Source organism: Zea mays, chromosome 9, assembly GCF_902167145.1.
Source record: "Zea mays cultivar B73 chromosome 9, Zm-B73-REFERENCE-NAM-5.0, whole genome shotgun sequence".
NCBI lineage: Eukaryota > Viridiplantae > Streptophyta > Magnoliopsida > Poales > Poaceae > Zea > Zea mays.
The window spans coordinates 19,312,371-19,382,968 of NC_050104.1; the positions used below are offsets into that span (position 1 = coordinate 19,312,371).

The window sequence follows — 70,598 nt, forward strand, 5'->3', positions numbered from 1 at the left end:
TGTTTTGCATTTACAGATCATATTCATTGATTTCTGCTTTTTGTAGGAGTGTCTATTTGACATATGTAATGTTCTTTTTTTCTCATATAACCAGTGATTGCAGAATTATTATTTGTATTCTATTTATCTTTTGGTTTTATGTCAATTGTTTAGGTGTTTGTTGATCATCCCTCATATCACAGACCTGGAAATTTATATGGAGATAAGTTTGGTGCTTTTGGTGATAATCAGGTAAGAAGCTTGTTATGTTAAAGCTCCTATTTGATCAGTTTAAGTTCTGTCAAAAAATTGATTGAATGCTATATATTTTGCAGTTCAGATACACACTCCTTTGCTATGCTGCATGTGAGGCTCCTTTGGTCCTTGAATTGGGAGGATATATTTATGGACAGAATTGCATGTTTGTTGTCAATGATTGGCATGCCAGTCTAGTGCCAGTGTATGTTGTGGATTTACTCATCTGAATCCTACATGCCTACTTTTATTTTGCAAGTGCATACCACATTATTTTAATATTCTTTGATTTGTTTTCATGTATGTTCATTCTTTGATACTTTTTCATGTATGCTCAACTTCATCTGCGTATATATTTATGGAATCTAAGAAAACATTACAGTTGGTAATTCCAAGGAGCTTATCAGTTCTTTAACACTTAGTCAACTTATTCTTGTGATTCTAGTTTTTAGTCCATCAGCACATACTCTGAACCATCCTTTTATTTTAAAACAGGAACACATGTTGCATTAAAGCATGCACGTGAGTGATGTGAAATGGCAATCTGTTAGTTTCTAGAAACTGATTTATTCAATAAAACCTTGTCCTTTATGTTGTCCTGATAAAGACTGGCACATCACCAAACATACCCAATGAACAGAAGAGCTCAGTAGTCAGTAGTAGTCTTGCATCACATTGTTGCCATGCAACAAGCTAGAATACCTTTGAACTTCCTTACAATGCTTCATGTTGTGCACGTCTCCGTCGCCACTGCCGGTGCCCGCGGGTGCCAAGCCCGACGGCGTTAGCCGGCATTGGCTCTGGCGCACGACTGTGTGACACACGCGGCAAGGTTTTGCCCGGTTCAGTGTGCCCAGCCGGAGAGGGTGGTGGCCGACGTAGCTTTGTGGCTGCGGCGGCAGATGCCTCTCTGGAGGGTTTTGTGTGGGATGCCAGGGCAGTGGCGATGATGAAGGTTGCATTCTTTGACCTAGGGTCCTGTCGTCCTGGCCTAACGATGTGTTGGGGACATCTTGGGCGAAAGCCTTCGCGACGATGACGTCTGTGGCCGTCGCTTCCCCTGTTGAGGGCGCTGTATTCCCCAGCACTGTCTTCCATAGATTAAAGTCTGATTCATCTCGGACAAGTGATGGTGGCATCCCAGACGTCACTCCCTTCCTGAATGTGTCGCTATTGAAGTTCGTCTCGGCCTCGATGTTGCCTTCGGTTGTTGCTTTCGCTTCTCGGTGTCTGGTATGCGGGTGGAGGTGGGGTTTTATAACGTGAAGTCGAAGCTGCTACATCCCCTGACGTAGCTCGACAATGATGACTTGAGGCAAAACCCCCCTTCTTCAGGAGCTAGATTGTTTCATATGTTGGGCAAATACCGGAGGTGGGACGGAGGATTAAGCTCGTTGGTGAAGAATCGGAGCTGCCTCGCGTGAGGTGTTGAGGCTTGGCAACGACGGCGCACCGCGGTCTTCCTCCTGTGTCGGATTTTGGGTGTAGGCGTCGTCGAGTTCCTTTGGTCATGTGCGGCCCGTCTTTTGGAGTTGGAGCTGCTCGTACCGTCTTTTGGAGTCGGTCTTGTGTCGGATTTTGGGTGTAGGTTGTCGTTGCCTGGGTGGTTTGTGCACTCTGTGTAGATTTTGGGCCCGGTTTTCCTTAAAACTGGGTCAATTCTATTCTTCTTAATTGAAAGGCAAAGCTCCTGCCATTACGTTTAAAAAATGTTGTGCATGTCTTGAATCCTGAAAACTATCCTTATTCGTACTCAGTGTTTCTGGACTAGCTTTGCCAAACACATATCTTTGTTTCTGTATCTCAAACAGCACTTTGTAGTTCAGATATGTTATTTGAGTTCTCCTTTAACTTGAATTTATCACTCCAAGAGTGTTCCTTGGTAAGTTGGTATTACTACAGATGGTATTTCCCATGTTCTGGGTGTTGACATGGTTTTACTTCTAACCTTTTATCTGTCATAGATGTAAGGATACTTATTTCGCACAACAATTACTGCTGTGGACTCATTCCATTTTGCAATGCAATCTTGTGTTATTTCTCTCATAATGTATGTTCTTCGAAGAAATCAACATTGTGATCACTGTAGATTTCATTCTCTTCCCTGTTTTACTGTTTTAACAAATGTTAAGTAGTTCTACTATGCTGCTTTAGTAAAGGTATAGTCCTGCATCATTGGCCTGTTCTTAGACTTGTCCCTTGCTGCCATGGTCTTTGTGGCTGTGCATGTTGTGCTTGTACTTAACTTTTGACAGTTAGTACATAAGTATGATGGTCAAGCAGGCATGATGTAGGTGTCTTACGGATTCGGAACATTAGTACAATTAATGGACTAATGAGCTTCATCTTATCGTTTGTCATGAATACGATTTACCAGTTCAGATAATATTTCTCTCTCTTGACATGTTTCACATGTTTTGCTTCTTGCTGTCAGTTAGCTGTTTCACTTCGAATTGAAGTGCAATTTTAGACATGTACTCCCTCCGTTCTTTTTTATTTGTCACGTTTTAGTTCAAAAATGAACTAGCGGGCGACAAATATTCGAGAACGGAGGTAGTACTCTTTATTTTCTGACGTTTTCCTTTTTGTTGTTTACTTCCTTTGGCTTCCCAATGCTAAATTACTTTTCATTATGTAATCAGTTTCATCCTAACCTTGATTTTGTTTGTTTCAGCCTTCTTGCTGCAAAATATAGACCATATGGTGTTTATAAAGACTCCCGCAGCATTCTTGTAATACATAATTTAGCACATCAGGTTTGAGCTTATGATTTTGTGTGGTCTATACCTATAGCTTGGCAGCACAGTGTATCTGTGTATTCAAACATATGTTATCTCATTGTGGTAGGGTGTAGAGCCTGCAAGCACATATCCTGACCTTGGGTTGCCACCTGAATGGTATGGAGCTCTGGAGTGGGTATTCCCTGAATGGGCGAGGAGGCATGCCCTTGACAAGGGTGAGGCAGTTAATTTTTTGAAAGGTGCAGTTGTGACAGCAGATCGAATCGTGACTGTCAGTAAGGTGATATTACATGCCATGTTTCTTTTTTAAAAGCTATTCTCCCTTGAATATAGGTGTTGCTTGTCTTTACTCTTCATTTTTTGTTTAATTTCTAGGGTTATTCATGGGAGGTCACAACTGCTGAAGGTGGACAGGGCCTCAATGAGCTCTTAAGCTCCAGAAAGAGTGTATTAAACGGTATCCATATTCATTTTAGTCTGTCCTATTCTTCAACTACTTCAAGGAAACAACTGAGTCGGGTGATAAAAGTCAATTCAAAATATGCCTCTACTGCAGGAATTGTAAATGGAATTGACATTAATGATTGGAACCCTGCCACAGACAAATGTATCCCCTGTCATTATTCTGTTGATGACCTCTCTGGAAAGGTGGGCTGACAGTTCTCTAAAGCATATGTATACCCATTAGTATGGTTTCCTCCAATGTTTAATATGTGTTTCTCATTTTTTTCACTTATCATTCTTATATTGTTGGTTTAGGCCAAATGTAAAGGTGCATTGCAGAAGGAGCTGGGTTTACCTATAAGGCCTGATGTTCCTCTGGTTAGATATTGGTGCTTTAGACATGATTCTTTTTATTTAGAAGAAATAGTATGGATCAATTTATTAACTTGATTTACAGATTGGCTTTATTGGAAGATTGGATTATCAGAAAGGCATTGATCTCATTCAACTTATCATACCAGATCTCATGCGGGAAGATGTTCAATTTGTAAGTTTTGATTCTTTTTCATTATTATAAGCTGGAAAGTGTGTTAAAACCATCATGTGGGGGAAACTGTTCAGGAGAACAGTTGAACTGGTGAGGTGCACCAGCAGCTGTGAAGACAGGTTTCTTATCTTTAGGAATCAACCAGGATTCTGAGCTGTGTTAGCTACTGAGCAACATTTCAAGGTTCAGAAGAGGGTGTGTACTTTCAGTCCAGGTTGACTTAGTTACCACTTAGCAGCCTTCTTTGGCAACACCTCTAACTCAAAGTAGGGTCAGAAGGCTAGTACTGGTAGATCAATATATCAACATAGTTTTCTCATCTATGCACTTTTATCATCTCATCTGCCATGCACCTCCTAGATGTAACTCTGCTTGTGACACATATTGCCTCTATCAGGGCTTGACAAAGCATGCAGATATATTCAGGATAGTATAGTACAAGTACAGCACATTACAGATACGAGATGTGGTTCAGGGAATTCCTTAATGTGACTAAACAATATTTGTGATGTATTCAACAAGTAAATACTTCTTCCTCCATTCCAAATTATAATTCACTTTGGTTTTATCCTAAGTCAAACTTCTCTTAACATTGACCAAGTTATTAGAAAATTGCACTAAAATCTATGATATCAAATATTTTCATAGTGCATTTATTGGAACAGGTGTTAATATATTTTTCTAAAAACTTGGTCAAAGTTGTAGAAAGGTGAACTATAATTTGGAACGGACGGAAGCAATATATATGCAGATTTGACCCACAGATTTTAACCTGTTTTGTCCTACCTGAAAACCGTGACAAAAGTTTAAGGTGCCGAATATGCAATTTGAGACTATGGATGAAGACAAGAACACAGGAGAAATTTGTGGACCATTGATGGAATTTGCTCTTTTTTTTCGGATGCATATCAGTTTATTTACTAATTGTGCTAATATTTACTTGCTTAAGGAACTTGTATGAATAAGTGGCACTGTGGTTCCCTTTGGCCTCCAACATTCTCCTTTCCAGAATACTGAATAACATCTTCTTGTATTCTTGGATGCGCACACACCACTCAAAATGCAGAAATTGTTTTAAACATTAGCTCACCGGTAGATGTGGGCTGGAGAACTTGAGCCATTCCCTTATCCTTCTCATAAGTATTCGCTTTTACTTCCAATTGAAGGTTGATGGCATGGGTCAGGGTGGATTTAGCAGTTGAGTTATTCTCTTTAAGCCTACAACTAATTGTTGAAGTTTATAAGTGGATTGTCTATCTTATCCTAATAGCTTAAGCTTTTGGGTTGAATTGGTTAGTGCGTCTATTCATAACATGTATGAGAGTCAGAGATCTCGAGTTCGAATCCTGGCATAGCTTTATTTGTGCATCCGCCCCTTTATTTTCGTGTTTGCCTTCCTCTCTAGCTACACGTGAATGGGGATGTTGAAGTGTATAAATGGATTGCCTAATTTTCTCTAACAGCATAAGCTTTTTGGTTGAACTGGTTTGTGCGTCTATTCATAACACTAACGTGTTTTGACCTTTCTTCTTATTTTAACATAGGTCATGCTTGGATCTGGTGACCCAGAGCTTGAAGATTGGATGAGATCTACAGAGTCGATCTTCAAGGATAAATTTCGTGGATGGGTTGGATTTAGTGTTCCAGTTTCCCACCGAATAACTGCCGGGTATGCGAACAACCAGTTGTTAAGAACTCATTTGGCATCTTATAAGTATATTTTATACTTGGAGTATTGATCTCTCCTTTTCTGTGCAGCTGCGATATATTGTTAATGCCATCCAGATTCGAACCTTGTGGTCTCAATCAGCTATATGCTATGCAGTATGGCACAGTTCCTGTTGTCCATGCAACTGGGGGCCTTAGAGTAAGGCAACCATCCTATAATATGCCTTGTTATATCAGTACCAAGGTAGAATGTTTTTCACCTATTTTGTTTTTTGAATAGGATACCGTGGAGAACTTCAACCCTTTCGGTGAGAATGGAGAGCAGGGTACAGGGTAAGCACAGCTTCATTTAAGCACTTGCAGTTCCTTCCCCCCCCCCCCCCCCCCCCCCTCTCCCCCTCTGGATTCTGGAATCAATTGAATGCTTACAATGATCGCACCAGTTTGCACCATTCATCAGTGAACTCTTGATTGAGTTTTATTGCACACTTATTTTGCAGGTGGGCATTCGCACCCCTAACCACAGAAAACATGTTGTGGGTAAGTTTCCATCAAACTTGAATTTCTGTTAGAAACTTAGGATCTTGGTCATAGTATGTGATTACAATGACCCTTATAATTTATGGATGAAACATTGTGAACTCACTTTGTGCTAACAAACTGTCTAGCCAATTCTAATAAAAAGCGTGCAATTGGTTCTGGTTTTATGGGAAAATGAGTTTTATTGTGATATTGTGTTGGTATATGGGAATTTATTTAAAAATAATCTAAAAAAAATCCTCTTGCCTGTGACCTTCATCACAAACTGAACTTTTGGCAGTAGCAGATTGTAGGAGTTGGGCTCTTGGGGGAGTTATGTCATTTGGTGCTTGTGGGAGCAGTAGAAGCTGCTATAAGCTCCATTGAACAAGGCCTAGGTGATGTTGTAAACAATACTAAATAAGCAACCAAATTTGAGTCAAGGAGGACTCAAACCCAGATAAGAAACAGGCAACCAAATTTGAATCAAGGAGGACTCAAAACCTGGGTGATGGGTGTATGTATACCTGGCTACCCGCACCTGCCATCAATTGATCTATGGCATGTTGAAATTAGTGGGAAATGGAAGCCTGAAGCATATATGGAAAATTCACCCCTGGTTCTAGACTGACTTGTGTCAGGTGCAGGATATGAATTTACATGTTCGGCATGTGCTTATGATGTGAAAATATAGCTCTGCTCTTGTTTTCTTTTTGTTTATTTTCTTAGCACAAGTGATTACTCCCTCCTTTTATAAATATGACGTTTGGGAGAACCTATTGAGTTCAAACTAATTAGCCTGTCCTAAATGTCATATATTTTTAAAATGGAGTACTGATTAGTTCTGCTTTTTACCTTGGCCAATATCTTATTGAGCCAAGCCTGGAAATTACTCCATCCACTCTGGAGTATTTCCGACAACATAAAACTGAACAGCAATTAATATACCTCCATCCATGATTGATAGGAGTATCTTGACAAGGGAAAGTCAAATTTTACAAATTTTGACCAAAAGGACAGACCAGTGCTAGCAGTTCTCACGTGGTTGAGGGTTAAGGAATAACCGAGGGAATCATTACCCTGTATTTTGTAGGGAGTATCAGTTACAGAAGCTAGAAGTTTTTTACTTCCTCCGTTTCGTTTTAGTTGTCGTTGGATAGTGCAAAATTGAACTATCCAGCGACAACTAAAAAGAAACGGAGGGAGTATGAAACAATGGAAGAGTAGTATAGGGAGTTTATGCACAGGTGGTTTCAGGATCAGTTCGTTCACTGTTTACCAGATTGCAGTGATATTTTTTACACAGTAACAGTAAAACTAAACCGCTATTCTACTGTATTATATGGGGCAGAACATTTCACAATTGAATGTTGACCCTTCTTTTGCAGACATTGCGAACTGCAATATCTACATACAGGGAACACAAGTCCTCCTGGGAAGGGCTAATGAAGCGAGGCATGTCAAAAGACTTCACGTGGGACCATGCCGCTGAACAATACGAACAAATCTTCCAGTGGGCCTTCATCGATCGACCCTATGTCATGTAAAAAAGGACCAAAGTGGTGGTTCCTTGAAGATCATCAGTTCATCATCCTATAGTAAGCTGAATGATGAAAGAAAACCCCTGTACATTACATGGAAGGCAGACCGGCTATTGGCTCCATTGCTCCAATGTCTGCTTTGGCTGCCTTGCCTCGATGGACCGGATGCAGTGAGGAATCCAGCCGAACGACAGTTTTGAAGGATAGGAAGGGGAGCTGGAAGCAGTCACGCAGGCAGCCTCGCCGTGATTCATATGGAACAAGCTGGAGTCAGTTTCTGCTGTGCCACTCACTGTTTACCTTAAGATTATTACCTGTGTTGTTGTCCTTTGCTCGTTAGGGCTGATAACATAATGACTCATTAGAAAATCATGCCTCGTTTTTATTAACTGAAGTGGACACTTCGCATTCTTGCCCGTTTACCAGAGATGGCCACTGCTGATGGTGCATTTTGACAGGAGTGCATCACCTGGACCTTTGGTCCAACCGAACAATTAATCATCAACAAACAATTAATCCGCAACAGCCGACTGGACCGGTGGAACCGGCCTACCAGATCGCAGAACGGATCCTGATTAATCGGTTTATTGAATTCGTGCGTATTGACTCTGTTAGGGCGACAGTTCCAGTCAGTTTGTTAGCATTCCTTTGGCAGTTTCAGTCATATTTCGTTACAATTTCGGTTATTCTCAATTATTTTGTTACAATTTCAATCATTTTTAGACTTGTTCAAATACCGAGTCAAGGTTGGATTACAGGTTGTTTTACACGCCATATACCCGGCCTGTTTGTCTAGTATCGGGTCACGACCCTCCGTGTTAGGTAGGGTTTTTTAGTTGGGTTTGGTTTTTTTGCTTTGAGTCAGATTTTAGATTAAAAATTATGGCTCGATCTAGCCCGTGAATTATTATGTGTCAAAAACTATGGCATGTATCTGTCCCTTGTATTGGTCGGTCGGAGTTTTTTTGACGGGTCGGGGCAGTTGGTTAGATCGAGTGGGTCTAGTAATTTTGTTACAGTTTCAGTTATTTTATTATAGTCTTAGCCATTACTTATTCAATGATTTTTTTATAGTTTAAGTCATCCTGTTATAGTTTCCGCTATAATTTTAGTCATTCTGCTACAATTTCAACCATTCCATTACAATCTTAGTCATTCATTTATTTAGTTATTATGTTACATTTTGTGTCGACCCATTATAGTTTTCATTTTTATTATCGTTACAGTTTTAGTCATTTTATCAGTCTCATCATCCACTCTTTAGCCATTATGTTCTTATTCAATGATTTTTTATAGTTTAAGTCATCCCGTTATAGTTTCCGCTATAATTTTAGTCATTCTGCTACAATTTCAACCATTCCATTACAATCTTAGTCATTCATTTATTTAGTTATTATGTTACATTTTGTGTCGACCCATTATAGTTTTCATTTTTATTATCGTTACAATTTTAGTCATTTTATCATTCTCATCATCCACTCTTTAGCCATTATGTTACAGTTTCAATCGTTCTGTTACAGTTTCAGTCATTTTGTTATAGTTTCAGTTATTCCGTTATTGTTACAGTTTCAGTGGACCATAGGGGCGCTAGGATTAGCACGTGGTGGGTGGTTGGAGCGTACAGACTGATCCGATGCGGCGGGTAGCATGCGGGGGAAGGGGGTTAATCGTGGTGTGGGAGATGGTGTGTCGGCCAGGCCAGTTGCACGCGGGGTGCGAGTGGCGTGCCGGACCGGTTGTTGGTTGATGCGGGTGATGGACCATGATAGACCTTCGATATATTCATCGCCCTAGGTAATGATCATCCACCTTATGTTAAGCCATTCATGATTTTTACTAAGCTATTTCAGGGTGGTGATCATCACCTCTGGTGACGATTAGTGTTGCTCTATATATATTTGGGTGATGAATAACAACGTTGTATATAATTATTTCGTGGGTTTTTTAAATCATTCCGGGGTGAGTGATCATTATATAGGATGACAAATAGCTATATATATCATGTTTATGTTGGCGTAACCGTGCAATCAAGCGATCTGGTATTTTTATCTACCCCTACTTTACTGTGTTCGTTTGCGAGTGGAATAAAAATAAAATGATGGAATTCTAAGTGGATTTTAGCGTATTGATGAAAGTACAATCAAGAATTTGTTATATTTGTGAGATATGGACAAATTATACGTATATATGGGTGCATGACAATAGAACGAGACTCCAGATTCAAATCATTATGGTTTGTTAATCCTGAATGCTTAGTTTACTTTCTTATTTTGAATTTGAAGAATAGTAAAAGTTGAACTACCAAGGAGGACAAACTAGTAAGCTTAATAGGAATTAAGTGTTCATCACCTTCCATTTGAGCAACAAAACCCTAGGCAAAACCAGAACTAGAAACGCCTAACTCCTATTCAAAAAGTCTATGTTTGAGTGTATAACTTCTGCATTTAAACTTTACGGTTTGAAAAGTGGGATGAGGTGCATATGCTCTCTCCTCAAATAGTCGACTATTCATTTACTCCCCACTTGCTCATGGACAGGCCTCTCTAGCTCCATTGAAGGACCCCCAACCTATCCTTTTGATTCTTGGTGACATCACTTGAGATAGGCTTGAGTGAATTAGAGAACTAGTAAGAGACTCAATCTAGACCAATTGGTTCTCCCTATTACATGTGGTTTGAATTCATTATTCTTAGAGCTTGGGCTCCTACATGACTAAAGGTTGTGTGAGAGCTTCCAACTGATTGTGGCTAAGCACCAGAAAGTTTATATCCCCTTGTGAAGCCAACAGACACTCTCAAGCTCGATCTTTATGATTCACTTGAGGAAATGTGGGGGTTACATTGGAAGAGACCCCAAGGATCTATGGCTCCTTTAACAACGAGGACATAGACAAGCATTGGTGGTTCTATTGGACTTTGGAGTGAATTGTGTGTCTTGCCTCTTGGTGGTTCCTTCTACACGATCTACTTATGTAGTGATTTGTAGGTGTAGGGTCTAGGTGCAAAAGGAAGGTTTGGTATTTAACTTGATCTAGTTTAGACTCTGTTCAAATTAGTCTTCCTTTACTCTTCAAGATGTTACTCCCTCCGTTCTTAAATATATGACGTTGTTGACTTTTTTGAAAACTTTGATCACTCGTCTTATTCAAAATATTTATTCAAAAATATAAAATTTCAAGTCAAACTCAAACAATCTTAAGTGATAAAACAAATCATAACAAAATAAATTATAATTCGTGATTTTTTTTAAATAAGACGAGAGGTCAAAGTTTTTTTAAAAAAAGTAAACGGTGTCATATGTTTAAGAATGGAGGTAGTACTTCCTTTCAACTAGACTACATTGAATCTATGGGAAGAGAGGTTTAAGAGACTAGTAACACTCTCTAGTCAAGACAAGGGCAACCATGTTGTGTGCCTCTGTGCTTTAATATAACGGACGTTTGTTTGAGATAAGTTGGGCATAAGTTGGTTCTTGCACGAATGGATTTTGTCGCGATGCATATCATAATCCTCTTGCCATTTTTTTTTGTCGAGACGTGTATCATGTTCCGCATGCCTAAATTTGAAATTCATAACCGATGCATCATCGTAAGAACGGTTCCATAGGTCTGGTTTTATTTGAAATAAAATTGATGTCATTGTATTCACGTCAAAATTACTTATCATGGCTTTGTATCACGAAAGTGAATTGGTAATAAAGCAGTTTTGTCGATCAAACCATGGTCCTTACACATACTCCTTGTGTTTTCAAAGAAGAGGGCAACTTATCAGACCAGTGAACATGAATATGGTAACATCAGCCTTTTATATAAAAAATGTGTTAATGTACTAACTATATCGGCTAAAATCCCGCCCTAGCTAGTAGCTAGCTACTCATGTGCATGACATCCATTGAAAAGCATAGCACTCTAGTGGGAAAAAAATTTGTTGCAGCCCGGCTGCAAACCAGGCTGTTTGCAGCCCCTCACAAAAAGGTGGATATGCCCCACCTGCAGGTCCACCAGATAACGTTTTAGTTGTATTATTTACCTGCGGGTGGGACCTATCCTCCTTTTTGTGAGGGGCTGCAAACAGCCTGGTTTGCAGCCGGGCTGCAACAAATTTTTTTCCCTCTAGTGACCATATAAAAAAGTGGATTGCTGCTTGGCGACTTGTGGACAACCAAAACAACCCGATACCTGACTTGGGCAGCTTGGAGGTCCTACTTGATATTGGGCCGAGTCGGCCATGCTTCAGTCCAAGCTCCGAAGCCTGCGCGTACGGCGAACCTCCACTGATGAAGTCCCGGCGGTGTATCGTTGGTCTATTTTTTTAGGCGCCTCGTCAGCAACAGGAGCAGCGGAGTATTCGAAAGCAAAAGGCTTCCACAACGAACAGGCACTAAGAATTTCTGAATCAGATCCGAGTCGCCTTATGCATTAACACTCACACACTGATTACATGTACTCATCAATTACTAAACATACGGGATGCACACAGAAGGAATGAGAAGAGATAAACGACGCCGAGGGTTTCTAACAACGTAAAAAGAAGAAGGAAAGAACAGCATTTGGCTCCGTCCGTACGTACAGGGGAAAGGACAAAAGGCTTCGGGCGGTGGCGGCCGCGCTGGTCGACGATCGTTCAGAGCGCGGGGAGGGAGAAGAGGTCGTCGTCGCCGATGTCGCTGAAGCGGCAGCCGTCGACTCCTGGCCACATCGGGAGGCTGCCGAGGTCGAGCGCGGGGTCGGCGGCGAGGTAGTCGAGGCCGAGCTGCGGCGTGGGCAAGTCGTCGTCGAACGGGACGCCGCCGAAAGAGAACGCGTCCTCGCCGAGCTGGGGCAGGAGCGCGTCATCGGCGGAGAACGGGGAGAGGCCGCCGCGGCCGTCGGGCGCGTCTTTCTTGGTCGCACAACCGGCGGCGGCGTCCGCGATTTTCGGCGGCAGAGTCGCACGCGCCGTCTCGTCGGGCATTGCCCGGAGGACGGAGACCGGCGAGCCCACCACCAGCTGGGACTCGTCGCAGGACTCCTCCTCGGCGGAGGAGTGCTCGCCCACGGCAGCAACGCCGTGCAACGACAGCGCCGGCGCCGGAAGCGGGACACGATCGTCAGGCGTCGCGGGGAAGTTGGTGATCGCCGATGGCCCACGGAGCCGACGTGTCTCGCTGTCGTACCTCCTGGCCGCCTCCTCGGCAGTATCAAACGTGCCTAGCCACAGCCGCTCGCCCTTGTGCGGGTCGCGGATCTCCGCCGCGTACCTCCCCCAAGGCCGTCTCCGCACGCCCCTGTACCTCGGCTCCGCCGGCGTGCCAGCCGCCGCCGCTTTCCTCTTGCCACCGCCAGCAGCCCTCCCCGCGGGCGCCATGGCATTGCAGCGCGGCTGGTGCTTCTCCACGGAGATCTCCACGAGGAACTTACGCGCCCCCGCCGCCGCTCCAGCACCACCACCGGCGGCAGCCTCGTCACCGGAGGAGTCCGTGCTGTCGCGGTCGTCGCAGAAGACGCGGACTAGTTTGCAGATCGCGGTCGTCTCCGCGGGCTCCTGCTTGATCTTCGGTCGTGATCTGCTCACCGCCGCGGCTTCCACCATTGCTCTTCAGTGACTTGGGAGAACGAAGCGAGGATACAGGGAGAGAGAGAAATAGAGGACTAGAGGAGGGGACGAGGCGGGTAGGCTTGATCATTGCGTGGAGAGAGAGAGGTCGTTCAGGCTTGAGAGATATAGAGGAAAGGAAAGAGATTTTTTCGGGAAACTTTAGGATTTCTGCGGTTATTTGGCAAACAGCCCAATCATTAACTGTTTCTTTAGCTAGGGTATCTCTTCATCAATTCATTACCATTTATACAAGATATTTTTGTTTTAGCAAAATCTGACTGTTTTTTTTCCTACCAACTCTAATCTGTAATCTGCCTCACGTTGGTTTGAAGGTTTTCAAATTCAGATTTGGGAAGACAAACTTGAGACGTTGCTCTTTACAGTTCAAACCGGTTTTTTCTTTTTCTAAAAAACAAACCTGATATCTAGTAGATCTACCGCCATAGTATATCTACCGTCTAAAAAATGTTGTGTTGCTTTTTTCCTTATTCTATAGAATGCGCATTCATTTTCAACAATTGTAAAGAAAAATTAAAAAAACAAATTAAGTAAATGACATCTGGGTCCAGGTGGATCTCATGTACTGCGAGGTGACATGGAACGTTTGGTAGTAAAATTAACTGGGCTTAATAACTGCTTTGCATCTCAACAATTTTGTTTGCTCATTTATTTTCTTCCAATTTTGCATATGATTTTGTAGTGAACTGCCCCATATGAATACATAGTCTATTATTTCAAAAAAAATGAATACATAGTCTGAATTTGGTTCCTTTTAAAGCTAATGATTTTTATTAATAAATGTTTCATTTTGGACCTATCAATAAGAACCACTAGGAATTGTGATGCTTGTGAAGAACATGATATTCTTCGTGGTACCAAAACATATGTGTTTAATAACTAGAATTCAATATTTCCTTGTACCATTATAAGTTTTTTAGGAGTGGAGTGTCTTTCAAAGGAAAATTTAATGACATTTTCTACACATTTAATAATTAAAATGTCATTCTATGTATCAAAAATAGTCAAATGTATGATAATTCTGTCGTTGCATGCTTTCTAACCCATCACATACTTATGTACATATGTATAAGCCACTTTTTCTTTAACATACTTTGAATAGGATTTGGTCTATTTGTAAGAGCTTGTTTGTTTGATATTTTGAATTCAGGGTACCACATTTTTTATGGTTGCCTATGTTATTGATATGTAGATCTCACGTGTGGTTGGCTTAAGTTGGACCTACTCACATACATGTATGAAAGCACATGTGCGCAACCTAGCAACGTAACTAGCAGAAGATTAAAAAACACCAGATGTAAACTCCTTACGTCAAGCTAATCACAACTCATCTTTCCTACCGTTTATAGTACTTAATTGTGTTTTCACTTGCATGCACGCGTTTTTAATGAGTTGTCACATAACGTTAAAATTTTCAATCATGAAAACTTGTGCATATCTTGAACGTTTGAATTTGCATTCCTCTCCATGTGAGAATTGAAGATCTAAACTAGGGTGTGATAACAACAACAAAAGAACCACTTGTCGGATCCATTGCATATGTGTTATGCTACAATGCATTATTTATCATTCTTTAATTGTGGTAGCTTCATGTGCATATCATGAGCTACAACACAAACTTGTAATTCTCCTACAAATTGATTATTCTCACTACAAGATATGCGATCATTTACATAAACTTTTAAAAAAATAATTGCAGTCAAGGCCCATGTGAGATTTTGGTGAAAATAACATAATAGTTAAAGAACTAATGAGAATTTATTGTGTATTTATAAGAAGTGCATAAGTCAAGCTTAATGTATGAAACCAAGTGGCTCTTTAATTTGGGTTTGTAACATACTATGTCAGCTTTTTGGTGCTCATTAGTTTGATAGGTTATAAGTGTCTAAGTGTACTCAAAAGGATCCACATCAAACATAGACCCCATTTGAAGAGTACATTTATGTCACACCCAGATTTAAGGGATAAAGCCGGTTGCGTCTCATATGTGCGCCAAAGAAGAAGAACACATATAATGACCAAGTGTATAGAGATAAATGTCATAATTATTATTACATAGCGGAAGTGTCTTACAAAAATAAATGATAACAATAAAGCGGACTAATAATTATTCCTTGGCGCCATCAACCTAACTGGGAGATGCCACCTAGACTTTCTCGTACTCCTCGTAGTAGTCCTCCTCCTGGGCTACATGTTCTTCTCCTGGGGGGTTATAAATCGCAAGGGTAAGCTCACAAAAGATCATAGTTCAACAAGTTGTGGAGAATAATTTGCATGAACTCACCAAAGTAGGAGCTCATGTGAAGTGTAAGGTTGATCAACAAATAATGTTTAAAGTTGAGCAGTGCTTTTAATAAGTTGGTCAAATTTTATTAGCGGTTACTAAGTATAAGTAGATGTCGGTGTTTTGGGTCCGACCGCACACCTGGGGTTACCCCTCAAAGTGTTTTTAGGAGTAGGACGGTGTTACCGACTGTAGCTCGATGGTTCTGAGAGCACCTAGAGGGGGGGTGAATAGGTGATCCTGTAAAACTTCAAAACTTAAGCCACAAAAACTTGTTAAGAGTTAGCACAAGTATGGCCAAGTGGCTAGAGATGAGTCAAAACACAATAACCACAAGAAGGCGATCACAGAGTTGACACGGTGGTTATCCCGTGGTTCGGCCAAGTACAAAACTTGCCTACTCCACGTTGTGGCGTCCCAACGGACGAGAGTTGCACTCAACTCCTCTCAAGTGATCCAATGATCAACTTGAATACCACGGTGTTTTTCTTTCCTTTGATCTTTTCCCGTTTGCGAGGAATCTCCACAACTTGGAGTCTCTCGCCCTTACAATTGAGTTCACAAAGAAATACGGAGTAAGGTGGGAATGAGCAACGCACACAAGACTCGAAAATCAGAGCAACAACACGCACACAAGTCGCAACAAGAGCTCGCAACGCAACACAAAGAGTTCACAACTCCACAAGAGCTCTATATGCTATCACAATGAAACGAATGCGTGAGATTGATGTCTTGGTGCTTAGAAGAGTTGTAGGAATGCTTGGTGTGCTCCTCCATGCGCCAAGGGGTCCCTTTTATAGCCCCAAGGCAGCTAGGAGCCATTGGGAACAAATCTGGAAGGCCATCTTTGCCTTCTGTCTCGTGGCGCACCGGACAGTCCGGTGCACACCGGACACTGTCCGGTGCCCGATTTGTTTCCATAAAAAGCGAAGCCGACCGTTGCCGACCGTTGCAGATCTGGCGCACCGGACAGTCCGGTGCACACCGGACAGTCCGGTGCTTCCTTCCGACCGTTGGCTCGGCCACGTGTCGCGCGCCGATCGCGCGGCCGACCGTTGGCCCGGCCGACCGTTGGCTCACCGGACAGTCCGGTGCACACCGGACAGTCCGGTGAATTTTAGCCGAAGTCGCCGGAGAAAAACCCGAGAGCGGCTGGTTTGCGCTGCGCTGGTCTGGCGCACCAGACACTGTCCGGTGCACACCGGACAGTCCGGTGCCCCAGCCCGAAACAGCCTTTGGCTGTACACAGCCACTCTCCACTTCTTTTCTTTTCTTCTTTCTCCTGTTTCTAACACTTAGACAAGATGTTAGTACACAAAACTAATGTACTAAGGCTTAGAAACATACCTTTACTTGTGATTTACACTTTGTTCATCCATGAGCATATTTTCACATTTAAGCCCTTGTGTTTGCACTCAATCACCAAAATACTTAGAAATGGCCCAAGGGCACATTTCCCTTTCAATCTCCCCCTTTTTGGTGATTTATGCCAACACAACATAAAGCAAGTGGAACAAGTGCAAAATCACTTCAAATAAAAACTCAAATTGGTTTTGATTCAATTTTGGCATATATGGATCATCCTTTGCCACCACTTGGTTTGTTTTTGCAAATCAAACTCAAATCTCTATCTCTAAGTCAAACACACATATTGAAGCATAAAGAGAGTCATTTCAAAGAATTTGACCACGGATTTCAAAAACTCCCCCTTTTTCCCATAATCAACACTTCTCCCCACAAGAAGCCAACTTTTGAAAATAGAGACAATAAGAGACAATAAAAGCTTTTGACAAAACAAAAACTCTATTCTACTATTTTCAAAATCTCTCAAGTGGTAGCTGATCCATTTATCACTTTGGCCTTTATTTTCTCCCCCTTTGGCATCAAGCACCAAAACGGGATCAATCTTGGCCTTTTTAACCCCATTGCCTCACCAAAGTCTTCAATTAATAGCAAATGGCAATAAGATTTCATGAGATGAACTTGGAATTAGTTACCCTCTCATCGGAGTGCAGTGGAAGTCTTTCATGGTCCAAGTCCACCTTTTCCCTTTCAATCCTCCTTCGAGACTAAATTATCAAACTCAAGCACATAGTTAGTCTCAAAGGGTCAAGTTGTAACACATCTCCCCCTAAACATGTGCATCATTTTGCAACGGACTTGTGAGGTCCAGGGAGTGTTGGTACAACTTGAGCACCACAATAAGCAACAAAATGCAACAAGGAACATGATCAAAAGCATAAGTACATGTATGCTACAATTCAATCCAAGTTCCGCGAATCTAAGACATTTAGCTCACTACGCAACCTGCAAAAGGTCTTCTCATCTAGAGGCTTAGTAAAGATATCGGCTAGCTGGTTCTCGGTGCTAACATGAAACACTTCGATATCCCCCTTTTGCTGGTGGTCTCTCAAAAAGTGATGCCGGATGTCTATGTGCTTTGTGCGGCTGTGTTCAACAGGATTTTCCGCCATGCGGATAGCACTCTCATTATCACATAGGAGTGGGACTTTGCTCAGATTGTAGCCAAAGTCCCGGAGGGTTTGCCTCATCCAAAGTAGTTGCGCGCAACACTGACCTGCGGCAACGTACTCGGCCTCAGCGGTGGATAGGGCAACGGATGTTTGTTTCTTAGAGTTCCATGACACCAGGGACCTTCCTAAGAATTGGCACGTCCCCGATGTACTCTTCCTATCGACCTTACATCCAGCATAGTCGGAGTCTGAGTATCCAACTAAGTCAAAGGTAGACCCCTTTGGATACCAGAGCCCGAAGCAAGGCGTAGCAACCAAATATCTAAGAATTCGCTTCACCGCCACTAAGTGACACTCCTTAGGATCGGATTGAAATCTAGCACACATGCATACGCTAAGCATAATATCCGGTCTACTAGCACATAAGTAAAGCAAAGAACCTATCATTGACCGGTATGCTTTTTGATCAACGGACTTACCTCCTTTGTTGAGGTCGGTGTGTCCGTCGGTCCCCATCGGAGTCTTTGCGGGCTTGGCGTCCTTCATCCCAAACCGCTTTAGCAGATCCTGCGTGTACTTTGTTTGGGAGATGAAAGTGCCGTCCTTGAGTTGCTTCACTTGGAACCCAAGGAAGTAGTTCAACTCGCCCATCATCGACATCTCGAATTTCTGCGTCATCACCCTGCTAAACTCTTCACAAGACTTTTGGTTAGTAGAACCAAATATTATGTCATCGACATAAATTTGGCACACAAACAAATCACCATCACATGTCTTTGTAAAAGAGTTGGATCGGCTTTCCCAACCTTGAAAGCATTAGCAATTAAGAAATCTCTAAGGCATTCATACCATGCTCTTGGGGCTTGCTTAAGTCCATAGAGCGCCTTAGAGAGCTTACACACGTGGTCGGGGTACCGTTCATCCTCGAAGCCAGGGGGTTGCTCTACGTATACCTCCTCCTTGATCGGCCCGTTGAGGAAAGCGCTCTTCACATCCATTTGGTACAACCTGAAAGAATGGTGAGCGGCATATGCTAGCAAGATTCGAATTGACTCTAGCCTAGCCACAGGAGCGAAGGTCTCCTCAAAGTCCAAACCTGCGACTTGGGCATAACCTTTTGCCACAAGTCGAGCCTTGTTCCTCGTTACCACCCCGTGCTCGTCCTGTTTGTTGCGGAACACCCACTTGGTTCCCACAACATTTTGCTTCGGACGAGGCACCAGTGTCCAAACTTCATTGCTCTTGAAGTTGTTTAACTCCTCTTGCATGGCCAACACCCAGTCCGGATCTAGCAAGGCCTCTTCTACCCTGAAAGGCTCAATAGAAGAGACAAAAGAGTAATGCTCACAAAAATTAACTAATCGAGATCGAGTAGTTACTCCCTTGCTAATGTCACCCAGAATTTGGTCGACGGGGTGATCCCTTTGAATCATCGCTCGAACTTGGGTTGGAGGTGCCGGTTGCGCTTCTTCCTCCATCACATGATTATCTTGTGCTCCCCCTTGATCACATGCCTCCTGTTGATGAACCTGTTCATCGTCTTGAGTTGGGGGTAGCACCATAGTTGAGGAAGAAGGTTGATCTCGTTCATCTTGTTCCTGTGGCCGTACTTCTCCAATCGCCATGGTCCTTATAGCGGCCGTCGGAACATCTTCTTCATCTACATCATCACAATCAACAACTTGCTCTCTTGGAGAGCCATTAGTCTCATCAAATACAACGTCGCTAGAGACTTCAACCAAACCCGATGATTTGTTGAAGACTCTATACGCCTTTGTATTTGAGTCATAACCTAACAAAAACCCTTCTACAGCTTTGGGAGCAAATTTAGAATTTCTACCCTTCTTCACTAGAATGTAGCATTTACTCCCAAATACACGAAAGTACGATACATTGGGTTTGTTACCGGTTAGTAGCTCATACGACGTCTTCTTGAGGAGGCGATGAAGGTAGACCCTGTTGATGGCGTGGCAAGCCGTGTTCACGGCTTCCGTCCAAAAGCACTCGGGGGTCTTGAACTCTCCTAGCATCGTCCTCGCCATGTCGATGAGCGTCCTGTTCTTCCTCTCTACCACACCATTTTGCTGTGGTGTGTAGGGAGCGGAGAACTCGTGCTTGATCCCTTCTTCTTCAAGGAACTCCTCCACTTGAAGGTTCTTGAACTCGGACCCGTTGTCGCTCCTTATCTTTTTCACTTTGAGCTCAAACTCATTTTGAGCCCTCCTGAGGAAGCGCTTGAGGGTCCCTTGGGTTTCAGACTTATCCTGCAAAAAGAACACCCAAGTGAAGCGGGAAAAGTCATCAACAATAACTAGACCATACTTACTTCCCCCTATGCTTAGATAGGCGACGGGTCCGAAGAGGTCCATATGCAGCAGCTCCAGGGGTCTTGAAGTGGTCATCACATTCTTGCTATGATGCGCTCCTCCCACCTGTTTCCCTGCTTGACAAGCTGCACAAGGTCTATCTTTTTCGAAATGAACATTGGTTAGACCTATCACATGTTCTCCCTTTAGAAGCTTGTGGAGGTTCTTCATCCCCACATGTGCTAAGCGGCGATGCCACAGCCAGCCCATGCAAGTCTTAGCCAATAAGCATGCATCTAGACCGGCCTCTTCTTTTGCAAAATCAACTAAATAAAGTTTGCCGTCTAATACACCCTTAAAAGCTAGTGAACCATCACTTCTTCTAAAGACAGACACATCTACATTTGTAAACAGACAGTTATATCCCATATTGCACAATTGACTAACAGATAGTAAATTATATCCTAGACTCTCTACTAAAAATACATTAGAGATAGAATGTTCATTAGAAATTGCAATTTTACCTAACCCTTTTACCTTGCCTTGATTCCCATCACCGAATATAATTGAATCTTGGGAATCTTTATTCTTGACATAGGAGGTGAACATCTTCTTCTCCCCCGTCATATGGTTTGTGCATCCGCTATCAATAATCCAGCTTGAACCCCCGGATGCATAAACCTGCAAGGCAAATTTAGGCTTGGGTCTTAGGTACCCAACTCATGTTGGGTCCTACAAGGTTAGTGCAAATATCCTTAGGGACCCAAATGCAAGTTTTATCACCTTTGCATTTTGCCCCTAACTTCCTAGCAATTACTTTTCTATCCTTTCTACAAATTGCAAATGAAGCATTCAAAGCACAATAAATTGTAGAAGGTTCATTTGCTATTTTCCTAGGAGCATGAATAACATTCCTTCTAGGCACATGATGAATAGCATTTCTTTTAGGAACAACATTTCTCCTAGTAACATTTCTATCATACACATAAGATGAACTAGGAGCAAACATGGCATGAGAATCATAAACATATGAATCAAAAGCATCATGACTTACATTTCTAGTTTGTCTTCTATCATGATACAAAAATGCATGGTTCCTTTTAGCACTAGTAGCCATAGGGGCCTTCCCTTTCTCCTTGGCGGGAATGGGAGCCTTATGGCTTGTTAAGTTCTTGGCTTCCCTCTTGAAGCCAAGTCCATCCTTAATTGAGGGGTGTCTACCAACCGTGTAGGCATCCCTAGCAAATTTTAGTTTTTCAAAATCACTTTTGCTAATCTTAAGTTGAGCCTTAAGACTAGCCACTTCATCACTCAATTTTGAAATGGAAACTAAGTGTTCACTACAGGCATTAATATCAACATCCTTACACCTAGTGCAAATTTCAACATGTTCAACACAAGAGTTGGATTTATTTGCTTCTACTAGTTTAGCATTTAAATCATCGTTTATGCTCTTTAAGTTAGAAATAGAATCATGGCATGTTGACACTTCACAAGCAAGCATTTCATTCCTCTTAATTTCTAATGCAAGAGATTTTTGAGCCTCTACAAACTTATCATGTTCTTCATACAACAAATCCTCTTGCTTTTCTAAAAGTATATTCTTTTCATTCAAGGCATCAATTAATTCATTAATTTTGTCTATCTTAGATCTATCTAAGCCCTTGAACAAACATGAATAATCTACTTCATCCTCATCACTAGATTCGTCCTCACTTGAAGAAGCATAGGTAGAGTTGCGAGTACATACCTTCTTCTCCCTTGCCATAAGGCATGTGTGACGCTCGTTGGGGAAGAGGGTTGATTTGTTGAAGGCGGTGGCGGCGAGTCCTTCATTGTCGGAGTCGGACGAGGAGCAATCCGAGTCCCACTCTTTGCCTAGATGCGCCTCGCCCTTTGCCTTCTTATAATGCTTCTTCTTTTCCCTCTTGTTTCCCTTTTCCTGGTCACTTTCATTATCAGGACAGTTAGCAATAAAATGACCAAGCTTACCGCATTTGAAGCATGATCGCTTCCCCTTGGTCTTAGTCTTGCTCGGCTGTCCATTTCGACCCTTTAGCACCGTCTTGAAGCGCTTAATGATGAGAGCCATTTCTTCATCATTAAGCCCGGCCGCCTCAATTTGCGCCACCTTGCTTGGTAGTGCCTCCTTGCTCCTCGATGCCTTGAGAGCAATGGGTTGAGGCTCGTGGATTGGACCGTTCAACGCGTCATCGACGTACCTTGCCTCCTTGATCATCATCCGCCCGCTTACAAATTTTCCAAGAATTTCTTCGGGCGACATTTTGGTGTACCTGGGATTCTCACAAATATTATTCACCAAATGAGGATCAAGAACAGTAAAGGACCTTAGCATTAGGCGGACGACGTCGTGGTCCGTCCATCGCGTGCTTCCATAGCTCCTTATCTTGTTGACAAGGGTCTTGAGCCGGTTGTATGTTTAAGTTGGCTCCTCGCCCCTTATCATCGCGAACCGTCCAAGCTCGCCCTCCACCAACTCCATTTTGGTGAGCAAGGTAGCGTCATTTCCCTCATGAGAGATCTTGAGGGTATCCCAGATTTGCTTGGCGTTATCCAAGCCACTCACTTTATTATATTCATCCCTGCACAATGAGGCTAGAAGAACAGTAGTAGCTTGTGCATTCTTATGGATTTGCTCATTAATGAATATAGGACTATCCGAACTATTAAAGTGCATTCCACTATCTACAATCTCCCATATGCTAGGATGGAGAGAGAATAGGTGACTACGCATTTTGTGGCTCCAAAATCCGTAGTCCTCCCCATCAAAGTGTGGGGGCTTGCCGAGTGGAATAGAAAGCAAATGTGAATTTGAACTTTGCGGAATACGAGAGTAGTCAAAAGAAAAGTTAGAATTAACCGGTTTCCTTTGTTTGTCGTGGTCGTCGTCCTTTTGGGAAGAAGAGGACTCATCGCTGTCGTAGTAGACGATCTCCTTGATGCGTCTTGTCTTCTTCTTCTTCCCATCTCTTCGCTTGTGGCCCGAGCCCGAGTCATTGGACTTGTCATCCCTTGGCTCGTTGACGAAGGACTCCTTCTCCTTGTCGTTGATCACAATTCCCTTCCCCTTAGGATCCATCTCTTCGGGCGGTTAGTCCCTTTCTTGAAGAGAACGGCTCTGATACCAATTGAGAGCACCTAGAGGGGGGGGTGAATAGGTGATCCTGTAAAACTTCAAAACTTAAGCCACAAAAACTTGTTAAGAGTTAGCACAAGTATGGCCAAGTGGCTAGAGATGAGTCAAAACACAATAACCACAAGAAGGCGATCACAGAGTTGACACGGTGGTTATCCCGTGGTTCGGCCAAGTACAAAACTTGCCTACTCCACGTTGTGGCGTCCCAACGGACGAGAGTTGCACTCAACTCCTCTCAAGTGATCCAATGATCAACTTGAATACCACTGTGTTTTTCTTTCCTTTGATCTTTTCCCGTTTGCGAGGAATCTCCACAACTTGGAGTCTCTCGCCCTTACAATTGAGTTCACAAAGAAATACGGAGTAAGGTGGGAATGAGCAACGCACACAAGACTCGAAAATCAGAGCAACAACACGCACACAAGTCGCAACAAGAGCTCGCAACGCAACACAAAGAGTTCACAACTCCACAAGAGCTCTATATGCTATCACAATGAAACGAATGCGTGAGATTGATGTCTTGGTGCTTAGAAGAGTTGTAGGAATGCTTGGTGTGCTCCTCCATGCGCCAAGGGGTCCCTTTTATAGCCCCAAGGCAGCTAGGAGCCGTTGGGAACAAATCTGGAAGGCCATCTTTGCCTTCTGTCTCGTGGCGCACCGGACAGTCCGGTGCACACCGGACACTGTCCGGTGCCCGATTTGTTTCCATAAAAAGCGAAGCCGACCGTTGCCGACCGTTGCAGATCTGGCGCACCGGACAGTCCGGTGCACACCGGACAGTCCGGTGCACACCGGACAGTCCGGTGCTTCCTTCCGACCGTTGGCTCGGCCACGTGTCGCGCGCCGATCGCGCGGCCGACCGTTGGCCCGGCCGACCGTTGGCTCACCGGACAGTCCGGTGCACACCGGACAGTCCGGTGAATTTTAGCCGAAGTCGCCGGAGAAAAACCCGAGAGCGGCTGGTTTGCGCTGCGCTGGTCTGGCGCACCGGACACTGTCCGGTGCACACCGGACAGTCCGGTGCCCCAGCCCGAAACAGCCTTTGGCTGTACACAGCCACTCTCCACTTCTTTTCTTTTCTTCTTTCTCCTGTTTCTAACACTTAGACAAGATGTTAGTACACAAAACTAATGTACTAAGGCTTAGAAACATACCTTTACTTGTGATTTACACTTTGTTCATCCATGAGCATATTTTCACATTTAAGCCCTTGTGTTTGCACTCAATCACCAAAATACTTAGAAATGGCCCAAGGGCACATTTCCCTTTCAGATTCGTGCAGGACGCACGAGAAACTGCGAACAATGATGTACAGGTTCGGGCCGCTTAGAGATGCGTAACACCCTACGTCCTGGCGGGAGTGTTTTATGTGGCGGATTACAAGAGAATTCTCTAGTGCAAGGGACGTAGAGAGCTTGGGTAGATGGCTGGGTAATGAGATCGATCGTTCTGAAGGGGTGCCCCCCTAGGCCTTATATATTCGACCGTGGGGCAATACATGCAGATATGATAACAATGTGCACCTAATAAATAGTGAACTGATTGAGTCTATCTTCATATAGTTCCGCCGACTCATCCTCGCTTGGTTCCGTTGTACGGGGTTCCAGCGCGGGAAGGTCAGGTCTCTGTTGTGATTACTCGCTCGAAGTCATTGGGTCGTCTGGGCTCGCATCGATCCAGCCTTGTGTCAATCTGCTTCATTGGTCATTCCTCCCCAGGCCCACGAAGGGATGACCTTACGATTTATTGGGCCCTTGGGCCTTTCGTGAGGTCTTTTATCCTTCCAGTGGACCCGGGGGATATCTGTCCCCCACAGTAGATACCAACCCAAATAATGAGAGATCACGATTAATAAATAAACCACAATGCGATGCAAATGGCCAATTAAATTTAATTCCATAAGTTACTCATGTGAGGGTCCGAGCCGCTCATGACCGTGAGCATGACTGATATATTAGCTTTACACTCTGCAGAGGTTGCACATCTTTACCCACAAGTCATGTTACCCATCTGCCACGGGTTGTACGGGCCCCATACACCTATACCAAGGAAGTGAGGCAGGGTAACACTACGAGGCCTTTACAAAGTTCTACTAGCTTCAGAAAACCCACTACGGTTTCTAAGGAGCGCAATATAGGAATCCCCGTCTGAAAAGTCAGCTCAGCAAAATCAACCCAAGAACCTCGCTATACCGACAACTCCCCTACCACCCTTGCTCCTTTCGGGTAAGGTAGTACTCCACTAGCTTTCCTAATTAGTTAGCAAAGGGCGTCTCATACCACCCTTGTGGTAGCACTATTTTCCCGTGTGGTTCTCCATGTTCCAATTAACATAATGATCTTGTCATGAACAATAAATAACTCATTTATAATAAAAGCATGATCATGAATAATGTGTATATTAACATCCAAAACCGCATAAAGCAATAACAAATGTTACCCAAAAGTTCAGTGGTAAACAAGGTATAAAGATAACAAACTAGGGTAGCCTATTGGGTCCCAACAAAATTTACCTATGCAGATCATAATTATTAACATAAACATTATTAGATAAATAGAAATGATCAAGGACAAAACTTACCTTCAACAAGCTCCTGCTCAACACTTTCCACCTGCTGAGCACCTAGGTCCTCAGTTGCCTGTCCGTCTACTAGCAACAATACAAACAAACATGGTACATGAGAAATTAACATCACACCAAACATGAGAACACATTGAATATTAATATTCTACGCATCGTAATGAGATCGTAGGTTCAAAAATCACTAAATTTGAAGTTACGGTTAAAGAGTTATGATTTTCCGAAGTTTTAAGTTGGGCGGATGAGTTGGGCCGCCCAATAGTTTTGGCCCAGCGCGAAGCTTTGTTCTTTTTTATTTTCTGTTTTACATTTTCATTCTAATTTGAAACATGAATTTAAATTTAACCCGGATTCCTTGTGCAAATTAAATGTATCACAAAAAATAATCAGCATGGTGTGTATAGATTATTTATTTCTATTTACTTGGTATATGATCTTTCATATGCACAAATAAAGAAAGAGCACTTTTATATAAGAATATTAACCTCCCTCCTTTATTATATAAAAGTTAGGTATTACATCAGGACCAGTTTAGCAACGCGCACGGGAAAGGGAAAGCGCGTCAGCGGTCAGCCCAACCCACGCTGAGGAGGGCCTGGTTCGCGGCCCGGATCGGGCACGCGCGGCCCAATTTCTGAGTTGCTTCGTCGGCTCGTCGCGAAGACGCGAACCCCCTCTCCTCGCCTCCCAAACACGCATCCGACTCCGTCTCCAGCAACCCCATTCGGCTCCTCCCTCCGTCTCCAGCAGTTCTCCATCCAAACAAACCGCGTGATCCGTCTGACCGCTCGCTCGCTCTCGCCGGGGGTCCGGAGCTCCCCACCTCCAGCGACCCAGTCCATCCGCGCGTGCAGCGCCGCGGCGCCGATGGAGTACGACTTCCGCGGCGGCCGCTCGAGCTCGGGCCCGGGCCCCTACGGCGCGCCTCCGGGGGGCGCGCCCGGGGGAGGCTCCTCGCTCTACCCGCGCGTCGGGCAGCCCTCCCACGGCGGGGGCGGGGCCTCCACGGCGTCTCCGCGGGCCGCGCCGTACCACCACGGCTCCGGGTCCGGATCCGGCTCCGGGTCCTCGGCTCCCGTCGTAACGCCGTTGGCTCCAACCTCCTTCTCCTCGTCCTCGTCCTCGTCCTCGAGTAATTCTCCCCTCTTTACCGCTCGGTACTGATGTGGTATCATAATATCCTCTTCGCTATGTTCTCGATCGATTGTAGCATGGTGAATCGACTGTCGGCTTAGTTGGATGGTTTTTTTTCTGGCTGTTAGGTCAGCAGATCTCTTTTTGGTTAGGGTTCTAATTACTGGGGTCACAATGAGGAAACTTACTAAATCTGGTAACTGTGTGCAAGTGGACGCAAACTGTCTGCAAGTGGGGTAACATTTACACTGGCTAATCGAAATAATACTTGACTTAGTGGACTCAAACTGTGTTACTCTTCTAGGGCATGTTGTGCAGTAGAAACGACAGGAGTTCGAATGATACAAGCTACCCGTTTCACCTTGAATGTCTTGCGACAGGGCTTGGTCGAGTGTTTTTGGTGCAACTAAAATGCGGACTAAGACATTAAATAGTTATGCAAAAATCAGATGCTTCAAGGATAGTTTTTTGTGTGTATCAGATGCAAAAATCAGATGCTTTAAATAGTTATGAAATAATAGTTATCTGTTCGCACATACTTAGCAAGGAAAGGAACGCAATGGTGTCAGATGTGAAATGCTTATGAAATGGTTGAGTAGATGTTTTTTTACCCATCCTCTCGTCAACATAATCGAAGCTGATAATACGCTAGAATTTCCTAGGCTTATGGATGTATTTTAATTCTGTAATTACCGAACACTGAAAATCAGATGGTAATGCAGTGATTGTGTTTCTATGTTTGTTTTACTCCTTCCATCATGCCAAAGACAAAAGAGACAGCAAAGTGCTTTCTAGTGTTTTCATTTTTTCTTGATTGCTTCTGTCAAGAACAGTTTGTGTTATAATAGTATTGTATTTGTATTGTGCAGAAGTGGGCATACAAGTTGCGATAAAGCCTGAATTCCGCATTACCCCACCTGTGAGTAATTTAATTTAATATTGAAGTACATCTTGTATTGTCTTGTCATGACCCACTAATCTGCTGTTAGATACGAAAGTGTTACTTCAGTGAGGTTACACTATTGCCTGGCTGTTGACAAATGTTGGTACGCAGATAATTCTTATGTCATCTTGAAAAAAATATATAAAAATTTCGAAGTGCCGATAACCAAATCCAACAGGAGATGTTTTTTGAATAGTTTATTTATTTCATATGGCTGTATGGGACAGTTTATGAAATAATGGAAGGCAAAATTGCTTTATCTGTTGTTAGTCAAGTTTAACTGCTGAGTGACCTTTCATCATCATCACCTTGATCTTATTAAGAACAATTAACAAATCTACAGGTTTATCTAATTTTCAATGGACAATAACCTTTTTCTCGCGGCCTGTTGTACATCTACCTAGTGCAGCTTATTCCATGGTGGACAGCTTGGCATGAAATTGTGTCTAAACAATACCTGGAACTAAGATATGTGCTAGTAATTCTGTTCTCTAGAAAATTTGCAGATGGTTTCTGTTAACTGTGCAGCACCTGTGCTATTTGTTGGTTGTATGTAGCCTTGGTGCTATAATTTGCAGTCAAATGAGTGGAAATTTGTGAGAATGCAATCCATACTATATGTGGATCTGTCAAAGTGACCGGCCTGTTTAGGGTTTATTATTATGTTCCTAGAAATGCATTCTACCATTAATTCCATTTGCATTTTATCGTTATTGAGATAACTCTGTTGGTTAAGTTGCATTAAGTGTGTGCTATTCAAGCTTAACTCATTCACATGTTGTATGTAGGGAATTCATTATCTTCTAATTATTGTTATCTTTTCAGCCTCAATTGCCACCAGAGATGGTAGAGATTCCTCGCAGCACCTTCAACTTTGATTTTGAGTATGAGAGAATGATTCTTGCTGAGGCAGAGAAGGAGAACCCCAACTGGACTAAATTTGTGGTAGAAAGACAGGCTGCACCTCTTGTGCCACAGCAGGCAAGATACATAGATCCTCGTCTTCCTTTCTTTCATAATTCAATCTATCATTAACCATTACATGGTTACCATTAGCTAATGTTTGTACAAGTTCCTAGAGTGGAAAAGGGGTCTTAAGTTGTTTATAGAGTTATTTTTTATCGCAATTGGCTTAATTGCAAGCTTTCCTAGCGTGACTTATACCTGCTGCTATAGTAATTTTTCCTCACACCATTTGTTAAGGTTTTCCCAGCTTTTATAGAAAGCATACTATAAGCTGTACAATGCAATCATGATGGGGCTGCCAGCTTACAAAAGAGAACAGCAATGCTCAAAACATGAGTAGCATAACCACCACCTCTTTACACACCCTAACACAGGGCTAAGGTGTTTTTAGAAGGGACGTTGCCACCCAAGTCTTCGACTTGCTCAGCCTGCCCATCCATCCTAGAGGCGTCCTTTGTTCTTGCCAGAACTTGCCATTTCTAAAAAAACAAAAACAAAGAGTTTGTATAGACCCGGTTTGACAAAGGCAGCCAGGACTCGTGGAACTCCATGTTAGATGTCACCCTACTCAACCCCAATGCTTCGTTGATGCAGTACCATGTGAAGTTCACCGAGACACCGGAAAAGAACATGGTTGACATTCACAGGTTTCTACAAAGAACAGAATTGCTGCACCTCTTCCGCTTCAGGGGCATTTTGTTTTGGGACTCATATGGTTTCTCCTCAGTCATTTTTTTGTTGATGTCTGGTTTGCTTTATAATGTGCATTAGTTGAAAGACTAGACAATAGACATAGTTCTGAACTTGATTATTGAAGCACCAATAGATCAATACTGCAAATGGCATATCTGAACCTGTTGAAAGACTTGATTTTCTCTTCTCTAAAGGGCTTTTGACCACTTAGTGTGATTTGAATAGTCCAACCTAGCGATCCATTTTAGGTTCCTCACTAACCTTCATCCATTTAACATGATGTGTGGTGCATGCCAGCCAGATGTTTGAGACAAATTCTATTGATAGAATTACTGACTTTTCCAGTTTAATTTTGCAGGCTAGACCAGCATCGTCAGGGTCAGGGGATCCAGTTGTTGACAAGTATGTCTCAATGGGGCTTGGGCGTCAAGCCGTCTCATTTGCGGTGTTGAATTATGGAGATAATCCAACAAAGGTATGCTCTTACCCCCTGTATTTTCTTTAATACTGCTCAGCTCCACCTAATCGTGAAAGAATGGTTCTCTATCTCTAATAGCTAAAGTTTCTTCAATGCTGATAACATAACTAAATACATCCGGATTTGTGTGCAACTAAATACACCTTTTCATGTTTCATGCACTAAGGGCGCCTTAGATAGATGCCCACACAATGCTGTTTGGTAATTGCACATAAGTGGGGTGAAGTGTTTAAATAAATAATATCAAACTCACAAGTACGAACCTTGTTGTCTTGTGCCCAGGTGAAAGAGTTCGTGAAATCCTACAGCATCCTCCACGAGATGGGCTTCACATCGCCAAACGTCCCCGAGCTGCTAGCCATCCACGACAACGATCCCGACAAAGTCATCCAGCGACTGCTATCCTCGCCATCCTGATCCTAGAAGAACAAGACGCCTCGCATTTGTGTGCCGCATCCATGTACAGCCCTGCCCCTACGCTGGCAACCATCACAGATGATGTATACGCGTTGCCTGCCGTTAGTTCTGTGAACCGAGTAACACGCTTTGTATGTTGTACTTGTATACCGTCACCCGTTTGGTGTTTTTCCTTAAAAAATGTTTTCGCGTCGTTTTATTCACGTTTGAATTTTTTGTGAGCCTATACAGTACAACATGATTGGGTTAGTGATGATTCTCGTCGAGAAACGGGGCGTACTTGCTTTGCTTGACTAGTTCATCTTTTTTTCTTCAGTTTCCTTGCACCGCCGAGCGTCGGCGTTGGCTGTCACGGATTGTCCTGTGTTTGGTCAGAGGATACAAGGCTATAGCAGCAGCGTCCGAAATCTGAATTGATCGAAGTGTCCAACAAAGTCCAAAACATCTGTCGGTCGTTGGACTCCACTCCACAGTTCACATCACCAGTGTAACTGAGAATTCTCCAACAGGCTGGACAGCAAAGCATGAGCAAATACTAGTAGACGTACTAGTCTACAAGCATCTCCAGCCAGTAACGGCGCTACCGCTTTGTCATGGCGTCGCGGCGGCGGCTGCTGCCGTTCTCTCCTTCCCCGTGCAGCCAAGCTCCAGCCGCTCAACGCGAGCAAATCCCAAAGATAGTTTTCATCACTACCAAGGAAGTGACAAATTTCCAGCTCAACAGCAGGAACTGGTGCCGCTGCCGCCTATAAGTGTGCCATGTCGCCACCGCTCTCTACCTCTACACACCGACACGCATGCAGATCGGTTGCCGGGGCACGATGAGGACCGCGTGGCCGCTGCTCCTCGTGGCGACGGCGCTGCTTTCGACTTCGGCAGCGAGGGCCAGGAGGACCTGCAGGTTCCCTGCCGTCTTCAACTTCGGCGACTCCAACTCCGACACCGGCGGCTTCTGGGCCGCCTTCCCGGCGCAGCAGGGCCCGTTCGGCATGACGTACTTCGGCAGGCCGGCCGGCCGCGCCTCCGACGGCCGCCTCGTCATCGACTTCATAGGCACGTACACGTACCTATCCCCACGCATCGCGTGCTTCATATCCACCGCTTCTGTTTCTAATGAAAAGCCCGCGTGTGTTGTCTTGTCTGAGCGACAGCGCAAGCGATGGGGCTGCCGCTGCTGAGCCCCTACCTGCAGTCCATAGGGTCGGACTACCGGCACGGCGCCAACTTCGCGACGCTGGCGTCGACGGCGCTGCTGCCCAACACGTCGGTGTTCGTCACCGGGACCAGCCCCTTCTCCCTCGGCATCCAGCTCAACCAGATGAAGGAGTTCAGGAACAGAGTGCTCGCCTCCAAAGGAAACAACGGTACGCCACTTGCCACCACAGTACTGAAACCCCTATCTCTTTCAGTCAAGGCGCTGAGGATACAGAGCGTCATAGGCGTAGCATTACCATAGTCAGCTTTGGCAATCAACTTAGCAGTGAATATTTTCTTGCTGAAATGCTTGGTTGGTTGATTGGTTGGTTTGCATTGCAGGCCAACTCCCTGGCTCGGAAATCTTGGGCGACGCTCTGTACACAATCGACATCGGGCAGAACGACTTCACCTCGAACCTTGGATCCCTCGGGGTCGAAAGCGTCAAGCGAAGCCTACCTTCAGTCGTCAGCCAGATCTCCTGGACGATACAGGTACGCAGTAGAAGTACTAGAACCGTCTGCAACTTTCAAGCTGGAATCATCATCGAACCGATCAACACAAGCCGAGGGAGATCCAGTCGATTTCTCATGGTCGTCCGTGTGTGTCCGGTCCGGTAGGACTTGTACAGCAGCATCGGAGCTCGCAGCTTCATGGTGTTCAACATGGTGCCCGTAGGATGCTACCCGGCATTCCTCGCGGGGCTTCCTCGTGACAGCAAGGACCTGGACGAGTTCGGGTGCGTGAAAAGCTACAACGGCGGGGTCACGTACTACAACCAGCTGCTGAACGACAGCCTAGCCGAGGTGAGGAAGACGCTGCAGGATGCGTCGGTCGTGTACGTCGACAAGCATGCTGTGACGCTCGAACTGTTCCAGCACCCAACCGCTCACGGTGAGCTCTCCTATCTAGATACTGTGTCACTGTGAATGGTTCGTATATACATCAAATAGAAAGAAAGAAAAATTGTCTGATCTGGTGCTCATCATCACAGGGCTGAAGCACGGGGCTAGAGCTTGCTGCGGGTACGGCGGTGGAACCTACAATTTCGATCGAGATGTTTATTGTGGTGACAGCAAGGTAGTGAATGGAGAAGCTGCGACGGCGGGGGCTTGTGCAGACCCGCAAAACTATGTCAGCTGGGACGGGATACATGCCACTGAAGCTGCAAATAGTAGGATAGCGTATGCTGTGATCAGCGGCTCCTATTCGTACCCACCTTTCGATCTTTCAAAGCTATGTAGCCCTTAGGCATCATCAGTCGTGAAAGGGAGTACAGCATCACCATACACCGCATTTCTCTGAAACAAGCAGCCACATTTCTTTCATTGACAGCATCAACACACAGGACAAAAGCTACGAACTCAAGAACGACGCACGCCTACAACGAGTCACGACGAGAACAGAGGCTAAAGACCTACTCCCTCTGCCCTAGAAATGAAGTCGTTTGACTTTTTTAAGACAAGTTTGACTGGTTTGTTTTATTCAAAATATTTATGAAAATATAGAAAAAAAACATTTGATAGTTAAAGCACACTGTATGATAAACTAAATTAGAATGAGAATAAAAAACAATTATAATCTATATCTCTACTACTTTTAAGATGCTACTGTAGGCGTCCACATATTAATTTGGTGCACGGTTCTGCCCACCAAGCGCCCCCTCTGCTCCCCGCCATCAACGCGACGACGAGCGCCATCAACGCCGAGCCTGCGATCCGGGGCCCTAGCTGCGCGGCCGCCATCAACGCAAGAGATCCTCGATCCTCCATCTACGCTCCCCGCCATCAAAGCTCCTCGATCTCTGCTCCCCGCCGTCAACGCGGCCACCCCGCTCACCTTCCATCGACGGGGCCGCCCCGCTCACCTTCCATTGATGGGGCCGCCCCACCCACCGCCATCCCTGCTCCCCGCCATCAAACCGACGCCGATGGTGGTAGCCCGGATGGTGCGGCCGCCCCGCTCACCTTCCGTCGACGGGCGCTAAACCTAGACCCCCTTCCACCGATCTCGTGCTCACCTTCCATGTTCGCGGCCGTCCCGCTCCCCTTCCGTTCTCATTCTCACGCCCCGATCTATCGATGGAAGTGTTGATGGTCCGTGGCCGCCCACGCAATCAACGCTATGGTGGATGGCAGGATCGGCTTGAGGTCGACGCGGGATTTGGACGAGGCGCTGCTGCGTTGGGAGCACAACCAGAAACTAGCGGAAGCGTCGTCATCAGCAATTCAGCATCGGCGCCACTGCTGTCCGCCGCAGGGGTGCCCGGTACGCTCCCCGACCGCGTCCGCCTCGCCACCATCCCCAACGTCATCCCCTCCGAGAGGGTCCGCGGCGCCGACTTCTCAGGCTTCGTCGAGGCCGTGCATATCAAGATGGTGGCGCCCGTCGAGCGGCTGCTGGACCGGCTGTCCTGGAGCGGAAGCCGAACGCCATCGTGGCCGACACCTTCCTAGCTTGGGGCATTGGGGTTGGATTTGCGCGGGGGATACCAGTGTGCTCGCTGTGGACGCAACCGGCCACGTTCTTCTTGGCGCTCTGGCACCTGGACCGATGGCCGCCGGTGGATGGTCAGGCCGTCCGCCTCGCCACCATCCCCAACGTCATCCCCTCCGAGAGGGTCCGCGGCACCGACTTCGCAGGCTTCTTCGAGGCCGTGCATATCAAGATGGTGGCGCCCGTCGAGCGGCTGTTGGACTGGTTGTCCCTGGAGCAGAAGCCGGACGCCATCGTGGCCGACACCTTCCTGGCTTGGGGCATTGGGGTTGGATCTGCGCGGGGGATACCGGTGTGCTCGCTGTGGACGCAACCGGCCACGTTCTTCTTGGCGCTCTGGCACCTGGACCGATGGCCGACAGTGGATGGTCAGGATGTATGTTTCTTTGGGGAAAATACTGCTTTTGCTTGCAGCTCATGGGCAATAAAGAAATGCATGTCCTCATAAATCATGAATGGTAATTAACCACAGATTTCTTGATGTTAAACATGATGACCATGTTTTTTTCACTTCCTGTAATCTTGCTCTTTGTAGGTGGATCAAGTGCATCATGCCTTAGGGGAAGCCCCTTGGAGGCTTGGACAAGCCTCGGCGGGCGTGGCACGCTCTTCTTTGTTCATCATGGACACTGAGGCTACGCCAATGGATTCGAGAAGGTCAAGCACTGGAAACCAATGGCGAAGGTAGTGCTTGGTGTATAGTAGGGGCGAAACAAGAGCGCATTATGAATAAAGAAAATCAATAGATTATTTTCGGTTCTATTTTCTGTTATTATCGTTCGATAGTTTGTTGCATTTGATTTTAACCATGTGTGTACTTATCTGCGATAAATTAATTGTTATAGTTAACCAAATTACCCAATGTTTTCATGACTATCGTTGCCTCCTGATTACAGGACAAGCTTGCAAATAACATCACTACACAGCAGGGGAAGACGTTGAAAGATGCTTGGGGTGACGTGTTCTGGAGCCTAGGTTACTTCCCAGATTATTGAAAGCACACACTTTGTTTTCTTATCTGGATAGACAACTAGAGTAATTATCTTAAAGTTTCTGTATCGCCCAAAAGAAAATTTCAATCATCACTTTAATTCAGACCTTAGTTTTGCAACAATAGGCACATAAACTTTGCTTTCTCATATATGCTCATAATTATTTGTGTAGCTTTACATGTGGTCTCATGATTTCCATATATAGATTCCATGAGATGTCAATATTACTGATGAATTATTTATTTTAGCCCCCAATACTCTGCTCATATGCTCCAAATGTTTACCTTTTTGTGATAGAACTCTTTCTTATGTTGATCAATTATTGTACCACTTTGGTTTTGAACTCCATATCATACAGAGGTGGAGCATGCTTGTGGAATGGGAACATTGCAAATGGGCGAATATGAATCAAATGTTTCTAATGGGAACGACACCTTCAGCATTCAGGAGCCACTTGGTGTTTGCGCTGGGACATGCCCATTTAATTTTCCTGCTATGATTCCGCTATGGGTATGCCTAAACTAACCTTTTCTTCCCAGTCAGTTTGTTTGTAATAGAAGCCTTGGCACCAATGGTCATTTGAACTATGTGACAGTTATACCATTGCATTCTTACTTCAACATGACCTGTGCTGTTTTCATGAGCATAATATTCTAGACACTTTCATTATTTCTGCTGCTATTTTCCATTGAAAATTTTCAGCTAGGGAGAATATATTTGGTCACTTTGAATGATTCTTGTTTCCAATGGTCAACATATTTCTATAGCAGTTACGTGTGGCAACATTAGCATCTACAATACCAAATAAATGCACTTGACATGTGGGTGGCTTTAAATATTGTGGGCTCTTTTCTAATAACATGGCCTACACTTGCTTAGCCTGGGCAACAACAGCCTCATGGGTACATTCTCGGACATGTCAGCGCTCCCCGTGCTAAGGTTCTTCCTCGTTTTGATGCCTTACTGGTTACATTCTAGAGCATTTTCTGAGCCACACCTGTTCTTCCTAGCCGCTACCCAGAAGAACAATGTTTAAATTACAAACAAATGACAAAAATCTTTTATTGGGTATCGTTTCAACGTTGGATCAGATTCTATTAGTTGGTTTTATCTTGTATGTACTCTTGAAAAATGTTGCGGTATCATTTTGTGCTTTAGTTAGTATCGAGACACTGAAACTAAAATGCTCTTTTGTGATCCGTTTGTCATATTACAATTTATTACCATACTTGACATACCAGGTACCAGTTTGACCGTCACTGTTTATAATTGATATCCATAGCTGAAAGCCTGAAACTAAGAATATAAGAAGATAAGAACGTAGCTCCCACTGGCTCTCGAGGTCTGTTTCAGTTATGCAAGTTCTGAAGGCATAGGAAAATATTTTTTATTCGTAATTAATAGAATTACAGTTAAAAGTGCTTTTCCCACTGGCTTGTGTATGGTAGATGAGCATCTTCACTTTTGTTGGTGTTAAATGCAGCCCACTGTATAGCTGCTATTGAGGTATAGAGCTGGTATAGTTTCTATTTGGCCGATACTTGTCTTTATAATTCATGTACAGTAAGAATTGCAACCTCATAATATGACCAAATTTCTGATTTGCTCTACAAAGTTGTTGTGTCCAATTTTGAATATGTCTTACTGGCTCAGGATTCTATGTGCATGTTATTATACTTTAGAGGCTTCGATGAAACAAAATCCTAGAAGACATCTCAACCACCACACTTGTTGGCTTTTGTCCATTGCTGCAGCGACCAAGATCTTCATTTGAAATTAATACCAGGGAGCCGATGCTAGAGTTCGTGATCGCTATGTGGATCGCAGTGCACGGAATAGCCGGAGTTGCTCATATCTTCTACTATTATAGAAGAATATATATTGCTAATTTGTTATCTACTGACATCATAATCTTGTTTTGATTGGTGCAATGTAGTTTTGAAAAGCTATATTTTCAGTTCTTCCTTATATGAGCTGCCATTTGCGAGGTTTCTCCTGAAGGACCATGTTGGAGCCCAACCAACCACTTGAAGAACATCACCTCTCCGTTGAATTTGAGCAAGTTTGCGGTCCTTTCTTTAAGCTTGTGTATGTAAGGAAATCAAATCACTGTAGAGCAGTTAACAATATCATATGTAAGAACTATTGTAGATATATGTTTTATATAATTGCAAATTATTCTCTAAGAAATAAAACTACTGTCTTTCTTCTTTTGGAATCAGTTTAAAGTGGAATACTCCACTGAATGTCCAGATCCATAATCATATTTGGGTGACTGCTACAGCTAATCTAAATAATGATAGTAAAGGGAAGCCATGGGAGAATGTTGCTTATGACCACTCTTGCTTTTCTATTTGTTTTTTTCTACCTAATAAATTTCACTTAATTTGCTTTTCCACATTTGAGTATGATTTCATCTGTTTTCTAGCTAATATAAACTGTAGAAGTTTATTATCCATTTCATCTGTTTCTATAGCTTGAAGCTAGCATGAGGAAGCTGAATAATGAATATATTATCCAGGTCATAAAATAGTGACAGTATAATGGGGTCGATGTTAATATATGTATTGTTGTTTTTATGTGATCGTTTGTTATAGATGCTTTTGTGGGCCGCCAATTCACAAGGCGCAGAAATAGGAAAGAGGAGATAAGTCAGGAATAGTTTCTGTTTTATCAGTTCCTAAATAATAGGTTAGTTCCTTTTTATGTGGCTAAATAGTAGCAGTTCCTAAATAATAGGTTAGTTCCTTTTTATGTGGCTAAATAATAGCAGTAGATATGTCTATCCTGAGACCGCCTATGGCTATAAAGGCGGCTGGGCATCAGCTGTAAGAATCAACCAGGAATAAGATCTCCCTTTTGTTTGGGCGAGAACACCTGGGATCATCCTGGCCAGGCACGACGCCGGCGCAGGAGATCTGGATGATCAGCGCCCTCTTCTTCCATACACCTTGCGCCACTCCAATCTCCCTCTCCACTCCCCATTGAAGGACACCAGGAAACCAAGGTTATAGACTCACCAGCGAGGAGTCGGTAACAATTTGGTATCAGATTCAGCAGACGCAGCGACAATCATGTCCGGCGTCATGCCCGATCCTGAAGACAAGAGCACAGAACAGAAGCTGGACTTCCTCATGGACGCAATGAACAGGATGTTGGGTCAGCTGACAACCATGAATGGTCGGCTGGACACCCATGATCGTCGATTGGCGCGGGTGGAAACGGTTCCACCCGGCGGCGTCCAGCTGGAGGAAATCACGGAGATTGACGACGGCGACGGACCACCACACCAGGGCGACCACAACAGCAACAATGGTGGCCGTCAGGCCCCACGTCGCGGGCGTAGTGATGGGGGCAGCGAATTCTACAGCCGCCCGGATCGTTATGGCCGACCAGATGGCTATGGTCGCGGTCGGGGTCGTGACGACGAAGGTGGCAACCGTCCACCGCGACCCAACTTTCCATCCTTCGACGGCGAATCAGATCCATTGACATGGATCAACAAGTGCAACACCTATTTCCGAGGGATGCGAACCATGGCAGAAGAAAAAGTTTGGCTAGCATCATTACACTTGGAGGGAGCAGCAGCCGAGTGGTACTATGCACTGGAACGTGATCATGGCATTCTGTCGTGGGCACGATTTGTTGACTACATCCACATGAGGTTTGGACCACCCATCCGATCCAATGGCCTGGCAGAACTGAAAGCCCTTTATAGGACAGGCACCGTGGAGGCATATCAGCGACAGTTTTCAGTCTTGCTTTGTCGCTGTGATGACTTGTCTCCTATGCAGCAGGTGAACATGTTTACAGCAGGTCTTGGAGATCCCCTACGCACCGATGTCGAGCTGTTGGCCCCGACAAACCTGCAGACCGCAATGAGTCTGGCCTGTGCTTATGAGCGCAAGGAGGAGAACATTGCAGCACTCAGAGATAGACAAAGTCACCGGAACCTGTCCGCCATCAAAGGGACTGGTTCAGGACCGGGGGCCAGGCCGGCTGCTCCAAATCGGCCGTGTTTCAGACGTCTAACACCAGAAGAATTAGCAGCGAAACGGGCAAGTGGAGAATGTTACCACTGCAACGAGAAGTACTCGGCTGATCACAAGTGCACCGCAAAGGGGGTATTCTTGCTGGAAATGGACGACGACATGGAGGAAGATACTGCAGCGGAAGACCTGGGCATTTCTCTTCATGCCCTCACGGGCATTGACATCAGCAGCACCATGAAGCTCCAGGTCAGGGTCAAGGATCGGACATTGGTGGCGCTGGTGGACACAGGCTCTACCCACACATTCATACGGGAAGCTGTGGCCACCCAGCTGGGCCTCCAAGTCACACCAAGACCGGGTCTCTCCGTCAAGGTAGCAAACGGGGACAACGTCGCCAGCAGCGGGATATATTCCAAGCTCCGAATTACTATTGCCGAGGAGACCTTCCACATCACCTGCTACGGTCTTCCTCTGGCCGGCTTTGACATTGTCCTGGGGGTCCAGTGGCTTCGGTCATTGGGACCCATATTGTGGAACTTCAACGCCTTATCCATGGAGTTCTGGCGCCTGGGACGCAATGTGCGTTGGGTAGGACTGGGTGCGCCACATACTCAGTGCGCAGCCCTGTCTGAACCCCGCGAACTACTACAGGCATTACTGCAGTCCTACGCCGACATCTTCGCTGAACCACGTGGCCTTCCGCCACCTCGGCGTCACGACCATCACATCAGGCTGCTGCCAGGGACGCCACCAGCTGCAGTTCGGCCCTACAGATACCCCCAATTGTTGAAAGACGAGATCGAGCGCCAGTGCGAAGACATGTTGCAGCAAGGCATCATTCGGGAGTGCACATCGGCCTACTCTTCTCCAGTGTTACTTGTGAAGAAAGCTGATAAATCCTGGCGTTTCTGCATTGACTATCGGGCCCTCAATACCAAAACAGTCAAGGACAAGTTTCCCATTCCGGTGGTCGACGAACTCTTGGATGAGTTACACGGTGCCTGCTTCTTCACAAAGTTGGACCTCCGCAGTGGATATCACCAAGTACGCATGCACCCAGATGATATTGAGAAGACAGCGTTTCGCACTCATCGAGGTCACTTCGAGTTTCTAGTCATGCCCTTCGGCCTCACCAACGCACCGTCCACATTTCAGGCCCTCATGAATGATGTCCTGAAACCCTTCATCCGGAAGTTTGTCCTGGTCTTCTTCGATGATATTCTAGTATTTAGCTCTTCCTGGGCAGCGCACTTACAACATGTCAGGGAAGTATTTACAGCACTCCGAGCAAACAAGTTATCAGTCAAACAGTCCAAGTGTTCGTTTGGCAAAACATCAGTCGCTTACTTGGGTCATGTTATTTCAGCTCAGGGCGTTTCTATGGATTTGGATAAGGTGGCAGCAGTAGAAGTTTGGCCGCGCCCTCGGTCTATTCGGGCACTTCGAGGTTTCTTGGGTCTCACTGGCTATTACCGCAAGTTTATAGCGGATTATGGGACCATAGCTGCACCCCTCACGGCTCTTCTCAAGCGTGTGAGGCGTTCCGTTGGTCGGAAAGGGCAGAGGAGGCATTTCTTCAACTCAAGCAAGCCCTTATATCAGCACCACTGTTACAGATGCCGGATTTTTCTAAACAGTTTATAGTGGACTGTGATGCATCAGGGACTGGTTTTGGAGCAGTCCTTCATCAAGGAGATGGGGCCATTGCATATTTCAGTCGTGTTGTAGCACCACACCATCAGAAATTACCAGCATATGAGCGGGAATTGATTGGTTTAGTCAAAGCAGTGAGGAATTGGAGACCATATTTATGGGGAAGAACTTTTCTGGTACGGACAGATCACTATAGCCTTAAATTCCTCCTGGATCAACGGTTGTCTACAATACCGCAACATACATGGGTCAGCAAATTGTTTGGATATGATCTGTCAGTGGAGTATAGGCCGGGCAAATTGAATGGTGCAGCAGATGCCTTGTCTCGACGCGACGAAGACACCGCAGAAATTAACAGCATCTCAGCACCACATTTTCAGCTGTTTGACACCCTTCGCAATGAAGCTGCCACCGACCCACAGGTCTTAAGCTTGCGAGCTGCCATTACAGCGGGAACTGCAAAATCAGGATGGACGGAAGCTGATGGTCTGCTACTATTTCAAGGGAAGGTCTTCATTCCGGACGCTTCAGCAGTTTGGACAGAAATACTGGCAGCAGCACACAATTGTGGTCACGAGGGCATTGAGAAGACTGTACATCGATGGAGAGCATCCTTCTACAGCCCACAAGCCTTACGACGGGTCAGAGAATTTGTGCAAGCATGCGCCACTTGCCAACGGAATAAAACTGAGCATCTACATCCAGCAGGTCTGCTGCAACCCCTGCCGGTACCATCGGAAATTTGGAACGACATCTCCATGGACTTTGTTGAAGGATTTCCTAAGGTTGGTGGCAAGACAGTGGTATTAACAGTGGTCGACAGGTTCTCTAAGTTTGCCCACTTTATTCCTCTTGGCCATCCATATACCGCAGTGACCGTGGCTAGGGCATTTTTCGAAGGGATTGTGCGCCTTCATGGTATTCCGTGCTCAATTGTAAGTGATAGAGATACAGTGTTTACTAGTGCCTTCTGGTCCGAGCTTTTTCACCTTGCTAGGGTCAAGTTGTTACTTAGTTCCGCGTTTCACCCCCAGACCGATGGACAGTCGGAAGTGGTTAACAGAATTATTGTGATGTACTTACGCTGCTTGGCAGGTGATCGACCAAAAACTTGGTTACAATGGCTTCCATGGGCTGAATTTTGTTACAATACGTCATACCAGACTGCGGTCAAGTGCACTCCATTCAGGATTGTATATGGCCGGGACCCTCCAACAATGCTTTCTTATACACCTGGGACAGCCAGAGTAGCTGCCGTCGATCAGCAACTTCAGGATCGAGATGTTTTCTTGGCAGACATCAAACAAAGGCTAATCCAAGCTCAGGTAACAATGAAGCAGGCGCAGGACAGTGGCCGTCGAGATGTGCAGTATGCTGTCGGCGATTGGGTTTGGCTGCGTCTGCACCAAAGGTCGACAGTGGGTGTCACGCCAGCAGCAACATCCAAATTAGGACCTAAGTTCTATGGGTCATATCAAATTCTGCAACGCATTGGAGAGGTCGCCTATAAGCTACAGCTGCCAACCAATGCAAGAATCCATGATGTTTTCATGTGGCACTTCTCAAGAAATTCCAAGGGGAGCCCCCATCCGCACTAGTACTCTTACCAACGATTCTGCATGGCAAGGTACTTCCGGTTCCAGCACAAGTAGTGAAGGCTCGTTTAAATAGAGGTGTTTGGGAGTTACTGGTCCAGTGGCTTGGACGTGAGCCGGCTGATGCTACATGGGAACAATGTAATGAGTTCAAGAGAAGATATCCAGAAATACAACTCGAGGACGAGTTGTTTGTCGGAGAGGAGGGAAATGTTATAGATGCTTTTGTGGGCCGCCAATTCACAAGGCGCAGAAATAGGAAAGAGGAGATAAGTCAGGAATAGTTTCTGTTTTATCAGTTCCTAAATAATAGGTTAGTTCCTTTTTATGTGGCTAAATAGTAGCAGTTCCTAAATAATAGGTTAGTTCCTTTTTATGTGGCTAAATAATAGCAGTAGATATGTCTATCCTGAGACCGCCTATGGCTATAAAGGCGGCTGGGCATCAGCTGTAAGAATCAACCAGGAATAAGATCTCCCTTTTGTTTGGGCGAGATCACCTGGGATCATCCTGGCCAGGCACGACGCTGGCGCAGGAGATCTGGGTGATCAGCGCCCTCTTCTTCCATACACCTTGCGCCACTCCAATCTCCCTCTCCACTCCCCATTGAAGGACACCAGGAAACCAAGGTTACAGACTCACCAGCGAGGAGTCGGTAACATCGTTGTATGCTAATATTTTATCACACGTCAATATTTCATTTTATATTTGGACCAATAGGCATGAGTTCATGATTTTCTATTTATACTATTTTAGTATAAATAAGACACTTTTTTATTTAGTAGATTCTGCACACCTTTTTATTTGAGAGATTCTGCACTTAATTTCATTTTCCTATTTCTTGATTCTATATTAATGTTTTTATTTTGAGGAGTATAGACATCAAAGAAGCTGATATTTTACTTGTTCAATTGTGCAGAACCCACCCAACTGGCAGAAAATTCTTACATACTTCCATGGGTCTGAACTTTAGAACTACTTCACATGCATATTGGGAGATAACCTGAAGGTCATGTTTTTGCACTTCGGTTTCTCTGTTTGTACTTCATGCAGAGTGTGTTAGCATGTAGTCTGTAATTGCTAGAACGTGATTTCTTGTTGACTGCTACTATGCTCTGGCTTTTTTCATATGCTCTCTTTAGTCTTGCCTGTTTGCTATCCCTACAACATGTGCAATGATTTACATATTTTTACAATGTTTGTATTACATCTAAAGTTGCAAGCAATAGATGATTACAACACTATAAAGTTAAGAATGGTTGTCGCTTCATAAATTTGACAAGTCATACATATTTGCACTAAGACTGTTACTAATGGATCTACTTGCTAGAATAGAAAGGGAGACAACCATTGTTGCAACTACTTCACCCTCTTTGATCAAGTTATCTTTCTCTAGATGATCTTAAATTATTTTATGTAACCTTCCATCTCAAATTATTTTCTGCAAAGTTTCTACGTACATAGTTTTTTTGCTTTTGCTTTGTACCCAGAAAAGTCAAAAGACTTATACTTTGAAATAAAGGAAGGAGAATAATATTTTATTGTTAAAAGTACTTGCCTTGCAAACTGAATGAACCATGTTTCTTCGCTTCAAAATGAGTGCAAATTGAAGTAACTCCACCAGGTCATTTCCTTAGCGCTGACGTAAGCTACAATGCCTGCTGTAATGTTGCTTGTGTTTGGTGTTTCTTGCGATGCCCACGAGCTGTATTTTAGCCTTAGGTGGTGCTTTGGCTAACATTGTAGAGTTCCAGAAAATTGCAGAGGTGGTAGGTGATTGGTACTTCGAAAGAGGAGCTGCCGTGGAGATTGATTGCGCCTATCCCTGTGATTCAACTTGTTGCAACCTTATACCAATTGATAAGGTTAGTTGCTTCCGTGAAAAGAGGTTAACTGTTTTGGCAAAATAAATCTACTGGTTAGTAACACTTCAGCCAAAAATGGAACTAAAAAAAATCATCATTTGACATAGGAACTGAGGATTTATTAGGAGTTCGGCAGATGATTATACTCAACTAGGAGTTCCCTGTATCTACCAAATCCTGCATCTATATTGGGTTATTAGCAAATGGTTTCTCTTAAAAAGACTTGGAACATTTTTTTGTTAGGTTTGCTTGGAAATGCTGAGCTTTGCTAATTACTCTGGAGACGCTGATAGCAAAATTGTTCGAGAAGTTTGGGCTAGACTCCTTGATCAGGCACTTACTAAAGGGGGTGTTGCAGAAGCTTGTTCTGTTGTGAAAAGAGTAGGCTCGAAACTTGATCCTGCAGATGGAGCTTGTTTACCTTTAGATATTATATGCCTTCACCTTGAGAAGGCTGCAGTGGTAATGTGTATTTTCTGTACTTTCTGTACATGCATACTTGAGACTACATGTGAGAGCATTCCACTTTGGTACTCATTATCCTGCTCTTATCTACAGGATAGATTAAGTTCAGGAGAAGAATTAGTTGGTGATGATGATGTTGCAAGAGCTCTTCTTGGTGCCTGTAAAGGTCTTCCTGGACCTGTACTTGTTGTGTATGATCACCTGTTATCGAACGGTGCAATCATACCCTCACTAAATCTGAAGTTGCGCCTGCTGCGATCAGTTCTAGCAATCCTCCGTGAGTGGGGGATATCTGTCATTGCACACAGGCTAGGCACCACAAGTGCTGGGGCTTCATTCTTTCTTGATGGAACATTCTCATTGAACCAAACAGGGGACTATTTCATACAAATGTATTTTTATCAATTATTTGAACGTTGTTAATTTCTTAAAAAACCATTGCATTATTCCACTACTTGGCTGTTAAATTCTTAAAAAAATCATTGCATTATTCCACTACTTGACCTGCTTTTATTTTGTTACGTGAACCATGCTACCACTTCATACATCACCAGACCATTCTCTTACATTGTATTGCAACTTCAGGTACATGACTGAGGTGAGGCGATTAAACCTTCCATAGAACCAAACGGAGAATGTCTACCGTGGTTTCCATGAACTTGAGGAGAAATTACTATCTTCTTATTAGGCAATTTGTAGTCATTACTGCATGAGCTGCTTGCCCATAGGAGCCCAATGCCAATGTGCAGCTTCCAGACTGAACTCTACATTTTTTCTTGCAAACTCATGAAACCATTTTTCATTTTCATTCTTTAGTACTTAGGCTTTAGGTTAGTTTACTTGGTAGCTGAAGTTTAGGCTGCGCTGGGGCCTTTGTCAAACCGTGCCCTAGGGCGTGGCAAACAAACTGGGGCATGTTTTGGCAGAGATGTGCTGCAATATATGTACATCAACCAATCATGCCCACAACTATATTCTACTTCAAACTGAAAACTGACTAACGCAAAAGCAATCAGCTATATTCTACTTCAAGCTTGAGAGATACACATACATAGAACAGAGTACAAGTATAACACACAATGGCTCAATTTAATTGGTTTCAAAGATGGTCATTACATCGAGAACCTTTTGTTTTGTGGCATTGTCATGAGAGATTCATCTGTATCAATGTTTCATATAAATTTTGTATTTCCGTCGCAACGCACGGGCACATACCTATAACAATATAACACACATATGAACATAAGTTATCGTGTTATTATACGGTTCCGTTGCAACGCACGGGCACTCAACTAGTTACTCCTTAAGAGCACAAAGAGGGCGTCCACACCCACCCTCACCGTGGCTCCGCCCCCGCCTACCCCCACCCGCGACCCGCGCCCCCCATTCTCCGCCATTCCTGCCAGGAAACGAGTCGCGCCGCCCCTTCGATGCCCCCGTCCCCGCGATGGCCGTCACCCCCACCCCTCGCGACGCCGCGATGCCCCCGCCCCCATTCTCCCCAGCGCCGTGATGCCCGACGCTGCTGGACGCCCCTCGCCCGATGCGGGAGCTCGGCCACAAGTCGAGGACATCCTCATCTGTCATCTCGGCCTCGCTCAGCACCCCCACCCCTCCCCCCACCCTAATACCCGTCGAGGCAGTGCACGCCCCCTCCCCCATGCCTCTCACCGTGCCTCCGCCCTTCTCCACCGCTGTGCCCACACCCCTGTGCCCCCGCCCGCCTGCACGCACGCGTATGGATCCTCCTTGTCCTCAGCGCCTCCCCGCACCCTGTCATCGGCACCGCAACAACCCCACGGTCGCGACGTGATGCTTGGGAGCCATGAGCGGCGGCTGCAGATCCGCACCCGCCACCGCCCAGATCCCCCGCGGGATGCGAGGGAACAACAACTGCATGGCTCCGCACCCGCCGCACCTCCCCTGATCTGCGACCAGAAGAGCTTGAAAGTTCCCTTTGACCCGGGAACAGGATCTGGATGTCGCCTAGAGGGGAGGGGGTGAATAGGCGAATAAAACTTATTACTTTAAAACTTAAATTCTTACTCTACTCGAAGACTTAGTACGCAGTGGAGTGAGAAGATTCTTCGAGTAGGTTGCAGCGGAATGGAAGATCCTGTCTCAATATGTCCTGCACTTCAAATCAAGCTTATAACACAGATAAGTATTGAAGTGCAGATATAAAAACGAGTAAGGCAGAGAGTCAGGATAGAACAGAGCACACAGACGCAAGGATTTATCCCGAGGTTCGGCCAAGCCTGAAATGCTTGCCTAGTCCTCGTTGGAGTTAGCCACACCTGGGCTTGGAGTCTATTTCACCTCCTTCCTCCGTTTGCTCAGATCTGTCAATATGACAGATAGAGCCTTTCACTATTGAGTGGGGTTACAACAGAACCGCGGCTGCTTACAAACTTCTTGGCAGCACCCTGGCAGAGTAACGACACGCTCAAGACCTTGCTCTAGCTCTAAACAGCACTTCTCCTCTCTCTTAAGGCTTATAGCTGTGCCTTCTACACAAACTATAGAGTTACACACACGAGGGAGAGTGAGAATTGATTCGAGTGATGTCTACACTTGTTGGCTGCACTTGTTTTTTGCTGGAGGCGCCTAGGGGTCCCTTTTATAGGCACAAGGAGCCTAGGAGCCGTTGGAAGCAATCAGGAAGGCAAATCTTGCCTTCTGTCGGGTGGTGCACCGGACAGTCCGGTGCACACCGGACACTGTCCGGTGCCCGATTTCTTTCCTTAAATGGCGAAGCCGACCGTTGCAGATCTAGGAGCCGTTGGCGCACCGGACATGTCCGGTGCACACCGGACAGTCCGGTGCCCCCATATGACCGTTGGCTCGGCCACGCGTCACGCCCGGATTGCGCGGCCGACCGTTGGCCCAGCCGACCGTTGGCTCACCGGACAGTCCGGTGCACACCGGACAGTCCGGTGAATTTTAGCCGTACGTCGCCGACGAATTCCCGAGAGCGGCCTTTTCGCGCAGAGTCAGCCTGGCGCACCGGACACTGTCCGGTGCACCACCGGACAGTCCGGTGTGCCAGACTGAGCTGAGTCTCGGCTGTACACAGCCAAGTATTTGCATCTCTTTTCTTTTCTTCTTTTCTCTGTTTCTAACACTTAGACAAATATGTTAGTACACAAAAACCAATGTACTAAGTCTAGAAACATACCTTCTCTTCATTGTTACATCTATAGCATTTCACATGCTTGAGCTTTGATGTTGGACTCATAAATCATCAAGTCGGCTTGACTTGATCTAGATTGACATTTCTTAGCTCCAACATCCTGTAAAGGTCACATAGAACATCTCCAAACATAGGAACAACCCAAACTAAAGATCAAGGTGAACTTAGCTCTTTTGGGCTGCTTCCAGTTCTGGTTTTGACACTTGTTCTCCTTCTAGTGACCTTGATCTCCTTCTTAGAGCTTGGTCTTGAGCCTTATGACTTACACCACATAACTGTAGCTATTACCTCATTGGTTGTAAGTCACGTCCTTATGTAGTGATCCTTGATGTGCTGTAGCTGTTCTCAACTCGATCACCCTTGACTTTGCAAGCCTTCTTCTTCACCCTTGGCTTTGGGTTCCTCAGCCTCCTTGACTTTCTCCCTTGCACTTGGTACCTCGAAGCTCTTCTTGCCTCCGTCCTTGGCTTGATCAGTTGACTCCGAGCTACGCACCCGAGTCTCACTTTATGCAATGTCCATCTTACTTGTGATGTCCATTATGTATCCATAATCCAGTTCTTGGACCATCACATTTGTTCACTTGTGTTGAACCCTGTAGACTTTACCTTAAGCACCTGTTCAACACTTAGTACACTTGTTAGTCCTTTAATTGAGTTGTCATCCAAACACCAAAACTCACAAGAGAGCTTTCAATCTCCCCCTTTTTGGTGATTGATGGCAACACAATTAAAGCTTACATAAGAATAAGATTTGAAGCACAAATTTTGAATTCTAAGTTTATAGAATGCTCCCCCTAAATATGTGCTTACTTCAAAAACACAATTTTGGCCTCAGACGCCAATTTGCACATACTTAGGCAATTCGAAGCATTTCTACACCTTAGCACCTTTTTGGATGCATTGTGTCAAGAATCAAACCATGATGCTATAACACACAAATGCACATAATCAGAGTTAAGCACCATTCAAATTAGTGGATATATCACAGGAATATCAACCTACCACTATTCACCATTAAGATACCAATTTAAACTCAGATACTAATTTAAAGCAATCTTAAGCACCATAAACCATATGCATCATTATCCACATGACTGTCTATTTCAGAATGAACACAATAGATGCCAATTAATTCATAGCAACGGAAGCACTAGTCCATATGATGCAACACATATAATACTGCAAGAAGCATATGAATAACACACTAGCAAAGCTCAAACTAACACATCACCAAAGCTCAAACTAACACATCACCCCTTAGGATAAGCTTTCCTCTCAGGCTGAGATAAGCTTTAATGCACATATTCTCCCCCTTTGACATCAAACACCAAAACCATATTCAAGCAAGAACATAGGATGATGTCAAGGGACAGCAGGGTATTAAGCAGGGAAAATGCAACACTATAACATTACTCCCCCTTACACATTAAACATATGCAACACAAGCATTGGAGAAAAATTAAGGTACACATCCGCAAACAGGTCAATACCTCCTTTTGTACCTTTACCATGTTATGGTGTACTTTCCATCTAGGTAGGCGGAGTTCCTTTTGTCATCAATTCAAGATTTCCATCTTGAAAGTTTTATCTCTAGGGAGCTCCTTTACACTTATGTCTGATCCTTTATCCTGACCTTTTCTTGTTGCTAAGATACAACTTAGAACAAGTTATAGTATTGTGGCACAAGATGAAGCTTCTATTCTAGTGATTACCAAAAGATACCAATTGAAGCACACTACCAAGGCTACCAATTGAAAAATCATCACTGTCATAGCTCCATGATATTTAAAGATAAGCATCTAGGATCACCAACTATTATAGAGCACAAGCAACCTTTAAATACGTAATTACTCACAACTTTAGATACCAATTACTCGACTTGTGGAGGTACCCAAGTCCTGATCGCTTCATTTCTTGCTTATCTTCTCTTTTCCACCTAGAGACTATACAAGATTGCTCAAGAAACAGTTAGTCTCAAAAGACACAAGTTATGTGTGCTCCCCCTAAACTTGTGCATCAAGTATTTGAACAACTTGTACTTTGCGCATTCTAGCTTTTCAGAACTAGAGGGGATCACAACATACCTTGGTCAAGGCATACTCTATCACTCTCACCACACAAAGATACCAATTTGAATATCAAGTGAAAGATTGACTTAATCCAACAATGCATGCCTTAAGTAGTATTACATTTTACAAGCAATCTTAGACATGCTTCAAACATGACAATCATTGTACCACATGTACCAATTGAAGAACAACACAATCATGCATATAAAGCGTAATGTCTAAGCATGCCATAATTAAGAAGGTTTCTTAGGTGCATCAAAAGAAACAACATTTTAAAGGCATAAATCACCTAAGCCAAGATACTACCAATTGAAATGCAAGAACACAGCTATGATCACAATCAATGGAACTTCAAGATATTCAATAAAATTGCACAGTTCCATTTTCCATACCTTTGCCTTTTTACCAGTATGGCCATGAGAGCACCAGTTTACCAATTTAGGGCTCCTTTGCTCATGCACCTCATAGCTCGAGAGGGTGCATTAGAGACACAACATGGATTTCTTGTTTTGGTATACACAGAGTACCAAGACAAAGTAATCATGTGAACATGGACTAAACAAAACTATCATGCTTGCACATAGGTTAATCATTAAAAAACACATAGCATGACTTACAAAAAGATACATGTTTATCCACATACACCAAGAGAGTTAATCATGGTGGATATATCAAATGAAAAGCTACCCATTGAATGATTCAAGAGATATACCCTATAAAGCACATAATCATGATTAAGCAAGCATGATTACGATCTTGGAAATTATTAATCAATTATTAACAAGAATCCAACACAAGCAATCTTCAAAGCATAACTACTCCAAGGACAGATGGCACGACATTTAGCTTTAAGAGCGATATTGATAATGTTCTTAAGAAACACAGGTACCGTCCTTTGAAGAGACAGATGCACAATCGAGGTCCTTTGCTTGACTCACCAATAATGATTAAGGACCTATTCCACTTTTTACTTGAGATGAACATGGGATTAGTGTCTCACAATAATTCATCCTTGGGTCAATGAATAAACACCAACACAATTAAAAGCTTAAGCATAGAGTTTGAGATAACAGTCTTAAGCTCTCCCATGGTCTCCAGTTCATCTCAAGGTACCTGCATGGTCTAGTTAGCACAGTTTGGTACCCACCTCGGTATGGGTCCATAATCATCTAAATGTGCCTTTGGTACCCAAATAGCCTTTATGCTAGTTCTAGGTGATCTTGTTATAGATCTAGCACAGGTGTATGATTTGGGTCTCCTAAGCGAATGAGATTGAGACAAATTTACTTGCTTAGAGACCTCACCTTTATTACATACCTTTGATAGATGACCCTGCTCACCACACAGTAGAGGACAAGCAGTGATCGTGTGGTTCTTGTCATTGCATCCAAAGCATCTCCTTATCCCTTCACCCTTGTTGGTGTATGGACACGATGCGATGAGGTGTCCTGACTTGTTGCACTTAAAACACCTCCTTTTCCCTTTTCTCTTTTTGTTCTTAGATGACATAGAGAAAAGGTCAGTGCAAACAACATGATTAATTGAATTTTTACCATTTTCCAAGCTCATGTTGATTTCTTCATTTTTAGGAACATTCTTCTTATTGAGCTTGACACTTGCTGCAGTTTTTCCTTTCTCAAGCTTCTTCACCACGCGCCCGTGGATATCTTGAGAAAGTTGAGCAATGTGTCTTCTCCTTAGCTGTCTTTGCTTCTTGTTCCCACGCAATTTTCTTTTTGATCCTGCAACTTGTTTCTCAAACAAAGATTGGCCTTTCTTGGGGCGGTGGAGGTCAGCACATGATAATATTTTGATCAATTGATTACTAGTGCAAGAATGAGGTTCATATGAGTTTAAACTAGTAATTACTACCTCATGAGCAATATCGAGCATGATATGATCATCAACTAGTTTACTATGAGAGTATGACAACATATCATACTTTTCACTAAGAGCAAGCTTTTCTAAATTCATTGTTTCTACTCGACTTCTAAGCATAGAATTTTCAGTTTTAAGTTGAGCAACATTAGATAGAGCGTCATAATTATTACTTTGCTCAATTAACATTGAATCATACCGTTGGACCAAGACATCATGAGAGCACCTCAGCTCCTCATGTTCTTTGGTCATCTTCTCCAGGCTGTTGTTTGTTTTGATGAGAGTCTCCTCTAGCCTGAGAAGCGTCTCACCTTGTTCCTTGTTCCTTCTCAACAACTTAACCAAGAGAGCTTTGTCCGCTTTGTTGAGATGGTTGTAGAAACGGCGAATCTCCTCTTCTTCCACATCATCGATCTCATTTTCCCTGTCATTAATGTCAGTGGAAGCAATATAGGAAAAAGTACCTTGTGATGATGAAGATTCATCCTCGCTATCATCCTCATATTCCTCCTCATCATGGCTTTTGTCTCCACCGTCATTGTTAGCAATAAAACACTTATTATTAGTGGAGACCAAACCTATCGACGAGGTAGATTCATCGTTGGGTGTCCATCGTTCTTGATCTTCTCCCTTTGAATGGTTAGCATCACAAGCAATATAGGGAGTAGAAGTAGTACAATTTGCCACAAAATATTTTACTTTAATTCTATTCCATAAATCATGAGCATCAACAATTAAATCATTATCACTACTCATGATGGCAAAATAAGCACCTCTAGAAAGAGAATCAACTAAGATGCTGCAAGCACGGTGATTGAGAGAAAAACATCTTAGTTCATCATTAGAGGGATTTTTACTAATATCAGATGGAAAAATACTTCTCCTAAAGATCTGTCTCAAATCAGGATCAACACTCATGAAAGCATTATAAATAGAGACAGACCAAGATTTGTAATTAGAGCCATCGCCTAAAAGAAGTTCTACAGTTACCTCTTGTGACGACATCGTTATCTCCGGACGGCTAAGCCCACACTGGAGAGGCCTAGCTCTGATACCAATTGAAAGTTCCCTTTGACCCGGGAACAGGATCTGGATGTCGCCTAGAGGGGGGGGTGAATAGGCGAATAAAACTTATTACTTTAAAACTTAAATTCTTACTCTACTCGAAGACTTAGTACGCAGTGGAGTGAGAAGATTCTTCGAGTAGGTTGCAGCGGAATGGAAGATCCTGTCTCAATATGTCCTGCACTTCAAATCAAGCTTATAACACAGATAAGTATTGAAGTGCAGATATAAAAACGAGTAAGGCAGAGAGTCAGGATAGAACAGAGCACACAGACGCAAGGATTTATCCCGAGGTTCGGCCAAGCCTGAAATGCTTGCCTAGTCCTCGTTGGAGTTAGCCACACCTGGGCTTGGAGTCTATTTCACCTCCTTCCTCCGTTTGCTCAGATCTGTCAATATGACAGATAGAGCCTTTCACTATTGAGTGGGGTTACAACAGAACCGCGGCTGCTTACAAACTTCTTGGCAGCACCCTGGCAGAGTAACGACACGCTCAAGACCTTGCTCTAGCTCTAAACAGCACTTCTCCTCTCTCTTAAGGCTTATAGCTGTGCCTTCTACACAAACTATAGAGTTACACACACGAGGGAGAGTGAGAATTGATTCGAGTGATGTCTACACTTGTTGGCTGCACTTGTTTTTTGCTGGAGGCGCCTAGGGGTCCCTTTTATAGGCACAAGGAGCCTAGGAGCCGTTGGAAGCAATCAGGAAGGCAAATCTTGCCTTCTGTCGGGTGGCGCACCGGACAGTCCGGTGCACACCGGACACTGTCCGGTGCCCGATTTCTTTCCTTAAATGGCGAAGCCGACCGTTGCAGATCTGGGAGCCGTTGGCGCACCGGACATGTCCGGTGCACACCGGACAGTCCGGTGCCCCCATATGACCGTTGGCTCGGCCACGCGTCACGCCCGGATTGCGCGGCCGACCGTTGGCCCAGCCGACCGTTGGCTCACCGGACAGTTCGGTGCACACCGGACAGTCCGGTGAATTTTAGCCGTACGTCGCCGACGAATTCCCGAGAGCGGCCTTTTCGCGCAGAGTCAGCCTGGCGCACCGGACACTGTCCGGTGCACCACCGGACAGTCCGGTGTGCCAGACTGAGCTGAGTCTCGGCTGTACACAGCCAAGTATTTGCATCTCTTTTCTTTTCTTCTTTTCTCTGTTTCTAACACTTAGACAAATATGTTAGTACACAAAAACCAATGTACTAAGTCTAGAAACATACCTTCTCTTCATTGTTACATCTATAGCATTTCACATGCTTGAGCTTTGATGTTGGACTCATAAATCATCAAGTCGGCTTGACTTGATCTAGATTGACATTTCTTAGCTCCAACATCCTGTAAAGGTCACATAGAACATCTCCAAACATAGGAACAACCCAAACTAAAGATCAAGGTGAACTTAGCTCTTTTGGGCTGCTTCCAGTTCTGGTTTTGACACTTGTTCTCCTTCTAGTGACCTTGATCTCCTTCTTAGAGCTTGGTCTTGAGCCTTATGACTTACACCACATAACTGTAGCTATTACCTCATTGGTTGTAAGTCACGTCCTTATGTAGTGATCCTTGATGTGCTGTAGCTGTTCTCAACTCGATCACCCTTGACTTTGCAAGCCTTCTTCTTCACCCTTGGCTTTGGGTTCCTCAGCCTCCTTGACTTTCTCCCTTGCACTTGGTACCTCGAAGCTCTTCTTGCCTCCGTCCTTGGCTTGATCAGTTGACTCCGAGCTACGCACCCGAGTCTCACTTTATGCAATGTCCATCTTACTTGTGATGTCCATTATGTATCCATAATCCAGTTCTTGGACCATCACATTTGTTCACTTGTGTTGAACCCTGTAGACTTTACCTTAAGCACCTGTTCAACACTTAGTACACTTGTTAGTCCTTTAATTGAGTTGTCATCCAAACACCAAAACTCACAAGAGAGCTTTCAGAGCTCGAGCCACGCAAAGGTGAGTCTCCCTGCTCCTCTCCCCCTTTCGCCCTCAACAACGTCGCGATGGCCGCGCGCATGGATCCTCCTTGTCCTCAGCGCCTCCCCGCACCCTGTCATCGGCACCGCAACAACCCCCCGGTCTCGACGTGATGCTTGGGAGCCATGAGCGGCGGCTGCAGATCCGCACCCGCCACCGCCCAGATCCCCCGCGGGATGCGAGGGAACAACAACTGCATGGCTCCGCACCCGCCGCACCTCCCCTGATCTGCGACCAGAAGAGCTCGAGCCACGCGCAAGGTGAGTCTCCCTGCTCCTCTCCCCCTTTCGCCCTCAACAACGTCGCGATGGCCGCGCGCATGGATCCTCCTTGTCCTCAGCGCCTCCCCGCACCCTGTCATCGGCACCGCAACAACCCCCCGGTCTCGACGTGATGCTTGGGAGCCATGAGTGACGACTGCAGACCCGCACCCGCCACCGCCTAGATCCCCCGCGGGATGCGAGGGAACAACAACTGCATGGCTCCGCACCCGCCGCACCTCCCCTGATCCGCGACCAGAAGAGCTCGAGCCGCGCGCAGGTGAGTCTCCTTGCTCCTCTCCCCCTTTCGCCCTCAACAACGTCGCGATGGCCGATGGGGAGGACACCGACCATGCGAGACCTCAACACCCTTGAAGCAATCGCGCTTCGACTTCACCAAGGTGGACACCGTGCTTCTCCCACAGTCATTGATTTCGTGGTGTTACGCTTGTTCTTCACGTCCAAATCACAATTGTTGAATATCTAAACTGGTCTAAAACTCTGAATTAGTTGCATAGCAATTAGTTAGGTCACGATGTTGGATGCTGATTTTTTGTTCTGAACTTCTCCTCTGGTCGAATCTCCACGGTTCAACACGTTGTGTGGCATTGGAATTCTCACCACAGCTTATGGAATTAAGGAAGGGGGATGGTTAAGCCTCCTGCTGCTCCCCTTGTTGGATGTTAGAAATGGTTAGTTTATGAAAGCCACAGAATTTATTATATCATGGTAACAGTAAAGAATGGCTATATGAACGAATGACATATTAAAATATGGATATTAGACTTATGTATGACTTTGGTAGCATATTCATATCCTGCCTTGATTATTTTTGTCTTGCTACTTACGCCTTTACTTTTCTTTTGAATGTCATCGAATAAGGTGATGTTGTTGTGTTGCCTGCATTTGGAGCTGCTGTGGAGGAGATGTACACACTAAATGAGAAGAAAGTGCGGATTGTTGATACGACTTGCCCTTGTTTTTCAAAGGTTAATTTTGCTTTTGAAGACATCCCCTTCCGTTCTTCCAAATTGAATAGTTAAGTAATTTGCTTAAAGGAATTTCATATAGTAGAGTGCCTATCTGACATGTGGGCTTTGGCATTGTAGGAGGCACTTTTAAATTCGCTACCTAGACTTGTGGGCTCACTGTATTCTTCAGTTCAGTGGTAATAATATTCAGTATTATGACTTTATGAGTAACATTGTAGCTCAAGCCTTTAAGTTATAAAATCCTCGTGACAAGCATTGATATAATTTTAAAACAACTTATTGTCGCTCACCTAATATACCTTCTTCAATAGTGTGGATTCTGCTGTTGTGGTTATTACTTGCTTGTGTTGGACCTGAACTAACATTTAAGCTTGTTATTGTGTCCATGGGACTCCATACTACTACTTGCTTGCATTGGACCTGAACTACAAATGTATATATATGAGCAAGCTACAGGTTGTACTAGGCTGCTAGGTGGTGGTCCACATCCGAATACACTTGCATTAGTTTGTTAGTGAGCTTCACGGTTACACTCTGTGTATCAGCATCTTCAACAGTAAACTGAAAGTGCTCATTCCAGATAGGATTCAGATCGTTGTTCTATAAAGTAGTATAGGGAACACGACACCCAGTTATCTGCTACAAAAATTAATGTATTGCCAAACCTCAAGAGTGTTTGAAATTTCAGGTACAACAAAAATTTCGCCACTAATGATCTTCAGTCTGAAATCTAGCTTTTTCTGACATAGCGCATGATTTGAGAAAAATAAATGAGATAACTAGGTTCAGGAGTTTATAATGAACCTCTAGAATCTATATGATATCCCCTTGGACATTGGTTTCATTGGGATGCTGATGTCAATTATTATAGTTCTCCCACATTTCTTCATGTTGCTTGCTATAGATCAAAGGATTCTGATCATGATGCACTTGGCATAATTTCCCTGACTATAGTCCACTCTTATAATGGGATTATCTAATTTCTCAAATTCATTTGCAGGTAGCCAGATTATTATTTCAGTCGTGAGTGCTTTTGTTTGTTGAATGTTGCATTTGTTTTCTAGGAGAGAAATGATAGGCTATTTTACAAACTCTTGATTGACAATGTCGAAGAACTGCTTCCTGTTGTGTATGAACCAACAGTGGGGGAAGCTTGCCAGAAGTATGGGTCGATCTTCAGACGACTACAAGGTTTATACATCTGCCTCAAGGAGAAGTGTGTTATCCCTCCACCTCTCCTCATAGTAATTGCTTATATCATGCTAGGGTAAGAATCTTGGAGGTACCGAGGAACTGGACAAAGAAGAGTATTCATGTTATTGTGGTCACTAATGGTGAGCACATTTTAGGCCTGGGATATCTAGGTTGTCAGGTTAGTTTTATTGTCCAACCTTTTTTGCTTCATGAATCATCCGTGCATCTGAATTTTTGGCTAACTGTGGAGTTTGTTGCTTATAACCTTTTCTGTGTGGGATCATTTATGCATCTATTTTTTTGGTTAAGTGTAGAGTTTAATCTTTTCTGTGTGAAATGTGTATAGGGCATGGGAATTCCTTGGGAAAGCTTGCACTGTATACTGCTATTGGAGGTGTACAACCATCCGTTGTGGGTACTTAATATGCGATGTCAGTGGGTTCAGGAGAGGCACGCTAGCATCGGAGAAGCCACCGCCGGCAGTGGTCGTGGAGAAAGTGGGCAACGAAGGTGGAGGAGAGGGCGAGGGTCTCTATGATGCGATCGTGATCGCTTCGACCACCGTCCAACATTAGGAGCATCGAGTTTGAGGTGACCTACCTCGACGACAACACATGCGTCACCCACCCACTCATAGCTCTTTGCAGCTGGCCACAGTTATAGGCGATGGTCTACACACCACCAAAACAGCAGCGCGAGCTGTCAGAAGCGTCTATGAGAAGCAAGTGCTCTGTCAGAAGCTACCCTCACACACCCGCACAGTTTCAAGCATTCCATAATAACAGAATTAAGTATGTAGTATATCTGAGTACTGATGCCTTGCACATATTTTTCTGCAGGCTAAATTCACCTCCTTTTTGGTCCTAGGATTAAGGAAGAAATTGGTGGGTTTATTAATTTTGTATTTTCTAGAATACTATGAAGTCTGTATTATCTATCAACCAGCTACAAGTTGCATATTTGTGTTTCTGTGACACTTTTATTGAAGATTTGTGTTTAAATTTTACTCATCCAGGATAATATCCTGATTATGTGCTTAAAGAGGGTGAAGGAGGCACAATTGTAAGTGATGAAGTTCCATATTAGCGTGTATTTATCTTGATGATTTCACTTTGTATTTTTTTTAATCTATTAGTATCATTTACAGGTCAATATTTATAATTTAGAAGCATATATTACTTCGGTAGTGGATGCTACAGTTTAGGGAGGGATAAAGTGAGAGGTTGAGGCATTTAGATCAGGGTTTAATCAGGTACAACCTCATTGGCATTGCTTTAATACAATCTATATTAATTCCACTTGTTCTGATTTTGTTTTGTTCAGTTAACTCCAATAATTCTTGTGTATTTTAATGTTTCATAGGTGTTTGGCATGTCATCCCTCCTCATATTTTCACCTCATGAACTTGACTATCTAATATGTGGCCAACAAGAAATTTGGGAGGTAATGTTATGCACTCTTTATCCAGGTTATTATATGTAAAATTGTGCCACTAAATAAACCTTGGAATCTGTAGTGTAGAATACCTGGTGCAGTTACATGGATGTTTGGTTATAAATATAAGATAGAATATACACGTTCTTTAGTACAATGTGCCCGCATTTATTTCACCTGCTCAGATTTGCCACTCTTGGAGCTTCTAGGGGTTGTCGCGGTGTCTCCTCCCATGATGAGCTTGATGTTGTCTGTGTTGCCGTCACCAACCTCTCTTTTGTGTCAGTGTCACCACTGGTAGTTCTCAAACACAATTTCACCTCCTTAGTTGTAACTTGCTCTATGTATTTTCATCTGTTCAATTTTCTATGAAAGTTCTTGGTGGCTTGCAAGTAATATGCCTTTCTAGCATGCTTTCTCTAGAAGTTTATGATGCCTAACAACATAAATATTTTTTAGTTGACATGAGTATGAGTGCAATTTTTTTCCTAATTTGATTAAGAACTTAAATATATTGTATCTCATTGTCGCCTTGTAGGTTCTCCTAAAGATCCTACAAGAACTAACATCAATAAAAATGTTTGTCCGTAGGTCATCTGTTCATGGAAAAGGACTAAGCTGGTTCTGGTCTTGTATTGAGGGGTACTGTAACGCCCCGAATTTGAGAGTTGAATTTTTTTTCTTTCTCCAGCACTCCCCAAATTTGGGTGTTACCTTTCCTACTTTTCTTTTCTCCCCGTTATGCCTTGTTCTTTTTCAAAGTTCTAGCGAGAATTAGCTCGACATCTTGTGTAGGTGAACCCTAGAAATATTTTCTTTGTTTGTTGCATCATGTCGAGCCATGCATCAATTTCCTTTGGGGTGTATTTGCTTGGTTTCCATAAAGTATGCACTTAGTAGAAGGTTAGAGATAGAATAGATAATAGGAAAGTAGGAAGAAATTGGAAAAGGGGAATTCCCTCTTCTTCCCCCCCTTGGGCCGGCTTCCCCCGTGGCGCGGCCTGCCCCTTCCCCCCACGCGTGCCCAGTCGGCTTTGCGGCCCAGTCGTGGCCCAGCTCGGCGACCCCCCTCCCCCGCTTTGGGCCCACTTGGCGGCCCAGCCACTTTCCCCCGCTCCCCTCGCGCGCGGCGCGCGCAGGCGGTTAAGCCGCCGCCGCAACCCCCTGGTGGGGGCCCACCTGTCATCCCCTCCAACAAAACCGCCCCCTCTCTCTCCTCTAATCCCCCCCGCGCACATTCTCTCCCTCTCCCCGTGCCTGACTCGCCAGCAGCCGCCCAGAGTTGTCCCTGCCCCTCGGAATCGCCGGCGGCCTTGCCCCCCCCCCCCCCCCCCGCGGTGAGCCTCCCTCCCTCCTCTTCCCCCGCCCCCTGCCTTCTTCTTCCTTGGCCTGGCGCGACCCCCTCCCTCTCCCCAGCCATGAAGCGCGGCCCGCCCCCGGCGCGCGCGGCCTCGGCGCGCGGTCCGTCCCCGGTGCGTGCGGCCTCGGCCCCGGCCCCGGCCCCGGCATGGCGCTCGGCCCCCTCCTCGTGGCTCGGCGGCGCGCGTCCGCGGTGGCGCGGCCCGGTCATGTGGCCCGGCCATGGCGCCCGCCAGGCGCGACGCGACGGTCCCGGCCCCGGCCATGGCGCTCGGCCCCCTCCCCACGGCGCGCTCGCCCCCGCCCGGCCCCGACGTGCCCGCCCTAGCGTGCTCGCCCGCCCCGGCGAGGCTCTCCTCCCCTGCGTGCGGCCGTGCCCGGGCCCCGGCTTGCGGCTCCTCCGCGGCGTGGCGACCCTGCGGCCCCGGCGCTGCCAGGCGCGGCCCAGCGGCGCGGCTGGCCCCGACGCCTGCTCGTGGCGCCCCTGCGCAGCGTGGCCCCGACACGGTGCGACTTCGGCTCACGCAGCCGCGGTGCCCCTGCGTGGCGCGGCCCCAGCGTGCGCGCGATTTGTTCGCGGTGCATCAGCGTGGCCTTACGCGCGCGTGCTCGCGTGGTGCGCATAGTGCTTTGGCGCGGCTCGTCGTGCCCTCGGCGCGACGCGTAGCGTCCTGTCATGGGTGACGTGCTCATCTACCCCTGGACCATGCATTAGACGAGCTGAGTAGGGCTCGTGCTGAGATCGCCCAGCTGCGGGCTGAGCGCGCGGAGCATCGTCACCTAGAGGATGGCTCCTCCGCTCCCGTCGGGACTCAGCACCCGTACTGCTCACCTTGGCGTGGACACCAGTCTTATGGCAACCTCGACTGCAAGACCAAGATAGATTTAGAACCATAGATCGTCAGCGTTGGGTCCTGTAATAAATGCTTAATATAGAAGTTTTAGTCTTAGTCTTAGTCTCGGTCTTACTGTTAGTTAGTCTTAGTTAGACAGGGTAGTTTGCTTATCCTGTGCTTTTATGTTTGTCATGATGAACTATGTTGGATTTGGATCTTTGTAATGACTGTCACCAGAGTGTGGGAATCCCCTGTATATTGGTTTACCTGTTAAATATTAATGGAGTTAGCTATCTAGTTGGGAAGCCTTTTTATTCCACTTTCCTTTTTATCTGAGAAGCTGTGTTGGAAATCAGTGAAGATGTTTATCTGTTCAGTATTGTGGAAGGATTCTATACTCTTTTCTTATGTTGCAAGTTGCAAGATCAGTTCTGATGTGTGATTGCATTATGCAGATGTCAGAAAATAGGCGCAGAGGAGGAAGGCGTGCTCAGCAGGAGCAGACAGCACCGCAGGATGAGGCACCCCAGCAACAGCAGCTGCCACCACCACCCCCGATGACCATCGAGCAAATGTTCTTGATGCAGACTCAGGCAGTTCAAGCCATCGGTCAGACTCTGGCCGCCATTCAGCAGCAGCAACAACAACAGCCACCACCTCATCCTTAGATGCCTCAGATGCCCAGGGACAAGCGTGCTGAATTCATGATAGGTCATCCCCCAGTGTTCGCTCATTCTTCTGACCCCATGGATGCTGAAGACTGGCTGCGCACAGTGGAGCAGGAGTTGCATATCGCTCTGTGTGATGACATGGAGAAGTTCTGTATGGTCCCCGTATGTTGAGAGGAGCAGCTCAGTCTTGGTGGGAGTCTTACCTCGCCACCCATGCCAACCCCGACGCCATCACCTGGGAAGAATTCAGAGATAGATTCCGTCGGTACCATGTACCTACAGGTCTGATGATAGTGAAGAAGGAGGAGTTCCTAGCACTCAAGCAAGGGTCAATGTCTGTTAGTGAGTACCGAGAAAGGTTTTTGCAGCTGTCTCGCTATTCTCCTGAAGATGTCAACACCGACGCCAAGAGGCAGTATCGCTTCCTGAGAGGCTTGGTCGACCCTCTGCAGTATCAATTGGTGAATCATACCTTCCCCACATTTCAGCACCTGATTGACAGAGCAATCATGACAGAGAGGAAGCGCAAAGAGATGGAGGATCGCAAGCGTAAGATCAGTGGACCTCAGACTGGAAGCAGCAATCGCCCTCATTTCTCAGGCAATCCACCTCAGCAGTTCAGGCAGAACCAACGCCCACCTCATCAGCAGCAGTTCCAAAGGCAGTACCCTCAGCACCAGCAGCAGAACCACCAGAACAATCAGTCAGGAGGAGGTCAGTTCCAGAGGCAGAATCAGCAGGCACCTCGTCTTCCTGCCCCAGCGAACCAACAGAACAGTCAAGCAGCACCAGTTCAAGGTGGAAGCAGAGCATGTTTCCACTGTGGAGAGCAAGGTCATTGGGTGATGCAATGCCCAAAGAAGGCGGCCCAGCAGCAGTCAGGCCCTGGCGCCCCAGCAAAGCAGAATGTGTCTCAGCCTGGAGCAGGCAACCGCTCTCAGCCACGTTATAACCATGGGAGACTGAATCACTAGGAGGCTGAAGCAGTTCAGGAAACCCCTGGCATGACAGTAGGTATGTTTCCAGTCGACTCTCATATTGCAGAAGTGTTATTTGATACTGGAGCAACACATTCATTCATAACTGCATCATGGGTAGAAGCACATAATCTTCCAATCACTACCATGTCAACCCCCATTCAAATTGACTCAGCCGGTGGTAGAATTCGAGCCGAAAGCATTTGCTTGAATGTAAGTGTGGAAATAAGGGGGATAGCGTTTCCCGCTAATCTCATAGTAATGGGTACTTAGGGAATAGATGTCATCCTAAGGATGAATTGGCTAGATAAGTATCAGACAGTTATCAGTTGTGATAAGAGGACAATTAAGTTGATGTCCCCACTAGGAGAGGAAGTGGTGACTGAGTTAGTCCCGCCTGAGCCAAAGAAAGGAAGTTGTTATCAGATGGCTGTTGATAGCAGTGAAGCAGATCCACTGGAGATTATCAAGGTTGTGTCAAAATTCCCAGATGTGTTCCCAAAGGACTTACCAGGTATGCCACCTAAGTGAAAAGTTGAGTTCGCCATAGAGCTTCTTCCTGGAATCGCCCCCATCTTTAAGAGAGCTTACAGATGAGAGCACCTAGAGGGGGGTGAATAGGTGATCCTGTAAAAACTTAAAACTTAAAGCCACAAAACTTGATTAAGTGTTAGCACAATGAAATCAAGTGGCTAAGGATCAAGCTCTTGTGAAACACGATAGTCACAATGAGAACAAGCACAAGAGACATGATGGTTTATCCCGTGGTTCGGCCAAGTACAACACTTGCCTAGTCCATGTTGTGGCGTCCCAATGGACGAGGGTTGCACTCAACCCCTTTCAAGTGATCCAAGGATCCACTTGAATACCATGGTGTTTTCCTTTCTTTCACTATATCCCGTTTGCGAGGAATCTCCACAAATTGGAGCCTCTCGCCCTTACAAATGATGATCAAAAAGAAGCACGGATGTAAGGGAGGGAAAAGCAACACACACAAGTCTCAAAAGCAACAGCACAAACACGCACACTAGTCACAACTTGAGCTCTAAGTTCACACACGGAGTTCTCAACTCAAGAGGAGCTCAAATTGCTATCACAAAGAATCAAACATGCTAGAATGAAGACTTGGTGCTTAGAGATGATCAAAGAATGCTTGGTGTACTCCTCCATGCGCCTAGGGGTCCCTTTTATAGCCCCAAGGCAGCTAGGAGCCGTTGAGAGCAATCCAGGAAGGCAATTCTTGCCTTCTGTCGGGTGGCGCACCGGACAGTTCGGTGCACCACCGGACACTGTCCGGTGCTGATTGCTTTCCTATTCTGGCGCAGCCGACCGTTGAAGATTTGGAGCCGTTGGCGCACCGGACACTGTCCGGTGCACATCGGACAGTCCGGTGCCCCCATCAGACCATTGGCTCGGCCATGCGTCACGCGCGGATTGCGCGGTCGACCGTTGGCGCGGCCGACCGTTGGCTCACCGGACAGTCCGGTGCACCACCGGACAGTCCGGTGATTTTTAGCCGTATGCCGCCGACGAAATCCTGAGAGCAGCCAGTTTGACCAAAGCCAGCCTCGCGCACGGACACTGTCCGGTACACCCAGACTGTGCTGATTCTTGGCTGCTTCAGCCAAGTCTTTTTCTTTTTCTGTTTTCCCTGATTCTAGCACTTAGCCAAATATGTTAGTACACAAAATACAATGTACTAAGTCTAGAATCTTACCTTATTGATGATTTGCACTTCATCCACCCTTTTGCACAATTTATACTTAAGCCATTTGTGTTGGACACTTAATCACCAAAATACTTAGAAATGGCCCAAGGGCACATTTCCCTTTCAATCTCCCCCTTTTTGGTGATTTATGCCAACACAATAAAAAGCAACACATAGAAGTGCAATATCAACGCAAATGAGATCAAGATTTGTTTTTGATTCAAATTTGGCATATTTGGATCATTCTTTGCCACCACTTGGTTTTGTTTTTGCAAATCAACTTCAATTTCTTATCTCTAAGTCAAACACACTTGTTGATGCATAAGGATAGGTATTCCAAGAGAAATTGATCAAAGATTCAGAAACTCCCCCTTTTTCCATAATCAAACATTCTCCCTACAAGAGACCAACTTTTGACAAAAAGAGACACTTAGAGTGTTTTGACAAAACAAAAGTTCTAACTCTACTATTTTCAAAATTCTCCAGTGGTAGTTGATCCATTTGCTTTAGCCTTAATTTCTCCCCCTTTGGCATCAAGCACCAAAACGGGATCATTGTTGGCCCTTTAACCCCATTGCTTCACCAAAATTGTCAATTAAGAGCAAAAGGCAATAAGATCATAGAGATGAACTTGGAGTTAATTACCCTCTTATCGGAGTGCAGTGGAAGTCTTGCATGATCCAAGTTCACCTTTCCATTTCAATACACCTTTGAGACTAGTTTAAGAAAACTCAAGCACATGGTTAGTCTCAAAGGGTCAAGTTGTAGTACATCTCCCCCTAAATATGTGCATCACTCACACATGGACTTTTTTAGGTCCGGGGATTGCTTGTACAACTTGAGCACCATATATAAACAACAAAATGCATGAAGGAACATGATCAAAGACATAAAGCACATGTACGCTATAGATCAATCCAAGCTACGCGAATCTAAGACATTTAGCTCACTACGCAGCCTGCAAAAGGTCTTCTCATCTAAAGGCTTGGTAAAGATATCGGCTAGCTGGTTCTCGGTGCTAACATAAAACACTTCGATATCTCCCTTTTGCTGGTGGTCTCTCAAAAAGTGATGCCAGATGTCTATGTGCTTAGTGCGGCTGTGTTCAACAGGATTATCCGCCATGCGGATTGCACTCTCATTGTCACATAGGAGTGGGACTTTGCTCAGATTGTAGCCAAAGTCCCTGAGGGTTTGCCTCATCCAAAGTAGTTGCGCGCAACACTATCCTGCGGCAACATACTCGGCCTCAGCGGTGGATAGGGCAACGGAGGTTTGTTTCTTAGAGCTCCAAGACACCAGGGACCTTCCTAAGAATTGGCACGTCCCTGATGTACTCTTCCTATCAACCTTGCATCCAGCATAATCAGAGTCTGAATATCCAATTAAGTCAAAGGTAGACCCCTTTGGATACCAGATCCCGAAGCAAGGCGTAGCAACTAAATATCTAAGAATTCGCTTAACGGCCACAAGGTGACACTCCCTTGGATCGGATTGAAATCTAGCACACATGCATACGCTTAGCATAATATCCGGTCTACTAGCACATAAATAAAGTAAAGACCCTATTATAGACCGATATGTCTTTTGATCAACGGACTTACCTCCTTTGTTGAGGTCGACATGTCCATCTGTTCCCATTGGAGTCTTTGCGGGCTTGGCGTCCTTCATCCCAAACCGCTTGATCAAATCTTGCGTGTACTTCGTTTGGGAGATGAAAGTGTCGTCCTTGAGTTGCTTCACTTGTGTCGGCGTTTCGAGACAGGGGGGTCCCAAAGCCGACGAGTGAGTGTGCTGCGTGCCCCAGCCCAGATGGGTCGAGCGCGTGCGCGAGCGCGAAGGGGGGAGAGGCGAGGTGGCCGGAGTCGAGCGTGAGAGAGGTGGAAGTCCCGCGACCTTCGTGTTCGTCCCGCGCCCAGGTCAGGTGCGCTTGCAGTAGGGGGGTTACAAGCGTCCACGCGGGTGAGGGAAGCGAGCGGCCCCAAGAGAGCGCCTGTCCCGTCCTCGGTCCCGCGCGGCCAACCTTCTTTAAGAAGGCCCTGGTCCTCCCTTTTATAGTCGTAAGGAGAGGATCCAGGTGTACAATGGGGGGTGTAGCAGAGTGCTACGTGTCTAGCGGAGAGAGAGCTAGCGCCCTAGGTACATGCCAATGTGGCAGCCGGAGAGGTCTTGGCACCTTGCTGGCGTGATGTCGTGGCTGTCGGAGGTGCGACAGTGCCTGGCGGAGGGACAGCTGTTGGAGCGGTCGAGTCCTTGCTGACGTCGCCCTGCTTCCGTAAGAGAGCTGGGGGCCGCCGTCGTCACAGAGCTTGTGGAGCGCCATCATTGCCCATCCGGCGGAGCTGGCCGGATGGGACGCCGGTCTTGTTCTCCGTGACCCGAGTCGATTCGGGGCAGGACGATGATGACGCTTCCTGTTGACGTGGCGAGTCTGTGCCCTAGGCGGGGTGACGTGGGGGCTCCTCCGAAGTCGAGGTTGAGTCTGTCTTCTGTTGCTGAGGTCGAGTCCGAGCCATGGGGTCGGGCGAGGCGGAGGCCGTTTGGCCGAGGCCAGGGCGGAGTCCGAGCCCTGGGGTCGGGCGAGGCAGAGTTTCGTCGTCTTCCGGGTCTTAGCCCGAGTCCGAGCCCTGGGGTCGGGCGAGGCGGAGTTTCGTCGTCTTCCGGGTCTTAGCCCGAGTCCGAGCCCTGGGGTCGGGCGGAGCGGAGTTCGCCGTCTTCCGGGTCTTTAGCCCGAGTCCGAGCCCTGGGGTCGGGTGGAGCGGAGTTCGCCGTCTTCCGGGTCTTTAGCCCGAGTCCGAGCCCTGGGGTCGGGTGGAGCGGAGTTCGCCGTCTTCCGGGTCTTAGCCCGAGTCCGAGCCCTGGGGTCGGGCAGAGCGGAGTTCGCCGTGGCGCCTTTGGCAAGGCCTGACTGTCTGTCTGACTCACCCTTTGCGTTAAATGCTCCTGCAACTCGGTCAGTCGGTGTGGCGATTTAGTCAGGGTCGCTTCTGAGCGAAGCCAAGGCCTCGGGCGAGCCGGTGATGTGTCCGCCGTAAAAAGGGGGGCCTCGGGCGAGACGGAAGTCTCTCGAGGTCGGCTGCCTTTGGCCGAGGCTAGGCTCGGGTGAAGCGCGATCGAGTCACTCGTGTGGACTGATCCCTGACTTAATCGCACCCATCAGGCCTTTGCAGCTTCATGCTGATGGGGGTTACCAGCTGAGAATTAGGCGTCTTGAGGGTACCCCTAATTATGGTCCCCGACAGTAGCCCCCGAGCCTCGAAGGGAGTGTTAGCACTCGCTTGGAGGCTTTCATCGCACTTTTTTGCAAGGGGACCAGCCTTTCTCGGTTGCATTTTTGTTCCGGTGGGTGCGCGCGAGCGCACCCGCCGGGTGTAGCCCCCGAGGCCTCGGAGGAGTGGTTACACTCCTTCGAGGTCTTAATACCTTGTGTAATGTTTCGGCTGGTCTGGTCGTTCCCTCATGCGAACTGGTCGTAGCCCGGGTGCACGGTCGGGGCCCAAGCTCTCGGGCTGGTATGTTGACGCTGTCAACGGTTTGGCTGGAGCCGGTTTTTGCGAGAGCAGCCCCCGAGCCTCTGCACAGGGCGAGAGGACGATCGGGGACAGACTCGACTTTTTACATACGCCCCTACGTCGCCTTTCCGCAAGGAGGAGGGGGGGAGTGCGCCATGTTACCCTCGATGGGCATCGAACACGGTGTCTCCGGTGAGCTGCAAGCGGGTAATCCGAGTGGACGTCCGTGCCCCGTTCGTTGGGGGTCGGCTAGGGGCCCAGAGGCACGCCCAAAAGTACCTGCGGGTGATTTGCCGGACCCGGTCCCCTGGCGACGGGGTCTGAGGGCTCGATGCCTCCCTCCGATGGGATTCCGTTACAAGATCGTTCCCGCTGGTCTCGGAAATGTCCTAGGGTACCTCGGGAGCGCAGCCCGAGCCTCGGTTATGTATCAAACGTACCCCTGGTCATCCCTCGCTCGGTGTCTGAGGCGACTGTGAACCCTTCGGGGGCCAGCCTTCGAACCCCTGATCAGTAATGGGCGCGGAGCCCGAGTAGCCTGAGGCGGCCATGGAGCCCTTCGGGGGGCTGGCCTTCGAACCCCTGACCAGTAGTGGGTGTCGGGCCCACGCGATCTGAGGCGACTGTTGAACCCTTCGGGGGGCCAGTCTTCGAACCCCTGATCAGTAGGGGGGGGCTCGGAGCCCGGTTCCTTCGCGGAAAAGGATCCTTTTCGGGGTATTCCCCTTTCCCGGTCCCTGTTGCAAGAGATAGAGAAAGAGGAAAAAGGAAAAGGAAACGAAATCGAACGACGTGGCGTACCTCTTTTTGACGCGGTTATTACGGCGAAGGTGAAGCGTCGCGCGTTTCTCCCGCCAGAGGCGCCGCGTGTCCCGCCGCGGAGTTAATGCGACGGGGCGAGTGGTTGGCGGGGTGGCTGTTACGCGTGCGCGAGCCGCTTGAGGAACGGGCCACGGGCGCGCCGTCTTCACGCCGTGGGAGGAGGCCCTCTCGCTGCCCCAGGATGAGACGTGAGCCTGGCTGACGACGTGACTGTCGCGCCCGCCCGCCTGCCACCGCCATTACTGCTGGCCCACTTTCGGTCGCTTTGACCAACGCGCCAGGCTAGCGCTGCTGGGTCGCCTCGAGTCGCGGCATAGGCTCCGCAACCGAAGAGGCGTGACGGTGGCGCAAGTGGCGGTGCGGTTGCTTGCATGCAGCAACTGGCGCGCCGGTTGCTTGACGCGTGGGCCTGGGCTTCTAAGCTGGCGTGTCAGAAGTCGGAGAGGCGCGTCCACCTGGCGCGGTTGCATGCCGTCTGCATGGCTGCCCGCCCCTTCCGCCCGTTGGTCTGGGCAAAAGTGGGGGGTCGCTTGTAACCGCTGGACAGTCGTGCGCACCACGCGCGGCGGTTTGGCTTCTTCTGCCCTGAGCTGGCTTGCATGACATGCGAGACCCAGCCCCCGAGTCGCAGGGGAGGGCCTTGGAGCGTGTTGGAGAAGACTCAGCCCGCGGCGTCTGGGGGCGCACGTAGGGAGAGTCGCCTTTAAAAGGAGGGAGACTCCTTTCAGAAGGCAACCATGTCCTCTTCCTCCCTTATGCGTCATGTCTTTCCATCTTCCAAGCCCCCGGATGGGGGGTATCCGCCGCCTTTCCGCCTCCTCGTTGGAGGAACGCAATTCCACGGGAGTTGGTACCTTTCTGCCATCGTTCGGCTTCAAGGATTTTCATCATGCAGCCCGGCTGCACCCCTCCACCGGCGGTCACCCGAGATGGTGACCTCCGGCTTGATGGTGGGGGAAAGCGAGCCGGGCTGCGGCCTCTGCCCCTCTCTCAGCCTCAAGGATTTTCATCACCAGGGCTGGGGAGGGGAGTGCGCCGAGTTGAGGTCGGCCCCCGCGTGGGGGGCGGCCCGCTACTTCACTCAGTGATGGGGGGAGGAGCGGTTGTTGTCCGTGGCGCTGGCAGCTGCAGCGTGTCCGGTCTTCAGACGCGAGTGGCTTCGGAGCCGCTCGCGGCGCCGGCGTCCGCCACGGCAGCTGGAAGAGGTTCTTCCGCCGGCGCGATAGCCGGGGCCGGCCACGGACTGACCTCCAACTCTACGGCCTTCTGTCCGCCTTTGCCTCACGAGTTTTGTCGTGGGCGGGGGCCTTCTGGCAGCAGCATCCGCCCTAGGGTCAGTGCTGCCGCTGTTCGACCCCCCGGAGCAGAAGTCGTCGTCGTCGCCGTTGCTGGGGCAGGTGACGGCGCGCCATTCGTCGGCCTTCCGTTTCTCCGCAGGCCTTCCCCCTCGGAGTGGGGTTGTTCGTACCTGCGGAGGGGGAACCGGAGTTCCGTTTGTAATGGCACTTCGAATGCCAATGTTTTTTGTTCATTGTGGCTGTCGGGCCTGAACATGTATGTAATTTCGGCACGGAGCCGTGTTTTTTCCTCATTTTCGAGCGCTAAGTCTCGCCTGTTGATTATCTGAACCGCTTTACACAGCATGAGTCGCCCCATGTCAAGGTGACGAGTGAGGTATC

At 46.1% G+C, this 70,598-nt stretch overlaps 5 protein-coding genes across 5 annotated transcripts in view; all 5 read left to right on the top strand.

Annotated features, from left to right (window-relative positions):
* LOC541669 (starch synthase I) overlaps nt 1-8,079 on the top strand; it is a 10,590-nt gene extending 2,511 nt beyond the window's left edge. The window contains 13 exon segments of the mRNA NM_001111422.1: nt 154-231; nt 315-439; nt 2,909-2,990; nt 3,082-3,255; nt 3,351-3,432; nt 3,532-3,623; nt 3,735-3,797; nt 3,877-3,966; nt 5,511-5,635; nt 5,725-5,833; nt 5,915-5,967; nt 6,135-6,174; nt 7,542-8,079. Coding sequence (NP_001104892.1) covers nt 154-231; nt 315-439; nt 2,909-2,990; nt 3,082-3,255; nt 3,351-3,432; nt 3,532-3,623; nt 3,735-3,797; nt 3,877-3,966; nt 5,511-5,635; nt 5,725-5,833; nt 5,915-5,967; nt 6,135-6,174; nt 7,542-7,700 — 1,272 coding nt within the window. The 3' untranslated portion in view covers nt 7,701-8,079.
* Nucleotides 8,080-26,845: 18,766 nt separating this feature from the next.
* Nucleotides 26,846-30,811, top strand: LOC100283915 (uncharacterized). Its single transcript, NM_001156813.2, has 5 exons — nt 26,846-27,221; nt 28,093-28,142; nt 28,992-29,147; nt 30,184-30,300; nt 30,586-30,811. The coding sequence occupies exons 1-5, from the start codon at nt 26,957-26,959 to the stop codon at nt 30,718-30,720; spliced, it is 723 nt and encodes a 240-aa protein (NP_001150285.2). The 5' UTR covers nt 26,846-26,956; the 3' UTR covers nt 30,721-30,811.
* A 504-nt stretch (nt 30,812-31,315) lies between these two features.
* Nucleotides 31,316-33,241, top strand: LOC100273960 (uncharacterized). Its single transcript, NM_001148347.1, has 5 exons — nt 31,316-31,773; nt 31,872-32,084; nt 32,257-32,408; nt 32,535-32,808; nt 32,909-33,241. The coding sequence occupies exons 1-5, from the start codon at nt 31,518-31,520 to the stop codon at nt 33,163-33,165; spliced, it is 1,152 nt and encodes a 383-aa protein (NP_001141819.1). The 5' UTR covers nt 31,316-31,517; the 3' UTR covers nt 33,166-33,241.
* Nucleotides 33,242-37,996: 4,755 nt separating this feature from the next.
* Nucleotides 37,997-43,018, top strand: LOC118473281 (uncharacterized). The gene has a single exon (XM_035962469.1). It carries the CDS (start codon nt 38,477-38,479, stop codon nt 41,036-41,038), a length of 2,562 nt encoding a protein of 853 aa, XP_035818362.1. The 5' UTR covers nt 37,997-38,476; the 3' UTR covers nt 41,039-43,018.
* Nucleotides 43,019-44,746: 1,728 nt separating this feature from the next.
* LOC103639772 (nuclear pore complex protein NUP155) lies at nt 44,747-45,594 on the top strand. The gene is made up of 3 exons (XM_008662486.1): nt 44,747-44,969; nt 45,066-45,364; nt 45,558-45,594. Exons 1-3 carry the CDS (start codon nt 44,763-44,765, stop codon nt 45,592-45,594), a joined length of 543 nt encoding a protein of 180 aa, XP_008660708.1. The 5' UTR covers nt 44,747-44,762.
* Nucleotides 45,595-70,598: the final 25,004 nt, after the last annotated feature.

What these genes read in the sequence shown, in the direction of transcription:
- LOC100283915 (NM_001156813.2), top strand. Translation starts at nt 26,957, where the DNA reads ATGGAGTACGACTTCCGCGGCGGCCGCTCGAGCTCGGGCCCGGGCCCC. An exon ending in GTCCTCGTCCTCGTCCTCGA is followed by an intron (nt 27,222 to 28,092) that starts GTAATTCTCCCC and finishes TGTATTGTGCAG; the next exon opens with AAGTGGGCATACAAGTTGCG. An exon ending in CACCTCTTGTGCCACAGCAG is followed by an intron (nt 29,148 to 30,183) that starts GCAAGATACATA and finishes TTAATTTTGCAG; the next exon opens with GCTAGACCAGCATCGTCAGG.
- LOC103639772 (XM_008662486.1), top strand. Translation starts at nt 44,763, where the DNA reads ATGCTGAGCTTTGCTAATTACTCTGGAGACGCTGATAGCAAAATTGTT. An exon ending in ACCTTGAGAAGGCTGCAGTG is followed by an intron (nt 44,970 to 45,065) that starts GTAATGTGTATT and finishes TCTTATCTACAG; the next exon opens with GATAGATTAAGTTCAGGAGA. An exon ending in GGGGACTATTTCATACAAAT is followed by an intron (nt 45,365 to 45,557) that starts GTATTTTTATCA and finishes TTGCAACTTCAG; the next exon opens with GTACATGACTGAGGTGAGGC.
- LOC100273960 (NM_001148347.1), top strand. Translation starts at nt 31,518, where the DNA reads ATGCAGATCGGTTGCCGGGGCACGATGAGGACCGCGTGGCCGCTGCTC. An exon ending in CGCCTCCAAAGGAAACAACG is followed by an intron (nt 32,085 to 32,256) that starts GTACGCCACTTG and finishes TTTGCATTGCAG; the next exon opens with GCCAACTCCCTGGCTCGGAA. An exon ending in AGATCTCCTGGACGATACAG is followed by an intron (nt 32,409 to 32,534) that starts GTACGCAGTAGA and finishes CCGGTCCGGTAG; the next exon opens with GACTTGTACAGCAGCATCGG.
- LOC118473281 (XM_035962469.1), top strand. Translation starts at nt 38,477, where the DNA reads ATGTCCGGCGTCATGCCCGATCCTGAAGACAAGAGCACAGAACAGAAG.